General features: G+C 49.1%; 1 protein-coding gene across 1 annotated transcript; it reads right to left on the bottom strand.

The window, feature by feature from the left end:
- Positions 1-289: 289 nt before the first annotated feature.
- Positions 290-39307, bottom strand: ALX4 (ALX homeobox 4). The gene is made up of 4 exons (XM_027704427.1): positions 38911-39307; positions 11006-11316; positions 3077-3205; positions 290-1007 (listed from the first exon to the last, which is right to left on the bottom strand). Exons 1-4 carry the CDS (start codon positions 39305-39307, stop codon positions 684-686), a joined length of 1161 nt encoding a protein of 386 aa, XP_027560228.1. The 3' UTR covers positions 290-683.
- Between the last annotated feature and the right edge of the window lie 22373 nt (positions 39308-61680).

The following is a 61680-nucleotide window of genomic DNA, read 5'->3' on the forward strand; positions in this document are numbered from 1 at the left end:
GTGCCATGTGGGGTAGAAGGGTATCCCCTTTGTGGGCTTCATCTCAGAGTACAAGATGGAGAGAAAGCTGGGTAGAAGAAGGTGGGCTAGTGTTGCCTTCTTTTTAGCTTTAGTTATCTTCCCAGCCATGTTACTGCTCAGCTGTGGGAAGTCTTAGCTCCCGCTAAAAGGACATAAGCAGCACGAGAAGTGTCTCTTTGCTGGTGCCAGAGTTCCCATCCAGTCCCCTGCCCAGGGCAGAAAATGTGTGTGTGAGAGAGAGTATGTGCGTGGGTGGGTGGGTGGGTGGGTGGGTGGATGGGAGAAGCTGCTGAAAAGCCAGTGGGCTCTTGCTCTTTGGAAAGGCAGATCTGGTGTCAGAAAAAATAGCAGGGAGAAAAAATGCCCAGGTTACTGGGGAGGTGGTGGTGAGGAGGGATGCATCTCATCCCAGATCTTGATGGAAGAAGTGCTGCTCCACAGCCTCCCTCTCCCTGCCTGATCCCAGGAAGCCAGGAGCTGCCATGTTCATGCTGGAAACACTCCACTTACATTAACATATGTACTTTATATGCCTAGGGTAGCTAAAAGTGCTGCATTCAGATCCCCGAGGAGGCAACTGCTGTCTGGAGTCCAAGCGGATGGATTTGTTCAGCTGTCCCTATGTGCTCTCTCCGTGTCACGGGCACTGGGCTGCAGCCCTGTCATGTCGCCCAGGAGATAGCGGCGCTGTGCTCCTTTGCTTTCATCCTCAGGGCAGCGATGCTGGAGGTCTTGCGGTCCGGCTCGCTGTTCAGCTCGTAGCCATTGAGGCTGGGGCTCATCCCGGCCGTGCCAAAGAGGCCACCCATGTGAGTCTGTCCCACGTGGCTGCCAGGGCCAGAGACGCCGAGGAACTCGGAGACACCACTGGCCGCGTGGGGGTGGGCATGGGGGGACATGCAGGAGGGCACCGTCTCACAGGGGACGACACAGGCAGGCACAGGAGAGGCAGCTCCATTGTTGCCAATCCAGGAGGGGTTCTGGATCTGGGGGTGGAAAAAAAAGCATCAGGGCTGCCCTGAGCAGGATGTGTCCAGCAGCTGGCCTGGGGGGATGGATCGTGTCCAGCCCCAGCCCTGCAGGGCAGCCCTGTGCACGAGGGGCAGCCAGTGCGAGCCAGCAGATCCACTTCAAAACCTGTATGCCAGCCTAGACAGGGGCAGGGACTGCAGGAGGCTAACTTGAAGGGAGCAGGACTGTGCCATAGCCTCTGCCATAGCATCTCTCTGTTTACCTGTTCCCCTCCCAGGCATTTCTCTTATTTTATTTGCACCATGAGCACTTTTCTCAGCACAGAAAACCTTATGTCATCCATGGTGTTTCTGTGGTCATACCCATCACACAGGGAACAGGCAGAAAGGGGTGTTGCAAGGCTGCTGATCTAGCCCTCCTTCCCCAGCCCAGGGCAGCTTTGCCCAGGTAAGAGCTATTTTGTACCACACAGACATGCCTGTGGGAGGGCTGCAGGCTGAGCTGCCTGCAGCCCCCAGCACAGGCAGTTTCCTGGCCCCTCTCCCCAGCCCATCAACGTAGCATTGTCCACCCTTCTGCAGAGCAGAGCCCTGCAGGGCCACCTCGAGCGACCATCTGGACTCCTGCAGTATCACTCATGAAGTGATATTGCAGAAGAAGAAAGGGGGCTCAGTATTTGGCAGTGGGAATAGGTGTGCTGTGGCAGGGAGGGACATGGGGATGCAGCATGAAAGTGGGGAGGAGATGAGCAGCTGGCTGGAGCAAGATGGCAAAGGGCCCTTCATCCCACTGCACCTCTCCACCATGGGCCCTTGGGCCCTCTCTGATCTCTTACCTCCAGCAAATTGCTTTTCAAATTTTTGATCTCTAGTGCTGGGAGAAGAGAGCAGTGTGGAGGGAGTGTAAGTTACAAAGACAAGAGAAGGGCATGCTGAAAATGCTGCTGAGAGTGTCCCCTTCTTGAAAAGCTGCTTTGGCATCTCTCAGCTATTTCATAAGGGCTTCTTGTTCAGTTTGGGGGAGACACCAAGCAGGAGAGAGGTCAAATGCTCCTGGCTTGGCTGTGGGGTAGCACTGGTACAGCACTGGCTGGAGAAGTACCTGACAGCCAGGGAGTCAGGGAGGGAGGACTCCCAGCACATCTGTGAGGACAGTCAGGTTCAGAACATCCCACCTGCAGAAATCTGCCCTCGAGCAAATTCTGGGTGGTGGGAAGAGGAGTGCAGGATGGAGAGAGTGCTTTGCAGAGGCACAGCCTAGCCCTTGATCTAACAAATACCTGTCTGGCATTCTCTCAAGGCAGTATTCTGAAATGGGGGCTGGCCCAATGCTTAGGAGGTTACTTTGGTGATAGGTTTTCCAGGACAGGAAGCTAAGGAGGTAAGGAAGCTGTGTGATCTGCTGCCAGGGTCAGGGCAGGAAGAGTTTCAGCAGGACCCAGAAGCAGCCTCAGGTACCCCAACAAGGCTGCTCCCCCCACTTCCTTTGGAGCATAAACCTACAAGTCCATTGGGAAGCATCCTCAGATATCATCAAATGCGCTGTAGGTACCACAGCCCATCACTGGGAGATGGCTGTAAGAATTTGCCGGGGAAAAATACTTTTGTCCAACCACCATGTCCAAGGGGCATGGAAACCCAGACATGGCAACAGGAAACCTTCCTGGGAACTGCTGTTCTTTAGGCATGAATTAGCCTTTTGGATCTTTTTCAAACAAATGAAGTTAGTGGGCAGCAGCACATGTGATGGGAGAAGAACAGTGTAATAAGATGTGCTGAGCAGGGTGACCTGCGCCCAAAGGGTGCTGCACTATGTCACACAGGGCTGGGCTTGGTACCTGCTTTAAAGATGGCTGCTCTCGGCGAGGGCATAAGAGAGCTAGGCAGGATACTCAACTAAAAAACTCCCAGCCCTTCAGTGCTTGACAACACATATAGCTCTGGCACCAGCATTCTTGCAACCTTGCCTGGGGGCAGGTGGATGAACTCGAGAAGGGAAAGATGACTTGGAGAGGACTGGGACCAGAGGCAGTGTGTCCAGCAGGCACTGGGACAGATGGGCCCGGGCAGGGGAATGCACTCACCTGGGCATAGTTCTCAGCACGGGTCAGCAGAGGCAGCTCATAGGCAGTGGAGAAGTGGGTCCGGACCTGCTGCATCTGACCGAACCGCTCCCTCTTGCGCCATTTTGCTCTTCGGTTCTGAAACCACACCTGGGAGAGAGGGAGAGGGGGGCTGTGACCAAGGGTGGCTGCTGGCAGTGGCTGGGAGCCTGGCAGCCCTGAGGAGCCTGCCAGTGGGCAGGCCCTCCCCAGGTGGGTGGTTTTGCATGGCATGGAGATGGGTGCTCCTCCACATACAAGCTCTGCAGGAGAGTGACAGTCCCGCCCTGCATCTCTTGGAGGTCTGGGACCAGCCTTTGCTGCTAGACTGGGCACACCCAAGGCAAAAGGGGATGCCCATCTTTTGGTGTACTGCCTCTCTGGTAACATTCACAGCTCTTGCCTCCCACAGCCTAATTTGTCCTGGCATAGCCCATCTTCCTCTCACCCTGAAATCTTTGTTACCCAGGCTCTGCCTACAGCTCTCCTGCTGTCAGCCAGTCAGACAAGAAGTGTGAATACACCCATGTGTGCTGCTGCCTGGCTGAAACCAGCAGTGATGGGGCTTTCCCCAGGCCTAATCCTGGCTATGACAATGCCGTTGGCTGAAGCTTGCATTTCTCACCAAGCTCTAACTGTTATTTTTCTTAACTGTGATAAGAGAGAAAAAGCCTAACACCTCTTCCCTCCTTAGCTGCAGAAAAGGGCAAGTGCCCTTCTACAGTGTCCTTTGCTTTACACTGAGTTTTCTTCGCAAAGTTTGCAGCTCTCTACTTCACAGTGCTGCTCAGATCCCTTCAAGGCAAAGACTAAAACTCTGTTTCTGCTCTTATTTTTACTGGCTTGACATCAGTGTGGATTATTGCACTGTTGTCAGCACCATTGCTCCTGATTTGCATTAGCCCAAGAGAGATCAGAGCCTGGCCCAGTGTCTTCAAAGCCTCTTGAAGCTCGTGAGTCAGGGAAACACATCAATCAAGAGCCTCTTTGAAGGCACTGAGAGATGAGGGCGATCACCAGGGGCTGGGTTGCGCAGGTCAAGCCAGTGCATGAAAAGAGCAGTCCTAGAGCCTCTTGGCTCTGCTTCGAGTTTTACACGGTGACTCGCTGGGGGGTAGCAGGGGCATTGGTAACAAGCAGTTGGGCCTTTCCCATGCCTGGCCACGGGACAGCTTTGCTGCTTGGCAAGCAGCTGGGGAAAGCAGACACCAGGTAGGAAACTCATGTCTTAGGAGAAGACAAGGACAAGCCAGACACTTGGCACAGGGTGGGGTGGCAAGCCAATTCTCGGCGGGGCAGGACAGCAGTGGCACCTGTAGCCTGCATCAGTGCAACTAGAAGCTGCTACAGGGAGAGAGAAACACGACGGGCTGGGGTTTCTCATCTGGGCTGACCTTCTTGCTTGTGCTGGAAGAGTTGTTTCAGGCTCTGCTGCTTCAGTTTCCCCCTTCCCACCATAGGCAGCCCTCCGCTGGTCTCTCATAGCTCCCCATTGTGGCCAGCTGTCGGCCCCATGGTACAAGTGGGCAGCTGAGGGTCTGGCCATGTGCTATGGTCTGCTTGGTGCAGTGAGCAGATGATGCAGCACGCAGGCATGTCCTTCCCATGCAGGCTTCAGATGGTGTAGGGTTTACTGCCCTGCTCCACGGCCATGGCAATGTCACTGGCATGGGCCATCCACAAGCTACCCAGACTAGCCTTACCCAAAACAGCTGCTCTTAATCCCCCCACCTCAAATCAAAAACCCTATGAGTATTTTCAGCGGATTCAAAAAGCACTAGCAGAAAGGTCCTAACATCATCCCAGCCGAGCACACGCAGCACAGAGCGTCCTACTGGAGCAGGTTTGATGCCCCAGGCATCTGTCTGCTTTTCTTCTCCCTCTTCTTGGCACAGCCACTCCAGCCCAGCTGCAGGCCAGTCTCAGGGCTGGCCAGGATCACACTGCTTTGATCTGCAGATTCAAAGTTAGCAGTGGTGACCTGGTTCCTCCTCGGGCGGAGGAGGCCCCACTGTGCACAGAGGGGTGGGGAACAGGTAGGGAGCAGAGTGCTGACTGTGTGCGAGGCCGGAATGAACATATGCCAGGCATATGCGGCCCTTCTGTTCCTGGTGTAGGCACCAGCAGCCTTGCCCACACACCTGCACTGCCATGCAGGGGAGCCCGCCTGGGCATTCCTCCTGGGAGCAGGATGGCCAAGCACAGGCCCCCCCGGTGCTGAATGGCTCTGCGGTGTGACCTTTGAAGCCATCAGTGCAGGGTTTGTGTGCTCAGCTTCCCAGGACAGCGCAGCAGCTGCCTTGATGGAACCGCAGGGAGGTTTCCTCGGGCCAGCTGAAGCAGAGTGGGGTCTCAGCCTTTGCTCTGCCACATTTATGCATTGGATTGAACTGGCTCTGGCAGAGCAAAATGGTTTAAACTGGCAGTTCCTGAATTGCAATCCCCACATGTCTGGTGGGCTGGGAGGCTGTTGCAAATCATTGCATTAGGCTGAAAAAGAAGAGTGACTTCAGTCCAAGTGTTAGTGCCATGGGCAACAGAGACACTCAGAAGGCTGGCAGTAAGCCATGAGTCCAAAACACTTGTAGCAAGGTTTGGACTGTTTTTCAAAGTTCTCCTTTCTCCTCTGGTCCAAACACTTATAGGTTGCTTGGTATTTTGCAGTTGGGTTTCTCCAGGCCTCCACAGTGCTCCAGGGAAAACAAGACAGGCAAGACAATGTGAAGATGTCAGCAAAAACTCCAACTGATCCTCAGTATTTCCACAATCTTAGAAGATGCCTGCTTTTAAAAAGCAAATCTAAACCCAGACAGAAGTCCATTTTCCTTTCATTGCCTGTCACTTTTTGTCAAGAGAAACTGTTGTGGGATGGGGATGTAACAGCGGAGGTTGCAGTGGCTGGTGCAGCATGTCCCCTAGGGTTAGGATGGGGTACTTCGTGCAGGGACCAGCAGTTACTGTGGGCTGAATCTCAGTGTTAACAGTTAGAGTGGGAGTGTAGGGTAATGTCATGTATCTGACTCCTGCAGACAATGCTTTGATAAGCCATGATGTACCAAATAAGCCCTATAAAAATCTACAGAACAAAAAATGTTTCATGTCTCCATAAACATTCAGCCATATGCTGGTACCTTAATCCATATGCACACACTGATGCGCTGTTGGGGGAGAAGAGGCCAGGAATGGCCTAAGACAAAGAAAGCAAGCAGGAGACTCCTGCTTGCTGTCTTGCTGCCTCTACCCTGGCACTGCCAGTCTGCCCCTGCCACCAATCCCCACATGCCCTGCACAGGGCACAGGTGGATGGGCTGAGTTGAGATCTCACCCAGGCTACTCTGGCCACGTCTGGATAGTTGGGGGCTGCATCACTACATTTGTCCTTCCTCCAAGCAAAAGAAAAAGGTGCTCTCCCCTGTCTCCTATGCCCACCAGTGCAGCGGTGGAAGGTGAGGCTGACCTCTGCACACATGTGGTGGTGGACTGCTGACAGCCATGAGGTTGTGCTCATGCCCTGTTGACAACCCTCACTGCATCACTGCCCTGGTGCAGACAACAGCTGCCCACCATGTTCAAGTCTCTTGTGTTCCTGCTCTCCCCTGGCAGCCTCGCAGTATCCATTCTTCCCATTCCTGTCCTCCAGCCTTACTGCCCTCCTCCCTCTGCTCAGCCTCCATTGTCTGTGTCCAGGACCCCATCCCTCTGCGAAAGGCCAGGCCATCTCCCCTCTTCCCAGAGATGGCCACCAGCCCTTTGCTTTCCAGACTGCAAGAACAGAGCCAGAATTCATCCTTGAGTGCTGAAACTGGACACCATTTTATCAGTGGCCTGGAATGGGAAATTGGAGCCTGGGATGAGAGAATTGAATAACTTGAGCTTGTTTTCATTTCATGTTTAATTTCCTGCAGGCTTAGCTCAGTCTTTCCGCTCCTTCCACGAGCCTCCCAGGGTTTTATGGGGGAAAAGGGATCAAGATATATTACTTCTTGCTTTGCTTTGCTTTTTTTCTTTTCTTTTTTTCCAAGGCAGTGATTTTGCTACAGCAGAGTTTGACATTTCCCTCTCACTTTCAAGCCCCCGCCGCATCACAGGGTTACCGCCAAAAACATTTCATTAATGGTCCCAGCAATCCTAGGGCTGGCTCTGAGGGGGGCTAGCTGAGGGGTTATAGTTATATTCCCTGGTTGCAAAGACTTCTTCCAGCCCCATCCCTTTCTCCTTTGCCACAGAGCAGTCCAGGAGGCAGAGATGCTCATAGGCCAAGAGAGATAAGCAGCCAGGGTCAGGCTGGCAGGGCCTGGGATGTGTATGTGAGCGTATGCAAGGGGAAGGAGCCACGTGTGAATACACGTGTCTACCATGTTTTTCTCATGCCACTGCCTCAGACATATGCTGCAGACCTGGATGATCTGGAAGAAGCTCAGACAGTCGCTGTATCAGGCAGTTGCTAATACCAAGCAGAAGCTCTTTCTGGAGCTCTGCAGCCCCAGATGTGGAAGAGAACAAGGGAATGGAATATACACATTGTGTAGGACCTACATGAACTCAGCACCCACTGTGTGCCCATGCAGGCTTGTGACTGAGCCCCAGCAGTCTGTCCCCAGCTGTGTAGCTCTGCCCCTGCACAGGGCTTACACATGGCTTGCACTTTGGAAAACAGGGATGTGCAGTATCTTAATAGTACATGGAAACAAGGGGCCAGGTTGTGGGGGGCAGAAAGGGAAAATGTTGCACTGCATCACAAGGGGAATTAGCTTTGACATTGTCGGACACCACCAGGGATGGCTGGAAACAGAGGCAGGCAGGGAAATGGAGTAGGAGAGGGGCCAGGCTGTGGAATGCCACCACTTCACAGACAGTGCAGCCCACCCCATGCATGCTGCTGGCATGGGCTCTTCTCCAGGCACTGAGAACTCTGGCAGCTATTTCACTAATGAAGCGTGAGCTTGGGAAAGGGTTGGAAAAATCAGAGCTGCCACTTGCCTGTCTAGGCTTCACATCTGCTCCTGCCTGCAATGTGGCTGGTCATGCTCCCCAGGGAGCTCAGCCAGAGGGGATGACCTCCAGCCAAAAGCTGGCTCAGCTCTGGGAGGGAGCATCACACCTCAGACCTGCTGGGTGCCTCACCTTCCTGCCATTCTCCTTTGCTCAGCTGAGCCTTGCAGGAAGCTGAAGCTGGCCTCCATGAAATTATTGCAGGACATTTGGCATCCCTTAGATGACCATACCTTCCTTGGAAGAGGGACTGTTGAGCTTTCCTCAAAGCCCACGGGGCTGCCATAAGTGTGTACCCCAATACCCCACAGCAGCTGGAGCCTCTGCCAGCTTGGCAGAGGGTGTCTGAGTACACAGTGGCTATTTGGCTTGCAGGGGTAAAGTAGTAAGGGGCTCACGGCTAATTTATGATTTCCAACCCTCTAGCCCTTGGTTCTTCATCCTTGCCGTAGGCATTTACTTTGCCATCAGTCTCCTGAGCTGTTGGCCCATGCCTGTACCCACTCTTTGGCTATAAGCTGATGGCCCTCAGTGTTAGAGTGCTGGCATTGGAAGGCCCCCCCAGAGCTGCCCAGAGGAGTGGGAGACCAAAGTCAAACTTAAACAAGCTATAACACGACCCAGAGCTGGAGACAGGCACTGGCATGATTCACTAAGGCTCTAACTCCAAAAGCTTCCTTCATGGGAAGTGCAGCCCTGTGCCATCAGCAGAAGAACCCTATGCCATCTCCAGTTGCACCTCCATGCCTCCTGAAGGGCTGCCACTGCCACGATGAAGCTAAGCAGTTCACTAGCCCCAGCCCCCTGGGAACACATGTGAGATACCCAGCACATAGGGTGCCCTGAGTCTGCCCAGCCAGCACCCACAGGCCTGCAGACAGGCAGTTTGCATTTCTACCGACAGCATGGCAGCCCTTCATCATGAGGTGGTGGCTGGGTGCCAGCCCATAGCCCAGGGGACTGGGCCCTTCCTTTCAGAGCAGGGGAATGACTGAAATGCAAGTGCTGACACCTTTCAACTCTGGGTAAGTGATCGAGTGCCTGCCCACTTGGACAAGTCCTTCAGCTGCTCCGTTACACGAGCCCTGTCATTGCCACCCCAAGTGAGGGGTGTGCGCTGGCAGCCATGGCAACAGGCTGCTGGGGCACTTATCTCAGGACAAGGTGATATCCCCTTCTGCCAGATATCCTCCTGGCTGCCTGGTGAGGTGCTTCTGCCCTCAGCTTTAGTGTTATCCAGTGGGGGAAACCCCCCATGATCATAGGTCAGATGTAAGGAACTTGCAGATTGCATCTGCCTCCCCTGCCCTGGCTGTTAGCAGTCCTGCGTGCTGGCTAGGATGACACGCTAGCTACACACCCTGGCTCAGATGCAAGCAGGAGGAGCTTGCCACCCTCCAGCACCTCATTCTCATTCCTGAGCAAAAGGAATTTCATGCGCTGTGCAGCATGTAACCAGATGCTGTGCCTGGCCTCCCAGGAGACCCCATCGGCACTTGTGATGTGTTCCTGGGAAATCAAGGGCTTCATCCAGTGACAGAAGTAAAGAGCTGATGTTTGTAGCACTGCCTTCCTCTGCCCATCCTGCAGTGCTCAGCATGCTACACTCGGGACCAATGGGAATCATGCTGCTTCCTACTGAAATGCAGCCGTGTCCAGCCTGAAGAGAAACAGCTGTGGGGAAGAAGAGTATACCAGCCCTGCAAACCAACTTAGGAAGCAGACAAGAAAAATCCTGCTTCCAATTGAATCTGGAAGTGAAAGTACAGACTAAAATGGACTTAAGCATGGATGCTGGCTTGACTGCTTCGACTGTCTGCAACAACTATTTGTAAAGGTTAAAGCAGAGGGAAGCCGGGCTGCCTGGGAGCTAGGAGTCTGCCTGGTGTAAGACATACAATCAGGTGTCTCCACAGGCCAGCTATTCAGGTAAATCACAGAATCACACAATATTCCAAGTTGGAAGGGACCCACAAGGATCAGTGAGTCCAATGCTTAAGTGAATGGCCTATACGGCAATGAAACCCGTGATCTTGTGATTTTCAGCACCATGCCTTAACCAACATTCTTGATGTTAATGCAAGTTCTGGGGATGGTGAGCTGACAAATGCCTGCAGATGGAAGTTACATGATTAGCTAGGCTGGAGAAAGAGCTGACCACCAAGGCATTAGTTGCGGATGTCTGCTCCATGCAATGATGCTCCTTTTTGCACATGCTTCTGAGCCCTTCCAGGCCTTCTGTTAAACTCCTTTGATGTGGATTTTGGCTCTGCTGGACCCTCAGTTTAGTTTGGGGGAGCTAGTTCATAGGAGCTGGCACCTGTGTGGGTGGAGGTGGTTGGAAGTCTGTCAACAGTGTAGCTGTTTCACTCTCCTGCTCCTCCCAAGGTTGTGGGTGCACCTTTTGTCTCCGGGTCTCCAGCTCTCATGCATCCTCAGCACCTACTTAACCAAGCAGGCAATAAAAGCTGCCTCTCCTGTATCACCTCATGCTCTCTGCTATGGCCACCTCTGCATTCCCACCTTGCCAGAAAGAGCCTATCGCATGGAAAAGCTTGCTCCCACTCAGACTAATGAACCTGTGTCTCCTGTGAGACTCCTGAAAAAAGTGGTTTTTGTAAAAGCTTTGTTGTGGGTGGCCATGAGGTTTATCTGCCTGCTGTCCCATTAGCTCAAGGGCAAGAGGCATCTCTGTGAACACTGAAGCACAGAACACCAGACCAAATAAGGGAGCTGACACTAGTGTCAGATGTGGATGTACCTTCCTGGCCTGTCCCTGCTGGAGAGGCATGCTAGCTTGTGGCACAGGCTCTGGGTAGGGCTCAGCTGCCTGCAGTTTATGGTGTGGCTGTAGGGGACCTCAGGGGCTTGTTTGCATCTCACCCACCCCTCACCCAGCCCCAGGCCATTCCCCCATACCTGTACACGAGCCTCGGTGAGGTCTGTCCTCATGGCTAGCTGCTCCCTGGCATAGACATCAGGATAGTGGGTTTTCTGGAAGACCTTCTCCAGCTCCTCCAGCTGGTAACTAGTGAAGGTGGTGCGGTTCCTCCGCTTTTTGCCCTTGTTGCTCTCCGAGTCGGCCTTGTCCATGGGGCTGGGGAGGTCTGTGCTGGCCCTGTCCTGGGGCACTTTCACCCCAGCCTCCTTCACGCTGAGGTAGCTGCTGTCCATTCCCGAAGGGTCAGAGCTCGGCTGCAAGTCGGCCTCTCCCAAAGCACTGTCTTTACCTATTTGGGTGGGTGAGCAGGGAGGGGAGAGGAAGGCAGGTTTCAGCAGAGGCAGGGGGTGGGGAGAGACAAAAGGAAACAGATGTAAATATTTTCACCAATTAGTTGGTTCAACCAGTTAAAGCTAGCACCCTGGCAGGGGGGCAGCAGTTCCCAAAGATGCGCAGAGAGGTTGGCACCAACCCTGGGCAGAGAGAGAGAGGAGGGAGGTGAGACAAGGTAGAGGGCTGCCATGGGTGCAGGAAAGCTGCCAGCCTTGGCCTCGGAAGGTATTGGAGCTCAGCTTTGGGGTGGCACAGGCTGTAACCAAGGGAGGAGGTGGCTGTTATGGCAGGAAGGTTGATCACAGGCCACAGAGGCCAGCACAGGTGGGGAAGAGGAAGTTGGGGCAAGCTCTGCCAGCTACTCCTCCCTCTCCAAGAGCCAGGTGGAAGGATAAGCCCTGTGCACTCATGTGCACACAACCTAATCAGACCCTTCTCCAACACCCATATTGGGACTGAACCCCGCGGAGCACTACATTCCTTGGTCCTGGCCACAGGAAAGGTCTCTGAGGATAGAGGAACCCATCTGCTCCCCGCATCAAGTAGGTCTCCTGTCACCAGCCCGTTGATGCTCCCCTACTGAATAGCACACAGTAGAAAACCAGTACCCAACAGCCATGCATGGTGCTTGGTTATGTCTGCTTTCTTCTCCTGCATCCCCTGGCAGTGGTGGTGTGTCAGCAGAAGTGCTCCTGACTGATACCCCACAGTCACCTCACAGCCTTCTGAGAGGACTTGCACTGCTTTTGGCAAGAAGGCTATAAATGGGGCTTAGTGCCACAGAAAAGGACGTCATGAGACACCTACAGAAACAGCCCAGCCTGCGTGCGGGGCAGAGGGAAATGAGGGGAGTCTGACAGCAGCCTGGGAAGATGCTCCTGCCTGACTACCCTCAACAATTAATAATTAATGGGACATAAGGTATGACAGCAGTATGGTGATACAGGAGGAGGACATTTCAACCACTCAACCAGTAAGCTGGTTCCTCTCTAAGGCGTAGCAGCTACCAGTAAAACCACCTTTGAGCTTCTATAATGGGGCACCTCAGGCCCATGTGCTGTGATGGAGCATCCTCTCCTGCCCGCCTCCAGCGGAAGTGGTGACCCCTGCATTGGCAAGAGTGATGCTACGCCAGCAGGACCCTGGTAGGTCCTGGCAAGTGACCACGGTTCTCCCTTGTCTGATGCCACTGCTCTGCATTGTGGGGCATCCCCAGACCAGAAAAAGAGGGATCTGTGTGAACAACAGCCCACCTGCATATGCTGCACAGCTCCATGTCACACCTGGCCACATTTCTGACTGGGATCTTTGGACAAAAAACATGGTAGGCCTACTGCAGATTTTAACCTTGAGCCACTGTTCTCAGTTCCTAAATGTCTGGGAAGTGGCACAGTGGTACTTCCTATTCATGCTCTCCTTACCAAGCAAAGAGTACATCAACTGGATGATCTTTTTTTTTAGGTTTCACATTAGCCTATTTTTAAATGCTATCAGTCCAGGATCAGTCTTTCTAGGAAACAGCTCCACCATCTAGTGGTGTCCCCACTGGGAGCTTTTCCTCAGCAGTGTCATATCCAGGGTCATTAATGCCAGCTCAGGCATCTTAGCCTGTGTCTCTGGCAATTTCTATTTTTTCCAGCACTTATCTCTTGTTACATCTTTCCACTAATTCACTGTATATTTAGAGTTTAGCCCTTCTGTGAACAGCTGTCATGTCTCCACAGCCAAAAGCCCATGAATGAGCTTGTGAGAAGGTGTGCATGTCCTCACCCATTTCTCACTCTTGCAGCTGAAAGACTGCAATGAAGTGATTGGGATGAAACCAGGATGAAATGTAGCTGTCATCCTTGGGCACAAGGGCAAGGAAGGCCCAAATTTAAGTAAGTCTGGTAGGATGAGCTATGAAAGGGTTTTGAGAAGAAAATTGCCCAGTTGGTACAGAGGGATTGGAAGCAGACCTTGGGTAAAGGTAACAGTTGCAGGAGCTATCTGCGACTACCTCCCTGCTGTGATTTCGGATTTACTGCTTTCTCTGATACTGTTTGCTCAGGCTTTTGAGGACGTCCCTGTAAAGCTTTCCAAAGTCTGATGTTGTCTGTCTCAGCAGTCTTTGCTTTGATCCTTAGGAACATTTTGCCAGTATTTATACTCCCTGGGTGCCAGGACCAACATCTAGGCCAGGGACTGACACACTGCCTCCTCTTTGCACCTCCCTCTCTGACCAGCTGACCTCTTCCACTGCTCCTGGGGGATGCAGGTGGGCAGGCCTGTCCAAAAGAGGCCCTGCCCCACAGCCTAGGTAAATCATATGATATGGACATGATATTTATAAATTTCACAGCTGAAAATAAAACAGTTCCAGAAAGTCTGCAGCAACAGACTACCACCTATGAGAGTCAGTAGAGACAGAGTAATAAATATATGAAAGTATTCCAGGAATTTTTTTTTCTCTTGTCTTTCTTTCTTTTATTATTTATGATGCCAGGAAGCCCAGTACATTTTCCCCACGGCTTTGTGCTGGCTGCCTCCCTAACTCCCAGGCGCCTGCAACTGCAGCAGCAGCAAACATAACACCTGAGGCCTTTCCTTGGGAACTCCTCTGCTGTTTCTTATCTGCTTGAGCAGCTCAGCTAGCTGGGAAAGGGTCTGCAGAAACATATACACACAGAAAAGCTCTTTGTTCAAATTTCATTGACTGCATAGCCCAAACTGCATCTGGGAGCTGGGCGTTGGACTTTCAGCAGCGATAATTACTTCCATCACAAACCATCAGCCCCAAGGAGCAAGCAACTGTCCCTGTTGTGCACTCAGTGGGTATTCCCCTGCCTGCCTGCTGCCAGTCCAGAGCCCTCCTTGCCAGCTCAGCCATGCTGCTGTCATGATCCTGCACTGCAGCAGACATGGGCTTCTTCACCTCTAGCCCCTCAGGGCCCTGGCAGGGATGAGCTGACTCCCTGAGAGGAGCAGCAACTGTGGGATGGAGGGCAGGACAGCAGCGTAGGGAGGGGATGGCGTGCATCCATCCTCGGCTGAGCATCCCAAGAAGTAACTCTCATTCCCTAGAAACAGGATCTCTGACCTCAAAACAGTCACGCTAACTGCTGAAGTGAAACAAATTGCATACATCTGCATATGGATATGCCCAGACTTCCTGTAACTGGAGATGGCCTCAAAGTTTCAGTGCAAAGTTTGGGGTGTCTGTTTCTAATCAAACCTAGAGAGACCTTGAGTTACATATTGTGAAGATCTCCATGACAAGGAGTTAATGTGAGCACCATTGCACCCTTACAAGCCCGACAGGACCGCTTGATGCCTCTTTCACTGCTTATGACTCCATCCTTGCCCTTGTAGCAGTAGAAGAAGCATATTTTCTGGCTTCCCAAAATTATACGCTATCTCAGTGCCTTGGTGCCTGCTAGACCATCAGCACAAGACCTTCCCTGAGTCACCCTGTGTCAGTTGCCAATGGGCAGGGACAGCCCAGGATAGCTGGGCATGTGAGCCCCAAACACCTTGCAGCTCCTTTTGGGCAGGAGGGCTGCCTGCATGCCCAGTTCACCTGGAGGGGTTATGCCTTTCCAATCTCACCGTGTCTGTCCTGGGAACCCTATAGAAGAGAAAAGGGGTGCAGGAAACACAAGACCATGTGGCATATATGGCCATGAGGTAAGCAAGCCCATGAGGGAGCCAAGCATCACGCTGCTCTGCTGACACTGTCCTGAGGGAATGGTCATTTTGCTCATGCTGTCAGAATGTTTGAATTCACAACTTGTATCTGTTTTGTTCCTCAAGTGTTCTGTTTTGTGAGGATGATGAAGTAAAATCTTCAGTATGTACAGTCTTGTCCATGAAATTTAATTTAGAGCAAAGTCAGCTTGGTCCATCCACACGGCAATGTAGGATGGGACATTTCCAATGCACAACTTTGGGCCCAACTTGAAAAGATAGATCTGCTTTGCACAGCACATGCATGACAAGCCACAGCTCATTCCTGATAGGTTCCTTCACATAGATTCTGTGATTGTAGCCCCACAGCCCATAAGGATGCAAGACAGCTATATGGCCAACAAAACCCATGGACACAACGAGCACAGGGCAGTTTCCCATGGGCTCCAGGCAAAAAGCCTGGATCTTGGCATTGCCAATATACTGCTCTGACAGCATCTTGTCCAAGCTATTACAGTCTCAGTGAGGAGTTTATGCTATCCCAGTCTTGGGAAGTTTCAAGCATAGCCTGGAAGACCTACTATCATGTGGCAGCTCAGAGAGGCTGCCTATTGGTGGACAATCCACGTCCAAAGCACATGGCACAAGTGGTGTGGGGCTGCACCAGGCTGCCTCTCTGCTCCCACACTAAATGACATAGGGGCCTTCTGCCTTCCTGCCCAGGTGTGGGCACAGGGGTGTTCCCCCCACCCATCCCCAGATTCTGTGGCCATTTCATGGTGCCTCTCCCTGTCTGCATAGCCATGGACTGACTCTTCATAGCAATGATGCATTAAAAAAAAACCAAAACACCACAGCCTCAAGTGCAGATATTTAAGAATACTTTTTAAATCCAGTTCTGGCTCTTAATGTCATTCTCTTAACTCTTGCATAAATACCAGTGCTAAAGTTTTGCCTAGATAGGGTTTGGGCAGGGTACTCTACACTTTTTACCAAGGCAGATTTGCACCACAGCCCAGCCAGCACACCTCAAGGACTTGGCCAGCTGTAGTAACCTTATCCAGTTCTTGTGATCTTGCCTTAACACATGCTGAAGCCATTATGCTTGTTCCTAAGCTGTTTGCTGCAGCCTTCTGCCTCCTGTCTGTCACTGAAGTCTAAAAGTCAGCACAAGACTATCATTTAAAAAATATCCACATCTAGGGTTAAATGGGATAAAATGGAGTGGCTGAATTTTAGACATATAAAGACCCAAATATTTAGGTTTATTTCTGTTCAGCTCTGGATAAGGATGAACACAACACATTGCCTGTTCATCTATCCCAGACAGGGACCTCATTTGGTTGATCCTGCAGAACCTGAAAGAAGGCTGGAACACAGTCTAGGCTGTTCCTGTGCTTATGGTACAGCATTCCATTGCAGTCTACAAGTTCCTCGTGAGGGGAACAGGTGGGGGAGACACTGATCTCTTCTCTGTCGTGACCAGGGACAGAACCTGAGGGAATGGCCTGAAGTCGTGTCAGGGGAAGTTTAGGTTGGATTTTAGAAAAAGGTTCTTCACCCAGAGGGTGGTTGGTCACTGGAACAGGCTCCCCAGGGAAGTGGCCTCAGCACCAAGCCTGACAGAGTTCAAGAAGTGTTTGGACAATACTCTCAGGCACATGGTGTGATTCTTGGGGATGGTCCTGTGCAGGGCTAAGGGTCAGATGTGATGATCCTTGAGGGTCCCATCCAACTAAGCATATTCTGTGATTCATTGACTACCCATTGTGCTCAGGAAACCACTGCATGAATGTTCTCATCTACATGGACACCATCCATCTCTGCTGAACCTGTCAAAGCTGCTGGCACTGCTGCTCTGCTGCCTTCAGCCTCCTGAGGCTCTACAGCAAAGAGGCGGACATAGTGGAACTCACAGGCTAAAAGCAGATGTGAAATACATGACCACCTTGGAGATCTAATTACAGAGAGAGCAAATTCTTACAGAAAACCCTACTTGTAGGATGAAAGGGGGAGAGCAGCATTTCTTTCTACTGTGCTCCTCCTGACCACACCTAGGGCTCCTCTCTTCAAGAAGAGACTTATTTTTCTGATGAGAGTATAGTGCAGGAATAATGCTGAGGCCTGGAGCAGAAAGATCTCAAAAACTCCTTCTGTTCTGAAAAGCAGTGTGGGGACAGTGCCAAAGGTGCCACATCGCACCAGTGAGTCCATAAGCTTTCTTTTGGTGGTCCTGAAGCCAGTGTGTATCTTAAGTCACTGGCTCTATCTCCACTGTGTGCCTGGGAGATGCTTCCATGGGAGTCAAATCCACCCCAGCCCTGGCTGCACTTAAGCCCTCTTGTTCCTGGCTAGTTCTCCTGGAATAAATCACTTTGTGGGTTTGGGACAGACAGCTTGATAAACATTAACTCTAGTGCTGCTGAGAAGTTTATATCACAGAAAGCCTGGGGAAAATGTGTATTATTTTTTGTGAAAGTTGCTGTTCCTCTTGCTTTTTTTCTGAACTAGTTTTTTTTTCCCCCCAGTACAAACATCTGGTTTTAAGGGCACATGTTGCTTTATTGCCTGATTAGCTGGATTCACACACGTTGTGGCTACTTGGGGAGAGCTCAGCATTGTCTGTACGAACACAAAATGTGCTGCTTGCTCCTCTTTCATGTTATTTAAAGGACGCTAACAAAACTGGCTTTTACATAAACAAATATTTTCTGAAAACTCTGCATAGAAGCTGTGGCTAGAGTAAAAGGTACACTCCAAGTCCTTCTTCATGTAGCACATTCATTTGAACAGCAGGAAAGTGCTGACTAGGAAATTTTGAAGGCACAAAAATGCTTCTAGCAACCTGCTGTAATTGCAGCTGACTTTCTGGCTCCCAGAACATGATATAAAGAAAGAGAAAGAGAAAGAGCAAGAAAATGTACTGCCCTTGCCTCCACTGGGAGAAATACATGGTATGACTCTTGGGGATGGTCCTGTGCAGGGCTAAGAGTTGGACTTGATAATCCTTGTGAGTCCCTTCCAACTCAGCATATTCTGTGATTCTGTGAAAATGAAACTGCTCAGTTGTGTATCGTGGCTTCCTCACTACTGAATGCAAAAGGAGATTATTGTTTATGCCAAATATTCTGGAGCTGGGCATCTCAGTTCTCTCTGAAGAGCCCATTAATTTCCTAGTGATCTGGTTCTCTCCTCTCTGACACTTGAAGGTTTTCAGGGTCTGCAGGGGGTGACACACTCCTAGCCTTGGGGATATACCAGGACCAACCACAAGATGACTTTTTAAGTGATAGCAAAGGGAGATGACAGCCTCTTCAGTGGCATCAAAGCCTCATTATGTCTCACACAGGCAGCCCCAGGTGCAAGGCTGGGGGTGTTCAGCTACAGGGTTGCAGCACACCAGGCTACGTGCAAGGCCCTGCTTGAAAGTATGACAGACAAGATGGGTCAGCTACTGCATTTTAAAATGTCTCTTTTATTTCCCACTGTAGGCATGTTACAAACAGCTGGGAAATAATTGTGGGTTTCTGCTGTGTCCTACTTGTGTCTCTGCCTAAAACAGTGCATGTGAACCAAAAGCCATGTAGTACCTCTGAACTGATACATCTCCAGTGTATGCCAACCAAGAAAGATGGACAAGGCAGGCAAGGATGGGAAGGGGTCTTGAAAGGGCTTTCAGTTTCCTTTTGGCTCAGATTTTGATACCTTTTGGATAAGTAATCTCCTCCTTCCAAAGCAGTCCTTCATTTCCTTGCCATGGCAGTGATTGCCTGAGGGTCTCAGCTTTTCTCAAGTTCCTCAGAAGCAGATGTAAGCATCTAACTGTGCTGAAGACTTGGCTCAATGCTGAATAGACGAAATACGTGATCTCATTAAGAAAAAAATCGCCATCACTAATATTGGACAAAGTATTGAATGGTATCATCTCACTTAGGCCAGTAGCTGTTTGTTGAGATTTCAGTCCAAAAGTGTCTGCAGACCCTTGGTCAAGTGAAAGGCAGAACAGAGAGGTCCCCAGTGCTATTTGCTGGAGACTGTTGTTTTCCAAAAACAGGCACTGTAGGGTTATGCACATATTGATGCTCGGTCCCAATGTTCCTCTCCTGTCTGACCTGAGTTTCCCTACTGGGATATCCCTACTGTCAGCATCTGGAGCAACATCTGCCCCATCCACCTATCTGTCTTACTTTGGGATCATTCAGTTCTCTCAGTGTTGTGCTTCTTTCAGAAGAATGTAGATACAGTAAGGTTGCTCCTCCCCTGCTATCTCCAGCCAAGTTACATGACAATAGTGTTTAAGGTAGCCATGATTCAACCCCCGTCCCTGCACTGAGGCCTTATGAAACCAGGCCCTATACCTGAAGCAGGGAAAGGTAAGCCCTAGGGAGCTCTGAGGCTGACAGCAGGCAGTGCCATTCAGTGCCTGTGGTAGCACTGAGGGTTGTTCAGTTGTGAGTGACAGATAAGGGTGAGGCAGGGCTTAGAGCTAAGCTCTCTTGGAAAGAAAGAGCATAAGTGTTCTCATCAGATTCAGACTTATGTATTCATCTTAACCTCACCTGTGCCCTTTTGCCACTGCAAGGATCTGAAAAGATCCCTTACCTGAGCAGTGCAAGAGAAAAGGGGGCTCTTCACTGCAAGCTGTCATCTCCTCCAGAGCTTTCCCCTGCAATCAGTCAGCACCTCCCTCTTCCCCACAAAATGCCCTGGACATTTCCCCTAAAATTTCCACCCAAGGCTGGGTGCTGGCTGAGCAGGACATCTGCTCCATCCCAGTGAGAGAGAGGCACGAGGCACTGGTGCAGCCTTCCCCATCTCAATGTGTGTTCCATGCTAACCACACGCCAAGCGAGGCCCCATCAGTCCTTATGTGTGACAGAAGATATAAATCACCCATCTAGTTAAGAGGGGAGTGGAGGGACACTACTTCCGGCTCATGAGGAAGGCTGGTGAGACAAAACTGCCTGAAGGGAGTTGAGCCTTGCTCTGATGTCTGTCTATAGCACAGTTTAATTCCTTACTGCCAGCTTGCAGAGTGATTCACCCCATCCTGTGGGCCTGTGCCTGCGTGGACACTGTTCACGCTGTTGGTTGGTTGGTCAGTCAGTCTGTCCTCTGCGTTCTTCTGTCTGTCTGCTTTGTAAAAGCAAACTCTTCTCAGCAGAGGCAGCAATGCATTGCTGAAGTTCAGCTGCCTCCCAGAGGTGACTTCCAGGTGCCTGTTTTGTGCTGCTGGCAGCAGGGCTGGAGCTGCAGCCTGAAATCACCAGCAAAGAAGAGGGGCAGGAGGAGGGAGATTAGGGCCATTTTGTAATGAGCTGAGCAAGAGCTCAACTGCCTCTGCATTATGGAGTCCTGATTCAAATTAGTTAGAGATAAACTTCAGAAGGCTTGAGAGGCCCTGGCCAGAGAGGTGTCCAAGCAGACCCTGCCCAGCTAAAGCAGCCAGCCTGCAGCCCTAATCCAGCAAGGCATAGCAGCATATGAATGTCCCTGGACTGCCCTTACACTTAAAAGTGCAGCATTATGTACCTCAGACGGGCAGTGAGGCAAACCCCAACAAATCCTCCCAGCACAGCTCCTGTGCTGCTCCTTGTGCTTCCCAGTTTGGACCCACAGGTGCCCCTGTGGAGAAGACCTGGGGACTCTGAGTCTGGATAAGATGATGTGGCAGCCCCAATGATATCCAAGTACAGGGCATCTCAGGGGGATTTGGGTTCTATCAGTTTCTCTTGGAAATTGGAAAGGAGGAGTGATGGGAAAACTGGAGTAAAAGCAGAAAACACCCAAAGTTGGCTGAACATCACTGAACCACAGAAAGAGTTGAGTTTAAACATTGGGCCAAAGTTTGGGCCAGATTTTTTAACAAAGTAGTTCTGCTGTTCTTCAGTTTTATACAGCTGATTAGTAAAGAAAGGCCCAGATGAGGGAAGAAAAACCGTCAGCCTTCCCCAAAACTGACTGTTCTTGGAAGCACAGCTATAACTTATTTCCATTCCAACTGCACATCACAAAACTCAAGGACAACCAGGTCTGGGAAAACTCCTACAAGCACTAGGCTTTTAGAAGTATTCCAAAAAGAAATTAGGTTTCTGGCTACCAAACCCACTAATTCACAGTCACTGAGCCTGGGCAACAGACTGGCATCAGCTTTTACTGGCAGAGAGTAAGAGGGCAGCAAAATCACAAACTGAAGCAAGAAGCAGCACAACCAAATTAGGAACTTTCCAACCAAGAAGGAAGACACGATAACTAACAACAAACTTGAGAGTAACAGGTCATTCTCCTGACCTCTACACCCTCGTCATGAGGTGGGGCCAGTGCTGCAGCCCCATGGGGTTTCCTGCAGAGGAGATGCTGGTGTCAATGGAGATGGGGAAGCCTGGACTCCTGACAAGGTCTGAGGGTAGCAGCAACCCCTGCTAGCCAGGGACTGTCATCCTTGGTCTCCATGAGCCCACACGCAGTGCAGGGGTGCACAGTGACCTCAAAGTCTCACTGATCTCAAGAGCTGTTTTGAAGTATTGAGAGGACATAGCTGCACTGCATGGCCTGGCCATGAACTACAGCATGTCTACACTGTAGCTGTGAAGAAAGAGCAAAGAAAGAAAAATCCATCTAAGACTGGCTTACTTGGAAACTCCAATTGACCCTGACACAATCTAAACAAATATTTTTTTAAATTGTTCACAATGCTCCAGCTTTCTTATATGTATCCCCAAAGAGTGTCATAAAAATGTCTGCAGAAAGGACTCTTTTAACCTCTGCTGCCCTGTACTAGAGGCACATATTTCAGCTCTAGTTAAACTGAGGTTTAATAAACTCTTGGCCTCTGTAGGATCCCTCCAGCCTCTGTGGCACACAGTCCCCTCCACCTCAGTCTGGCTCTGGGTCTATGTCCACCACTGGCATTTGCCATGAGCAGCCAATGCCACTGCAGCCTCCGATGGGAGCCCACCATGAGTCAGGAGTGCTACACTCTCGTGCCTTGCATTTGTTTCCGCTGGGGCTATGAGGAGTAGGGAAAGAATGTTTGAAATTCTCCCTCATTTCTCCTCAGTTCTTAGGGCACCTCTGGAGCATTGTTAGCTCCACATCCTTCATATCACAGAAGAGAGAAGGTATACGTTGCCTGTGGGAGACAGGCTAATCTAAGTCTTTTGAATTATACCAATAGCTGACACAAGCCAGCTTGGTAAAATACTGCAAAACTCTGCTTGCTTCATGGTTTAAGTGCAGTGTTTTCTTCATCCAAAAAAATACTTATGTGTTGTTCAATAATCCCTTCGTAATGAAGTTTTGACAGCTTATCAAGTAGTAAAAATGATACTACATGACTTGGCCTATTACTCTCATGAGACATTTGTGCAAGAGCCCAAACACATAGTTCTCAAATGAAAGGGATGAAAATGATTTACAGAAGCAGTAAAGTGAGGCAAAGGTTTGTTGATAATGAGGCACTAAGAGGAAATGGAATGAATGTGCCTAAGATTCCTCTAGTAAATGAATAACAAACAGTATTCACAGTCAGCAACTTACATTTTTAATTTGAGCTGGGAATAGCAAGATGCAGGTGAAATGATAGCTATTAAGAAAAAAAAAATCCATTAGGTAGTACTGATCAGGGAAAACATCCACAAAAGTGTACTCTTACTTGTGAAAATGGAGTCATGAATTGCTGAAAGGGTAAACTGTGCTTGTCAAGTAATTCGGAGTGCTACGCACTCCGAGCTTAGAGAAAGGGATTTATTTCACTTGAGAACTACTTCACCTTGCAACACATGTAATTGTCACCACGGAAAAAAAAACCCAAACTAACTAACAAATGAATAAAAAACTCAAACAAAAAACCAGAAGTAGGTTTGCATGAGCCGAGAGTATTTGACCTTTACTTTCTTCTCCCCCTCCATGGTCCACTTCTTTGCCCAGACTGCCTGTGCCCGCTCAGCCACACTCCCGCAGTGTCTGCCCATCCTGCGCGTGCTCTCCAGCCACTTGACCCTGACTACCAAAGTTACCAGGGTCTGGCCACTCACTTTACTTGGCCAAGATGATCATCACCTGCATCACTAAATTCCTTTATAAAGCCACTCTGGGATCAAATTTTTCTAGGGAAAAGATGGTGGTGTAGTTTCTGCAGATGGTGCCCAGAGCAGTGTGACTCCATTGGCACTGATGGACTGCCTCTGCCGGCTGGGAATGCTCCCTGGTTGCATGGCATCATAATTTTCCTGGATCCAAGAAAGGCTGGACTAGCTACTGGGGGCCACTGAAAGAAAAGTAAGTTCAAACCTAATTGGAAATACTCCCAGAACATGAGAAATCTGCAGTATGTTTAGGTGTGAAAATTAAAACTGCCACTGCTGGGAGAGTTCAAACCACAGCTCCTTATAGCTTGTTGTTAGATAATCTTTCAAAGGAAAGGCACAGAGCACATTTCCTACCCAAAGCCCAGCTCCACTGCAAGTCTGATGATTTTTTCCACAGCACAGAACTTATGAAAAGAGTCATCATCAGATTTTTCCTGACATGAAGAAAACAAAAATGTGCTTAGTTTTAGTTACATTCTTGGAAACAGCTTAATTGATTCAGATGAACTTTAAAAAAATAGTATAAAAACAGCTGGAGGCAAACAACTGCTTTTAGGCAATATTGTTAAGTTTTGATTGTTAGAAGCAACTGAATGCAGAATTGTGGTAGAAGTGTCAGGCAATAGACACAAACAACAGTGACTCTGGTAACACACTTTCCTAAGAGAGAACAAAAAAATCATGACTCTTGGAAAGAGAAGAACTCCTGGAGCACCACTCATTCTCAGCTGAACTGGATGACTACGTGGAAGATGATGACCATGAAAATCAGTCTAAATTAAAAACTGTATCCACATCAGCTGAGTTCATGCCCACTTTTGTGTTTGCTTCCAGTTAACATTCCAGAACAGGATCATATTGACATGAGTGACTACAAATGTCAAGTAAATATTAGCAAACATTTGCAGAGATCATCTTTAGGAACTTGTGAAAAAGAGGATTTTTCCCAGAAACCTACTTCTGCCAGAGGTGCTCATACAATTGGGGAACAAATACTCATCTCTTGTGTCCGCCTTTACCTACCTTCTACTCACCACCACAGTTCCGCTTTCAGCTGCCTACTCCTTGCACCAGTTGACACACACACACAATCTGCTGACCAAACATTATTCACAAACATCATCCCAACAACAATCCCAGCTCCCAGACAGACCTCAAAAAATCATACCTTGCTAACAATTTGCATATATAACACATATCCATTCTTCCTGCTCTCTGTCTCCGAAAATGCTCCCTTAGGGGAGCCCTTGTTTTGGGAGATAGTTGATCTGCATATGGATGTCTGTGTGCTGACATGGGCCTCACCTCAGAAGGTCCCTGCCTAAAGACATTGTGATGCCAATGCCACAAGAAGAGCTTCGGTGCTTAAAAGTTGCCTATTCTAGCTAAGTGGGAGGCAACAGGAGGCTTTAAAAGCAGGTGGTAAGAGTGGCTGCAGGCAGGATGGCCTAGAGGGGAGAATAAAATACACAATCAGAAAGCATGGGCTGGAATCAATACACATCGAAAGCACCACTGAAAGTCTGAAAGGTATGTACTGTTTCAGAGTTTCCCAGACAAGAGTAAGCAAGCCCCCTTTTCAACAGCTGTCTCCCTATGTTCTTTAGAAATGAGCCTATCTACAAGGGTCTGGAAAGAATGAAATTTGGGAAGAACAGATAAACACTTCCGTTTCAAATATCTGAGGGCTCCTGGCATTAATGGGGCCACTAGCCACCAGCTGGCCTCTGTTTCCCAAAGCATTTCCAGCTCCTGGACTCAGAGTGCTTTCAAGGAAAGCTGCTGGGAGCTTCAGTGTCTTGCTTTCTCCTTCCTTCTCATCTCAGACATGCTGTCTCCTGAGATTTACTATCTCACAGTACATTTGGGTCATGGTTTTTCATACTTCATGAGAGGCAAACATGCTTGCGTGGGAACGTGTGATTTCTTCTGCAATTCATCTCGTTCATAGCACTCCCAGGAGGAAGATATACAGCCAGATGTAAATAATGCAACTTCAAAGTCCAAAACTCCTTCAGTGAACACACTTATGAGGCTGTAGCTTCCAAGAAGACAGGGTTTTAGAGCCAAAGTTTTAGTGCTAAAGGAAACTGTGGAAGCTCTCCATCCCAAAGACGGGGTCTGAAAGGCCTTCCAAGAGCAGGCTGTGCCTGCTAATAAATACAGGCTTGCCTGAAATTAGGGATCTCTGAGTATTTGCTGCTCATATCCTATGTTTTCCACAGCAAAGATGCAGCTTCCTGAATTGGCTTAAACCACACTGTTTTTTCCCACTGACACTTCCTACAGGTGACGGAGCTGAGGCTTATAAACAGGGATAGCACAGCTGCTATACAGTCCAATTTACTTCAAACTGTAGTACATAGTGGACTAAATAATCCGTGTGTGTGCAACTTTGTCAAGAATATGATCTGACATAAACAGAAAATAAAACATTGGTGCTTAATCTCATGTTGGTTGACGTACTGTGATGTTTGGATGCTACAGTAAGAAGCTCTGTAGATTATTACCAGCCAGGGACAGTCTGGAAGCCAGTGTGCCATTTCTTTATTTAATGGTTCTTGCTCCAGGAGAAAGCTTTGCCAGGAGAGCTGGGGGCTGTGGAGCAGAGCTGCTCACCTGGGGAAAGGATTGTCTGGCATAGCATCACTTTGTGCAGGACACAACAGGGTGAGGAGCAGATTGCCTCAACCATGGTGCTACCCTGCTATCACTGCCATACTGCCAGGGCCCCTGCTTACCCCTGCCACCTGGTCTGAGCATGCTCTGGGATGTACCTTGAGCAGTCCTCAGTGCCCATACTCACACCACTCACTGTGTTACTACTTCTGGCACAGGGCTGAGCAAAATCAAACTGCTTTGCTCATCACCATCAGGAATCCCTTCAAAATGACACCTTGCTCGGCCTCCTTCCGGAAGAATCCACACCGACAGACCTACTTCATCTCAGCCACACAGGAAGGAAGTGTCAGAGCAACCAACTTAGGCTTTTACATACTAGTATCACATTTTCCTGTTGGGACATTTTCAAGAGCCAGCTTGGACCAACTTTGCTCCCACTGGGATGCTATTGCAGGCTTTCAGCTGCTGCTCCCTTTTCTTCTGAAGAAAGGAGAAGGGAGTTCCTTCTGAGAAGGAGTTCTCAGCAAAGTTTTTGTTTTTAATGAAATTTGTGGACTAAATGAGGCCATTCCCTATTTTTCCCCTCTAGGGAACTAATTTCTACCAGACTCAACATCCTTAGCTGCATTCTTGGCTTTCAGGACTCACTCAGTTACCCTCATAACTCCTCCTTGGCCATAACTCTTACAAGTTGATGCACTTACGTGATCACTGCTACACACCATGGTTTTTCTGCTTTGGACTCCTAATATCTCCATCTCCGTGGGATGTGAAATCACACAGATTTCCACACATAAGCTGACATCAGAGAATGTTCATGTTGCCTGAGGCAATAATTGTATTAGATTTTCTTTAGAAAAACCTGGGTTGTTCCACCTGATTTTTGCAGAGTCCAGGTAGGTCAGACCATTATAGGCCAGATTTATGAACTTCTTGCAGGGACTGTGCTATGTTTCCTGGTTAATAACTGAAAAGGAGAACTGGGGTCAGACAGCACTTTCCCTTTACACTGAAAGTCATTGAAATCAACAAAATAAGCAAAGGGCTGGATCAGTCCTGGTCCTTTTGTCACTCTTGTAAAGTGTCTGGGGTATGATTCAGTTGCCCAGTCACAGGTTTCTGGTGCTGTGGAAGACACACTAAGGTCTCTCAGAGGCCGACATGGGGCAGGCAGGTACCAAGGCCTTGAGGAACAGCACAGGGAGACCAGGCAGTGTAAATGGGGGCGTCTTAGGCTAGGTGGCATGCAGTTGGCTCAATGCCTCCTCCTAGCACCAGCTAAGCTTCCTCTCTCCACCATCTTTAGGATGCTGGATACCTCCTGTTGCATTTACTAGTATCTAACAAACCTGCCTAAACACTTTGGCCTCAAAGCCTCTGCCTTGTTGCATGCTCTTCATGTAGGTCCCCAAATATGGTGAAAAATTCATCCCTTAGAAGCTTGGTTGCTATCACAGCCTCTTAGTTCCTTTTTGGGTAAACTTTAGGTCATTTTCTAAAGAAATCCATAGCTACCAACAAATATTATCTGGCAGATTCCAACTCAGGCAAAGGCCCAACAACATCACCAGCAGTGAATTGCAGTAAGGTCCCCAGGAGACACTGCTCAGTAGGGTTTCTCCCCATCTTTGGGGACCCACTTTTGGAATAAAAGACATGCAAGAAAAGCATCACACTTCCTGTAGTAATTTTTCATCATCTGTCTGCATTTTCCTCAAAACCAATTGTCTCATGGCTTGACTAAGGGGTTTACAACCTCAAAATGTCCAATGGTTTTGACATCATAACAAAACATCAGAACCTCCTTTTTGAGTGTTTCAGTTATAACAAGCTCTCACAAGTGCTCGTCACACATTCCCCATCTCCTATACAGCATTTCATCTTTAAATGACAAGCTTTCCCACCATGACCAGAGAGCTTTTGCCTTGCTAGTCTGAAGAGAGTTTACAGTCAAAAGCAGACAAGGTTGCCAAATGAGAGGGGTTTTTTTTCAATCACACCTTGTTTGACACCACCAGCCTTTCTGAGGGACACTTAGTTCCTTGAACTCTGCTCTTGCAAACTTACATCTACTGGATGAAACAGGACTGTTTTCATTCCTGCACATTGTGGAAGAAAGGAGATAAAAAAGGATGCATCCTCAGTTTTTTCTTGCTGTTCTGCTGAGGAAAGTGTCTGCCCAAAAAAGAAGGTCTTTGAATAAGGCATTGTCAGAACTAGTCTTTCATGACTATGGTCTTGTGTCACTGCTGCTCCAACCCCACAGACACCTGTGTTCAACAGAAACTGCTTCAGCTCTGAAGTTGCCCAGCTGCTCTCCTTTTGCCACCACGGTAGCTTTCTCTTCTCACAAGGAGCATGTGGAGCTTTTGTCATCCTGGCAAGTCTGCAGCTGAGCCTCCAGAGGCAGGATCAGTGCCCTGCAAAGTCAGACAGGCTGACAGTGCTGTGTTCCCTTCCCTGGGATTGGGGAACCACTGCCCCTTTCGCTCCTGGCTGAGTGTTTGCCCAAGATGCATGTTGTGCCTCTCTTCAGAAGTTGACCTTGCTCTGGGTTCAATTTAGATTGGCAGCCTGGAGCTCATGATAGCCTGTTCATAAAACATCATCTGTTCCTATTAAAGGGCCGACCATATGCCAGGATATCCTCAGCTGTACCACAGGGACTGGGTGGCTGACCTGCTGTGTTGGTCTCTTGAGTGAGAGCTGCTGTACACAGGTGGTGGGAGATCCACAGTACAGTATTTTATGGACTTGTGTTAACATAAAAGCCATTTTCATCTCCAGATATTCACTATGGAAACCAAAATGAACCTAGTAAGGCACATCCCACATATCACCTAGTAATGGTAAGGCACAAGCCCCCTCTGATTAATGTATTATACAGCAAAGTTCTTGCTGGCTTTCTTTTCTAGCGAGGACAACAGATGAGGTCCAAAAATTGGCTACAAGCTCAAAGAAACAACTCAGGGCTTGCCCACAGAGGCAGACACCACAAACAGATTGCCCAAAACTCTTTCTTTCATATAAGCCATGTCTTTGAAGGAAAACACCACAGGCTGAAAATCCTGGTGCTGACCAACCAGGCCCCAGCCACAGTGATGTACGTGCTGAGTGTTAGTTCATCTCCCACTTTGGCTATGCTGAGCAACTTCCTGGATCCCAGCACTCCAGTCTACTGTATGCATTTTTCCACAGCATGGACACTTTCCTCAATCCCTGCCTTCCCTCAGATCGATGTGGGGGCTACATTTTGGACTGTCCCGTCATCTCCCTCTTCTGTCTAGTTTCAGTGACCAGTACCTGAATGAGCACCTGCAATGTCTGTAGATTACACAAGTGATAAACCCCTTTCTTGCTACTTGACTATTCCCATAGCCCTCCCTCTGAAGTGGACTGCTGACAAATGGACAAAAATAGGTGGTTCAACAAAGAACTCCAATTTTTACCACTAAGGCCAAGGAAAAGGAGATTTCCAGTACAACCAGCCACAAAACCAAACTAGTTAAAGGCTACAAGGGAAGAGCGGGTTTCTCTGGGCACCAGCTTAATATCCAACCCTGGCCACAAATAAGCCTTACTATAGCTTCAACTTAATTTAAAACTGGCATCACCCAGCTTTGCATGTGCACCTTCAGGTCCTCCTGTTTCCTGAGCTGAGTTTGGGCCTTTCAGTAGATTTTCATGGAGCTCTGTCCTGACCAGCCATATATTTATAACAACATTCTCTGTGGATATTTCCCCTCTCCAACAGAGTCAGAGTTAAATGAGCCACTGCACTCATGTTTGATGTTGTAGCCAATACCCCATTGCTTTCTATCCTGCAATAGAATATTCTTCTAATAGCTTGAAGTGGTATGAACCGAATGGAAATACTCTTTTCTCCAGCACAGGACCTCATACCTATATAAAGCAACTGGCTTCCCTCTCTTCCAGTAGCAGTTTTCTGACTTCTGTTCAAGAGCTGAAATGAAATATTTAAGCTCTGCCATAAATCCCACAGCTTCATGGATTGTTTCTGGCCTTCCGCACCATCTGCCTAACTGTCTAGCAATTGGTCCATCAGCTATTTATCTTGGAAGTCCTCATTGGAGACATGAAGAACACAAAATGTCTGCAGGTCTTCTGCCAATTTAGGTAGGTCTATTCTTCCTCTTGCCTTCTAGCATTTGGCTATGTCCTGTCTAGCTCAGACTGATATCTGGCTCCAATCTGCTTATGAAGTTTCAGACCAAATCTTGATAAGCGAGGTTATGTCTATAATGCAGTGTTTCTCAGCTCTCAGCTATGGGCCCTTGCCACAGCTGTGCTCCTGACTCCACTCCAGGACGAGGTTTGGGCATGTACCATCCCAGGGAAGGTTGGAAAAGAACCACATGGTGCTCCAGAAGGTCTCACAGCCCCCTGAACTGGAGACCAGCACCACGGTCCAAGCTATAGAGCATACCTCTGCCCCAGCATTTGGCCTCAGGCTCTCCTCCATCCAGTTCCTCTTCCCAGCCAGTTATACAGTGAGAATGGACATGCATCAGTCTCCCATGCAGCCTTTCTTGAGTGGCATCACTGGGGCTGGAAAAACCTGATGCTGTGGGTCTCCTTATGCTTGTGTTACAGAGCACGCACACTGGAAATGGGCAGTCTCACAGGTGACCCATCCCCACCTGGCAGACCTAAGTCCATGCCCAGCATGAGACCAGCTCCATGACCAGCAGGCTGGTACCCTAGTGAGCCTTTGGTGTCATTTTTGAGATGTTTTGCTTTTCTTTCAGAAACCTTGCTGTGGCACAGGTTTCCTATCAAGTTTTGGGCTGAGCAATGTTTTCGTATTTCCCCTGTTTTGTAAAACAACTTCTGGCTTGTGTCACACATGTTCCTCAGCACCTCACAGAGTCATGGTCTTGCAGCTGGGCCTTCAGATCTCTCTGGGCACTGTCCCAGCATAGAGTCATTCTCTGATTGTTTTTGACCCTTTCTGGGAAAATTCCTGATATTGCCTCCTCTCCCTGTGCACACTGTACAGCTTTGGTTTGTTTTGATTTGATTCTGGTGTGAATTCCTTTCACTTTCCACTGATCCTGAATAGATTAGATATCTGCAAGAATCTTTGTTATCTGATCTCTCTTACATCAAAAGAATGAATACAGTTCCCTGTTTCCCTCTTTGGAAATTGCATCCTACGCCAAAATCAGTGTTACAGCTCCTAAGTGAAGCAGTCAGTCAATATCCAAAGTCCCAAGGAGACTGCTTCCACTACAGGGAGGAACTGATGAGACACAAGATATTCCTTTTAAGCAGCAGTGCGTGCACACAAAGCCCAGATAGGGAACAACAGCAATCAGATAGGAGTTATACTGAGACCTTACAAGTTTATTTTATTTCCCCCAGACAGAAATCTGTCCAAAACATTTATTCTGTCTCTTCCTCCATTTCCTCAGTACCATTGATAGCAATTCTCTGATGGGCCTAGATGCTGTTGACTCCCTGCCCTTTGGTTCTGTAGGGTTTTCAGACTTCCACTAAAGAAAGGTAGTTGTTGTCTTCATAAACCCCACACAGTTTTCACACAGCCTCAGCATACAGCATGTCTGTCAGTGAGTAAACCAGCTTACCTTTCAGGCTCCATCACCAGCTTACCCACTTGCCTTACAGCTAATGAACACAGTTCTTGCTAAGAAGGAATGTATTTAGAAATAAAACTGATTCAACCACTTGTTTCCAGCAAGCAGATTAACAGTAACAAGATAAACACTTAAACTACATCTTCACGAAAAAGAAAAAAATTATCAGATGCAAACAGACTTTTTTTTAGTGCTGAGTTAGGCAACGCAATGGTCTTCAGTCAGTGCAGATGAAGATGTGTGGGGCTCATGACATACCAGCTTGTCATGACTAAATCCTGCTGGGACTTGAAGACAGCAGCTACTAAAGGTTGAATCACAGCTATTCTCAATGGCAATATAAAGAATTTGATACTAGTGGGTTCATACTTATATATACTTATATACACTACATATACATATACTATATATACATACTTATATATAATATAATATATAATATATATAACATAAAATCAGTTGCAGTCCACCTTCCATAATAGCGCTGTCTGTCACTGCTTATTACCCATCCAAGATATCTTCTCTTCTTCTTCCCCTGCCTCTTCTCATTGATCTCCATTCCTCCCTCTCCATCCTTCTCCCCTATTCCTCACTGATCCCTCTCTTTGACCAAAAAACAGCCCTAGAAGTATTGTGCTGATATCAATTTCTCTTTCACATTGTGTCTACCTTTGTGACAGTCAAAATACGAAGATGATTTGCAAGCCTAAATGCGAAACATGGCCAAGCAGATTCACCAGTATGTATAATAACATTGACTCAGCTGAACTTACGCAGAAAGTAAAGAGGAGGTCATTTATTTAATATATCTAAGTAGCTTTCCTCCTTTGCTTATGAACTTTCATTTACAAGCTAAGGCAGCTGAGAGACATGTAACTATGATAAATTACTCTAACACTTTATTCACGTGAAATGTTCCCATCCATCTCTTAGTAAATGTTTCTCAAGTCACAGGGGTCCTATATTAGCTGCATTACCACTCAGGCTTCTACAAATTCAGAACTAAATCTCTTTTCCTTTTGAAAACGTATCTACATGAAGATATTAGACCTATGTTTTCCAAGCTAATTAACAACTGAGATGGGGTTTTGGTTTTTTTTCAAATGTGTAGGAGGAATATCTCAGAAACATATGACTTTCGGGGCAGGGATTTCTCAGCATTTTCTGAAATGCAAAACTCATATCTTGTGTTGGCCAATACAGGTTGCCCACGCCAATGAGTTGCTTTCAAAAGATTAGACCATTAAAGTGGATTGGCAAGTTGAGCCTACTTTACATACTGAGAGACCTGAGCATATGAGAACACATCAGTTGCTACAGCTTCTTGCACAGAATAAGGACAGAGCTGTATAGAAACCTAAGTTAAATCCCTTCAAAAATCAAGCACAGGACCTCTACTCCTTGAGTTTCTGACTCCAACAGTGGCTGCTTCTACAGCCGGCTGAGTGCTTTTTTCTGCTGGAGCCACTGCCCTGGGAAGGTCACACTGATGCCACTGTGACCACTGCTTCACCTTGCATTAGCTACTCGGATATTACGAATTTCAGTTTTTCCAACTGCAAAGTGGAAAGAAAATTCTCCTACTGCCCCAGGACGCATCACGCTTTTTACCTGAGAATTGCTGCAGCTGCAGAAATGCCCTGAACAAATAATAAAGCAGCTTAAGGACTCCAGGGAGCAAAACTGGCTAAAGAGTCGGGAATTAGGGCAACCGAGTGGACAAGTCTGGAGATGTCCTTTAGCAGCGGACCTTGGCTCTGAGCCTCCCAGACACTACCTCCCGCTTACAAGGGAAACTCATCATGGCTTTGAACGCAGGGCTTGGAAAATTAATAAATCTTCAAGATCTGAGGGATTGAAGTCTGCACATTAGCTCCGCTTAAACCTTGGGTGCATTTAACTTGTGAGGTTAGAAACCACAGCCAAAGAAATCTCTTTTGATTCAGAACGTGTTTTGAGCAGTCACCCATAAAGCAGCCAGTGAATCACTTCAGCCAGTTAGTCATGCAGCCACACTGAATGTACACTCAAAAGGCTGCACAAAATAAACAGCCTGCAGCTCCAGATAACACATACACAGCTCATTTGCGTTATCTGGCATCAGCATATATTGTTAATAGGACTCCTACACCAAACCCTTAGGAAAAGACGCACTCAATAAGCATCTCCAAATCTCTCTCCCTATCAGTATTTTTCTCATCTGCTCCGCTCTGTGTTGCTTTCAAAACAATTAAGACCGGCAAAAGTTTTAAGACCTTTTCTCCACACCTTTCTTATTGCTGGTAACGTCCTGCTGAGGTCAGAGACGTGCGCTGCAGAAGTGTAGGGCCAAAGCGGAGTTAATTCCAATTAGCAGAGGACAAGTCGAAAATAAACAACTCTAGTACGAAAAGAAATCTTCCTGCAAGGAGGGAGCGGCAGGGATACGGGGAGAGGGAAGCTCCCGGTCCTTTGACACATGAGTGTTATAAACAGCTCAGGACAGGAATCCTATAAAAACCTCCAGCCAGATCTACCATCCAAGTCAAGAGAAGCGCAAAACACTTTGTGGAAAGAGCCGCGAATAAACCTTCCTGCGCGGCCCCAGGGGTAAGGAGCGTGAGCCCTACCTTCGCGTCTGGCTCCCTGAGGAAATCCCGCAGGTTTCCGCGGAGGAGATCCCGCACCTCCGAGTGTCTGTTCAAACAGAGGCTTAGCCAAACTCCTGGCGAGAGCTCCCTCCCCTCCCTGGGAGGGTGCCGGAACCCTTGAATGGCAGATCTGGTGGCCCTATTGTGGAAAAGAGAGGGCTATTGCCAGGGCGGCGTCAGCAGCACGCCGGGAGCCGGCGGCCGAGTCCCGCCGGGCAGCCAGCCCCGCAGCTCCGGGAGGGAAGGGTCGGCTGTGCCGCCCCGCTCCTCGAAGCTCGCCTTGCCTCCCCGCCCTCCTGGCTCGCTTGCCGGCTTCTGCTCCCTGATGCCAGCTTAGGTCCCGTCCCTCCTTCCCCTCTTCCCCACTCGCGCCTCCCTCTCGCTCACTTCTCCCCTTTATACTCCCTTGTTGCCCCCCGCGGGGATCAGGGCAGCAGCATCTCCCCACCCCGGCGGAGAGAGGTACAGGGGGAGCCCGCGCACAACCCGCCCGCGCCCTTATCCGCGGGGAAGGAGCCGAGAGCCGAGACCAAAGCTGCGGGGATAGGGAAGGGGAGGCAGGACCGAATGGCCACCGCAGCGCGGGATGCCCTTCTCAAAATTCTCTGCTCCCCTGGCTCGCGAGGGGCAGCGACCGCAGTCCCCTCTCGGCAGAGCGGTTCCTGCGGAGATGCTCAGCCGGGCAGCCCACATCCTGGTGCGGGGGCACGGTATCGGCCCATGCGGAGAGCCCCGCAAGAGTCCCAAGAAGAGCACACGGACCCCGTAACCCCGTTCCGCCCAGGGTGCGGGGCTGCTGCGGGAGCCGGGGCAGGGGGCAGGTGCCGCAGAGCCCTTGAACGTCGGCGGGGGCTCCGCGCGGCGCCGCGGGGAGCCCCGAGCGCCTGGCAGCGAGCGGTCCCTCGCGGGAGGCGGAGAGGGACCGCCAGCGAGCTCGTTCCTGCCGTGCCTGCAGCTTACATTACATCAGGAGAGGAGGAGGAGAAATGCATTAAAAGTGTCAATTTAAGAGCATGCAGCGAGCCTCCGACTCCTACACCAGTGGCTTTCTGCACTTCTAACAATAAAAGTGCACTTATGACTGAACTTTTTATTTGCTCGCTAAATAAAAGAAACGGTTCTTATTTGCATAACGCGGCACTTAAAGAATTTCCTCTGTTAGAGAAAGCCCGTTTCCTTTCTCCTGTGTCCTTTTAGCAAATATCCCCATCACATTCGCCTTCACTCCACAAAGGATTTTATTCCAGCCCGTATTTCTAGACAGCAATATACGTATACATTTCTGTGTGTATATGGGTATGTGCACACATATGTTTCAAGACATATGACTTACTTCAGCTCCACGCAATAGAAATAGCAAGTCAGATTACTACAGCACATAAATCATTCGAAAGCTTTTTTCCCTCATAAGCCAAGATATATAACCTGTTCTGAGGACTAGATGGTCTTGAAGGTCTCTTCCAACATTGGTAATTGTATGATTCTGTGGCTTTTCTTTAAGAATTCGGCTTTAATTACCCGTGCCGGTTTGCGGAATAACCCGTACCCCTATTCGCGGCAGGGAACGCGAGGGAAGCCGTGCAAGGCCGCCGGCCCGCCGCAGCGCACAGGCAGGGGGGCTTCTGGCAGGGGCGTGAGGAGCCCTGCCTGGTGCCCCACAGGGCCAGGCCGGCAGCAGCCCCTGCGAGAGGGCCGCGGAGAGCCCGGCCGAGAGCCAGGGCCGCCCGGTGCCACCGTCCCTGCCAGCAGCTGGGTTGGAAGCGCTCCGACGATTGCCGTCCGTGTCCTTCGTGTATTTACGGACGCAGCTCGTCCTTTGCCTATATTTATCCGTACAATGCAGTGGAAGGGCTTAGATCTAGAAATAGAAGGCGAGAGCAATAGATGGCAGGCTCGGGCTTTTTATAACTCAAAAAGACTCGTTGATTGAAGAAATAAAATTAAATTAAACAACAACAACAACAAGGAGTGGACACCCTGTCTGGCCGGCTCGGAAGGTGCGTGCCATGCCCACCGTAGCCCGCTGGCCCACCCCCGCCTCAGTGCCCGGCCGCTCCGCTCCGGGCTCGCCCGGGACCTCTACCAGCGCCGACGGGAAAGGCATAGGCGAGAGTTGCGGGCCCACACTGCGGAGTGCAGCGCCCTCCGGGAATGCGGAGACCGGCCCGGGGCACGGGCCTGCCGCAGCGCCGGGAGTGGGGAAAGCCGGCCGTCTGAGCATCGCCCTGCGGGAGAGCCTGCCTGTTGGTCAGCTTCGGATTGCATTTTGTTTGTTTAGGGGTTTTTTTCTCTTCTTTTGGGATTTGGTTGTTTTTCAAATTGAGGGATTTACGGTCACGGCATGCCACCACTCCAGCATCCTGCTTAGGCCCGGACAACAGGGAACGCTGGGAGCCAGTAGTCCCCGCCGCAGCCGCCGCGCTCCTTTCCCTCTGCACAACGCGCACGGCAGTACCAGCACCGAAACTGCCGCGGGGTCTCGGCGGAAGGCAGCGGGGCCGCCGTCTGCTCCCCAGCTTCCCGAGCAAACCCCTCCGGTAGCTCTCCTCACCCGCCATGTCCCGCCTGCGCTCCGGCTGGCCACGCTTGTGCCCGCTGCAGACAACGAGGACGGCTTTCTCTTCCCGCGCGCTCACTCACGCCGAGGTTATTTACCCGCACTCGGAGGTTTCCCGGTCCCTTTAGCCCGTCGCGTGATTCCCGGGGCACAGCCCCTATGCCGGGCGCGGTGTGTTTCGCCGTCTGGGAAAAGGCGGAGGGGCGCCTAGGGGTGTTGCAGCCGCTCTGCGAAACCCCGCTCTAGCTGTTATTAGCAAGTCTCTCTCTTCAACCACTAAGCACTATTATTATCACTATTGCTATTAATTATCCTCGCCGAACCATGTGTCTCTCATTACAGCCCACCGTCCCTAGCCACATCACAAGGGGCTCGCAAAGAGCGCGGTCTGGGCCAGTCCGGGCCACTCGCTGCCGCTGCGGGGCTCCCACTGAAGGAGAGCGCGGAGGCCCGCTTGAAAATAAATCAGGGGAACCCCGGCGGTGTTAAGGAGGGTAATAAACTCGTGTGATTCTACCGGGAATTGTAATGTGCATCACAGGCTATGCCGGCGCCCTGAGCTTTGCAACCTACAAAAACAAGAGAGCCGGTTAGCAGAGAGAGGATGGCAGGACGGTAGAGAAGGCACGGGGGCTCCCCTGCACTCCCACTCCTGGAGGAAGCGAAGACCGGGAATCTCTGTCCTGCGCCGCAACCCCGCGGGGTTCCCCGGTCCCATCGTGTCCTTCCCCGTGAAGCCCCACCTGGCCCAAGAAGGCCTTCGCGGATGAGGCCTTGACGTCGGTGGGAACTGTCCGCCAACGAGGAAAGGGCAGGGGAAGAGAGGGAGCGTGGAAGAAGGAAAAAGCTCCAATCATGGCCAGAACAAACGTGAAAGCAGCCCTTAAACAGAGCCCTCATGCCACTGCGCGGTTCAGTGGGGAGATACCCGCGGGAGGAGGGTTGCGGGCAAGGACCAGTGAGGGCCAGGGCAAGGAGCAGAGCGCAGCCGGAGGAAGGGGGACAGGATCGACCCCTGCCCGTCCGAGCGCACCGTAGCTAGGCTGTGCCTGCCCTCCCGAGCACGGCTGTATGGCGAGGACTTACTGCCCTTTCCCAGTGAAGGGAAGTCACCTGTGCGAGGAGGAACTGGGGCTATGGACCTGGATCCGGGGACACCTCAGATGCAAGCAGGGGCCGATGGACGGCGCCTGAACGCGAGCCGGCACGCAGCGGAGATGGATAGAGGCATGGCGCCTCTGCCCCCTTTTAAGTCTAGAGATGGGGGGGAAAAGGTAAATAAAGAGGGAAAAGAGTGCTCAAATGACGGCGAGAGCATAGAAGTGGGATTGCCGGCCTGATCCGGACCTCTCCTGACTACCCTGCGTCCTCACTCCATAGACACCGTCCGTCTTAGGGTCTCCCTGGAAACACGGTCCTATCGCTGTCCCTGTCCGTTGGGGACACGGTGGACTGACTCATCCCAGGATGGGGACCACCTCAGAGGCGACGCGCTCAATCTAGGCCGGGGCAGTCCCTCTTCGCCCACACAGAGATCACGGTGAGGAAGAGGGATTTCATTTCCACTTTCTCTTCATGGGAAAACTGATTAGGGGGATTTATTTGTTTCGTTGTTGAATTTTTGTTTGTTTTTAGGGGGTGTTGTTTGTTTGTTTTCCTTTTTTCCTAACCTCCCAGATACAGCGGAGACCTCCCGAAGAAGGCTTTTAAAGCCACGCTCGGAAACGACACGAGGAGCGCCCCCGTTCCAGGCTGTCCTGTGAGCGCCAGCGCGAGGGAGTGTCTTAATTGCCGCTAATGACCCGCGGAGAAGATGCGAGGGAGTTATCTGCAGCCGGGCAGAAATCAATTAGAGAAGTGGCAATTAGGGGAGAAAGTGAGAAACAGGAGAGACCGTTACAGTGAAAAGTGAAGATTTCGGTGAAGTTTTCCAGAAATTCTTCCTGTGGAAAAGTGTCCCCGCGGAGAGTACACTGCGCAGCCCGGCGCTCCGCTCTTTCTTTCTCTCCCAGTTTCTGCGAAGTTCCCCGCACTGCTCAAGAACTAACGCTTTGCGGGAGCGCAGCGGCTCCGTTCTGAAATTACGATTAAGATCACTGCAAAGCGGGACACTGCGGGAAAGGCGGCTTCCCGCGGGCATCGCAGGCTCCAGACCCGTCTGGGAATGAAGATACTCGTGGGGCACGGCGGCACCCGCTGCGGCGGGAGAGGGCTGCGCGCCGGAGCCGGGCAAGGTCTCCTTGACCCTGGTAGGGTTTGTTCTGCCGGGCAGCCACCCCCCACATCCCCGGGAGGCCCTTTCCGGGCCCGGGAGTATCTCTCCGGTTTCGCCTCCAGTGTTTCCCCCGCCGCACGCCAAGGACTCACCGTAACAGGAGACCTGCAGAGTCCCGTTGTGGCCGCTGCTCTCTTGCAGCTTGATGTTGCTGTCCGGGGGGGTTTTACAGGGGCCTCGCTGCATGTAGAGGTGAGGCGGCTGTTGCTGCGGAGGGTATTTGTTAAAGGAGGCCGGAGCCCCGGCAGAGCCGGCAGCCTGCACACTGCCATCCAGGGACTGACATTCCTGCTGGCTGTAGCGGCTCCGGCACTTAGTGCTGCTGTCACCAAAGCCTTGTCCTTTGCTGGCCAGGAAAGTAGGGCTGAACTTGTCACTTGCTTGAAATGCCCTAAAAGGCGAGGAGCCTTCTGTGTCCTGGGAGGCTGCGTTGTAGTAGGAATCCATGGCAGCCGGATCACAATAAGAAACACAAGTATCAGCATTCATTCCTAAAATTAAAAGGCCCGAGTGTCCTTAATGCGCTTGGAGGGGCACCAGGAACCACTCTTTCTCTCTCCCTCTCGCATAGACACACACTCACAGCTGGGCTGGGGAGCTCTAAGAGAATTCAGATGTTGGTGAAAGCTGACCAGAACTCCAAACCCCCTTAAGATCTCGCACAGTAAAAGGGGTCTTTTTCTTTCCCTCCCTCCCTCCCTCTCTCTCTCTCTCACACACGCTTGCCCTCCGTCTCTCCCTCTAAACTACACTTTAAAGAGGCTCTTCTCCGCACTTTCCCCCCACAATAGGAAAGAAAAAAAAAAAAGAGAGAGACCTCTCCCCCAATTAGTATGTAGATGATGACAGTGGAGGGGAGGGGGCCCAGGAAGGGGTGTGTGTGAGTCTGTGTGTTTATGGGGGTGTGTGGAAGCAGAGGGGGGGTGGAGGTCATATCTTTTGCGTTAAAAAAAAATTAAAAAATAAACCAACTAAACAAAAAAAAAAAAACAGCTCCAAAAGTTTCTATGATTAAAAAACAGAAAATCAAGCGGATGACATGAACGCCACGAAGGAATGGGTGCGGGATCCGCGCCGGCGGAAGCGCCAGGGACGATTTAATGGTCGTGACACGCTCTGTTTGCTCCGGCCCTCTCCCCTGCTCACTGCCCCAGCTGCGGGGACCCTCGCCGCCGCGACCCCCTCCTCTGTATTAAAGGCAATATGAATTTCCCTCGCAGCTATATGCCTTTAAGCCTCCCCCCCACTCCTCATCGCATTAACCCCTTCAGGGACGACAGCTCTCCCAGCGCTGCAGTGAGGCGGTGCCGCAGTCGCACATCGCCGGACGAGCTCTCCATCGCGTCTCGGCGCACGTTTATGATGGTCATGATTTATTTACCTCTAAAAACGTGCTCTCTCCAGGTGTAAAACAACTGCATCCAAACGGGAGGGCAGCAGGGAGGGATTTTAACAGTGTCACCAAGCATACAGAATTGCACCAGACTTCTGGGATTGCCAGAGGTGACTTGCAAAAGGACGGAGGCTGACAGGAACCCTTTTCGGTTTGAGGGGTCAATTGCAAACCAAAAAGGGCTTAAAATAAATCAATACTCACCTTTCGTCGTCCGTCTCCCCCCACCCCCCCGCCATTCAACCTGATTCCCCTCCTCCATCAATTAACTCCTACTACCCCTTCCACTTATTCGTACCCTGCCTTCCTCCCATCCCCACATCTGGTTTCTATTGCTCACTTACCTTGAAGTTTTCAGTAATAAAGATATTACGCAAACTAAATGCGCAGTTCTTCGATCAAGAAGAAAAAAAAAGAAAAGTGAAATAAAAGAAGAGAAAATTAAGTAAATAAAAGAGAAAATAGAAGCGGAAAGGGAAGAAAAGAAGACCCTTAACCCCTTCGGGTGCGCGGGCCGTGACGAAGCCGGCTGCGGGCGGAGAGCGGGGGCACCGTCGGCTGCTCTGGGCTTCCAGCGGGCTCCCCGCGGGGTCCGGCCCATGTGTCCTCCCTTCTCCTGCGCAGCTTCCTCCACCCGTGCAGAGTAGGGGGGACTCGTGGCTTTCATCTGTGTGTGTATCTGTGTGAGTGGGGGGAGCGGGCTGCGGCTCGGGGGAAAGCGGGGCGGCAGAATGGGGATACGACCCCCAAGACGACTGCTCGGGAGGGGCCCGTGGACACCGCCAGCCTCCAGACCTTTGCTCCAAGAGCAAGGCCAGCACCGCCGTATTCATTATCTCAAATGTGACACTAGGCGCCCACCCCTCGCACCAATATGCAGAAGGGATTTCTAGCGACGTAGTCGTTAAAAACAGCCAGAGATGGTTTCATTTACGAGATTTCAAACCATTTTGCAAGTCTCCCTCAGAGCAGCGCTGGGCTCGCTCAGTTTTCTCATCCAAGAAAGCTTTCAGCAGATTTGCCTTCCTTATTCTCTTTATTACCTTACTTAATTCTTTTTTCGTCTTTTCTCTCTCCCTTCCCAAACTCCCCTAACCCACCGCAGCCCCCTCTCTTTCCCTTGTCCGCCACATAATGAAAACCAAACCAACTCAATGCATAAAAGTCTTTCTAAAAACCACTTCGGGGCGGCCAAGGGGGCCGGGGCATTGTCGGTACCGGCAGCTTTCGAGCGGCTCCGCCGAAGGGCAGCTGCTCTGGGTACCGGCAGCACTCCAGCTCCCGCATCCTCGGCTCCGACACATCGGACTCGCAGCCTCTCTCACGGAGGAGGGGCACGTTAAATACTTGTTTTCCAGTTCTTTCCCCCACGATTATTTCGGGGAACGAAAGAAATTCTGTGAGGGCAATTCTCGATGCTACGGCGTTATATTCGGCCTCGGGATTTCTCTTCGGCAAAGTTAAATAACAGCAAGAGCAAAATCTAAAGGCGGAGATATGGGGATCGGGCAGGAGATTATATATATATATACAAATATATAAATACACACACACACATATATATATATATATAATTTTTATTCGGAAGTGTTGCGATGCAGTGGCTCGCAGAGGCAGTGTGGCGTGGCCGAACCGAAGGAGGGCTGCCCAGGATCCCTTCGGTCAGAGCGGTCTGCCAGCCCCTTCTTGCATTAAACTATAACGAAAAGTCCATTAATTCCATATCACGGCTAATCCGCAGCCCTTGGAAAGGACTGCAATAAAACCCTCTCTCTAATGGCCAATTTTCCGTCTCTGGAAGCGGGAGGTTAATTCGGGAATCGTTACCGGGAGAAAGGGTGCGCGCAAATACCTGGCGATCTAGCGGGGGTGGGAGGGAAAAACGGGGTAATCACTTTTCTTGACGGTTTTCGTTTAGCTGGATTGGGTTTTGCGTGCAGTTCTCTCAGCAAGTGTGACAGGGGATTCCCGCAGCCCCCGTTAACCGGGAGCGGAGCCTTGCGAATAGAGAAGCAAACAGGGAGCCTGTAGCCCCCTCCCGTTAAACGAGGCGATGGGGCTCCTTGTCGCGGCGCTGCCGGGACGGCCGTGTCCCTCCGGCCGCGAGGCTCTGCCAGCCCGGTCTCGCCGCACTCCCGCCTGCGGCACCGAGGATCCGCAGAGCAGGGACACAAAGGGACGAGCAACACTTGAGGCACGATATCACCATTTTTTTTTCCGAGTGATCTCAAACCTGCCCTGTCCCTGCATCAAATGCGTCCAAAAGGGAAGGGCTAAAGGGCAGCCGAAAGGTCTGCGCTCCGCAGAAACCCATTGCCAATTCCATGTGTATATATGCTTTATATTGAGACCGTTTTCAGCTACAGTCGCTGTTAGTTTTGGAAGGGGTCACTCCCGAGGGTCCATTCTCACACAGAGCTGCGGGAGCCCATATGAGAGCAAACCGGTCCCGACTGTACGGACGGCAGCTCACACCGAGCGAGTAATAGCTGGGGGAATTGTCGGAAATCTCCAGCGCCGGGCTATCCAGGTGTCGCCTACCGGCGACACCCCAGGGAACAGGGACAGCTCAGGACAGCCCTGCCTGGCTTGTTTTCGAGGAGCCGTTTCCTTTCTGCAGAGGCAAGGGTGGGCGTCGCTCCCGGGTGAGAACCCGGTGCGAGGCGCAGACGATAGCAGGCGGATCCTACATCTCGATCTCTGAAAGAAAAACAAATCTTTATTCCCGTGCGATTTAAACAGTCAGGCTTGTGTCAAGTCCAGGGGAAAGGAAGAGGTTTCTGCACACCGGGCGCGGCAGCGCAGGGCTGCGGGAAGCGGGAGCCGGGAGGGCTTCTGGGACGAGCCCCGCTCTCGCAGGAGGCCGAGGGGAGGAGGCAGGAATGCTCTTCCCCACTTTCCCAGCCACGGCTGAGGAAAACCCTCCGTGTCCCCTCAAGCCTCCACCGTCCTCCCGACACTCCCGGTGGCTGCAGCCGAAGCAGAGACAGGATGGCTGAGGAGAGTCCCGGCAGGACTCTGGGGTGCCGGCTCCAGAACTCCCGGTCCTACTCCCTCTCTCAGAGAGGGAGCCTCGGTTCAGGGAGCGGGGTCATTTCACTGGAGAGGGGAATGGAGAGAGGGGAGATCTTTCACACCGTTTCCTCCCGGCACTTTGGTAGAGCCCTGCTCTTGGAAACTGCCTCGAGTTTGTTTCCCCAAAGGGTTGGTTTGTGTGGTCACTTCAGAGCTGCGAGCTCCTTTTGTACTGAACTGAGATCTGAAGGCGACCTATTTATAACACCGCTGCAAGGGAGGAGAGAGGGAAAAAGTATTCAAAAAGTATTCGCGCTAATCTCACCCCCCCCTTTTTTTTTCCAGCGGGACGAAGATTGCATCTTTATTTCGGGCGTGGAGCTTGCCTAGCGACCATCCCGACAGTACCTGCCGCCTTGCGCTCTTGGCTCCTGCCTCCCGCCGGGCACCGTCTGGGGCCTGAGCAGCGCTTGGCGGGGGCTTTGCTGTCCTGCCTTTTGCGCCTTTCTTCGGGAATAAATGTCGACAAATGTTTGTTGTTACCAAAATACGTTCCTCGTGTCAAGAGGGTGCTTGCAGAGAACTGGAGCTGACCAGCTCTTCTCTTTCCAGGGAAAGCGAAGGAGCAGGCTCCGAGATGGGACAGGCTGGCCCCTACCTCCCCGGGCTTGTGCGGGCAAAGCTTTTCTCTCCACCTCCTCCGAACAGCCTCCTGCTGCCTCTTACCGCCACCTCAGTAAGGAAGCAATGCCTGCTCCACTTCCCGCAGGCTCTCACCCCTCAACCCTTGTGCCTTTCGGCTGTGGACCGGCAGCCGCGCTGCCCGCGGCTCCCCGCGGCCTCGCTCCGCAGCCTGGCCCGCCTTGCTGCTCCGGGGACGGTGTGTTCCGTGCGGATCCACAGGTGTGCATGGCCACCTGTCCGTGTACCTGGATGGTGTCACCAAAGCGGTCACCGAGGGACGGTGGGTGCGGGACCCGAGGGACCCAGGCTGCCCTCCGTTGCAGGTCAGCGGACTGAGCGGCTCATGGTGGGTCCCCGGTGCCCGCTCTGGGTGGAGGGGGGCAGACGGAGGTCTCCCGCCCATTCCGTGCGGGGCACAAGGGACGGAGGCAGGAGGAGGCCAGAGCGACCAAGGCCTACTCCTCTCGCACGGCCTCGGGGTTCGTAAGGTGCCGCAGGGCACTGCTCCGGGCCGGAAGGGCTTTCCAACCGAGCTTTTTTTTCTTTTTTTTCTGGTGCTTTTTCGTTGTTGTTGTTTGTCTTTAATTTTTTGTTTGTTTGTTTTCTTTTTCAGGCAATGCCGTGCTCGCGTCAAGCTGCGGCAGTGAAGGGCATTTATGCACCCAGTCCTGCACGCAGACCCCGAGGCTGCCGCGGCCGGAGAAGGGCGACTGGGCCCTCTCCAGTGGCCGAGGGCTGTGCCCTGCGCTGGAGTCCGGGTGGGCAGTGGAGCCCGGGGTCTCCGGAGCAGCACAAACCCCTCGGTCTCGTCCTTCCCCACCGTCCCAGAAAAATATGGAAAATCACTGCTTTTGGCATCGCGCTCGCGGGGCCCCGGGTGACGCCACTGTGTGAGAACCAATGGGAAGACGGAGCAGGGGCGGCCCCCACGACCCCCGCGCCTCGCTCTGCGCCCCACTCCATCTCGGAGCGCACCCCGCCGGCACAGTGTGGGGGAGGCTCCGGCCGGCGGCCTGCCTCGGACCCCAGCCCGGTTAGGCAGTAATGCCGGGCTGGGTTAAAGCCGTTCTGCGCACTTCGCCCCGCTTCCAAGCACCCCCGAACGCGACAGTATCTGTATTTAATATGCCATCCCAGACCTGAAATTTTTAGAGGCTGTCTGTAATTTTCTTCGTGATGGGAAAAATACACTTGCTATTAATTTGCTCGATACTTTCCTTTTGCGTGTGACCTTGCCAGCACTGGCTCTGAAGTCAGGCGCTATTTTTCGCTTGAGTCAGAAGCCCGGGCGCAGAGCAGCTTCAGGGAAGGCGGGGGCCCTCCGGGCGCTACGGCGGGCTGGTGGCCCTCCTGCCGAGGGCTCCCCGGGACGGTGCACGGCAGAGCCCGTGGGAGCAGAGGGAGGGGTCCGGCCGGGCCGCTTGGCGAAGCAGCGGAGCCCTGGGGATGCGGCGTCGCGCTCTGGGTACCACCCGGCTGTCCTGGAACTGTGCTACGGGACCGGGAGGAACCACCGCCCCAGGTGCCCAGCGCCCGGCTCTGGTGACCTTTCGAGGCCAGGGCCGCGATGCGCCGCGGGATAAGCTTTTCCCCGTGGGGTGTGTCGACCTGGGAATGTCCTCCTTGCCCTGAGCTAGAAACGAAATGGTTGGGGAGAAGGGGGCTCCGAGCCTCAGGTGGTTGGTGCACCTGTCAGCGCGGCGAGAGCGGCTCTCCCTGACCTTTATGAGCAGGGCAGAGCTGAGCCAGCCCGCAGCAGCGGAGACGAGGGAAACGGGACGGAGACACTCTGAGGCAGACGGGGAGGCCGAGCGAAAGTGAGCTCTCCCCCAGACTGTCACGCCTGGTGCTGAGACCCATCCCAGCCGCTCGGGCCCTGGGGAGGCCTCTGGCCCAGCCCGGCGACTCACCTCCACCATCCCTCGGCGAAGAGCAGCTGGTGCCTGCTGCCGAGTGAAGATGAAAAGCTCTCCCAGGGAAGAGTGGATACTTTTAATTACAAATATGAAGCACTCAGGGCTAGGTGACCCCAGGTCCGTAGAGGGGTGGCAGACCTGCGTCTGTTCCCGCGCTCCGCCGTGCTCTGCTCGGCACCCCCGAGCTCTCAGGCTGCCTCGATGGGGAGGTCGGCTTAGCCCCGTCCTCGGTACCGCCCGACCTTTGAATTTCGCTTATTCCTCTACTTATCTTACACTCTGACAGATATTTCCACCCCGGGTGGTTTGTAAAAAATCCACCCTTCTCGTTGCAATTTCCAGGCAGCTCTCTCAACCCATCTCTAAACCAAACAAGAACAGATCTCCCCAAACAAAGCAACTCCAGACTCACTGCTAGAATTATAACCGTGATGGTTTTTTTTTTTTTTTTCTGTTTATAATCGCGCCCCAATTACAGATATCACAGAGAAATGTTAGGCGGTCAGTACACCCCTCACAAATTTTTTCCGTGTGATTTGCGCCAAAATCTGCTGCACCAGCAAGATTTAGGCGCTCAGGGCTGTGGCTGCAGTGCGCCACGGAGTTCCCGGCCCGGGCGGGGAGCGTCCGCACTGCAATCCCATCGCGTGCTCCGAGGCCAAGGCAGCGGCTTTCCCCCATCCCGCTGCTCGGAGAGCCGGTGTCTAAGGCACTGGATCCAGAGGAAAGTCCCCCTTTCTTCAGCAGGTTCATTCGGGGAGAGGTTCAGGAAAGGGAACGTACTCTTTGTGGGGAGCTCAGGCAAGCCGTGGAAAAGTTCTGTCCCGAAAAGGGAGGGCAGCAGGACAAGGGAGATTTGCAAATAACGTGATCGGCTTCTTCGTACGGCATGTTCTCTCGGCACACTCCGCTGCCCGCCTGCTGACCTGCCGCCCTCGGCGGCCGCGGGCACACACCACCCGGCCCGAGGGTTGCCCGGCTCCACCGCGGCTCCCCGTGAGCTCAACTTTCCACTGCGGCCGGGTCTCACAGCCGCAGCGACGGGATTTCCAAGCAGATGTGATTCCTAGCAGGGGCTTAATGCCGCTCTTCGAGTCTCCTGGACCATAGCTGTGACCTTTTCTTTGCTGTTATTCGTTTGCTTGTTTATTTTTTTAAGTCTTCCAGGAACGCTGCTATTCCTTACTTTTTTTCGAACTGTCGCAAAAAAATCCTATCAAGGCTTATTGTGTCAGAGCCATACCTAATTAAGGGGGAATCAGTTCACAGGGTTCACAGATTCCCTCCACAGGATGGCTCAGGGTTGATTTTACAAAAAGCATCCAAGAAATTTTGCAAGCAGTGAAATGGGCTGAGGGGATGCCTGAATGTACATTCCATGAGGATGCCACATACTTATTGTAAAGTCTCACACTGAGGGAAGCAGCCTTGTTTTAAGGCAGAGAAAATGAGTCTCAAACAAAGTGATTGCCCTAACTCACACTAAGCCACAATATCTGCTCTCTACTGGGAGCTGGGAAAGAGCCCGGGAGTCCTGCAGGTCTCCACCCTTCCCTCCAGTGAGCCGCTCAGCAGTCTCAGCCACCTGCCCAGGTGAGCAGCTCAGCCAGCCCCCAAGTTTCAGGAGAAGGTACCTTACATACTGACAGACACAGGGACACCAGTGACTGGGATTTCTCTACTTCCTGAGCTTCCTCAGCTCTCCTTGGAGCCCGAGAAAGCTGCAGCAGCTCACACAGAAATGAGGCCGCTGTGATTTAGACTATTGAGCAACCTTGGTGAAGTGCACCCAAGTCTCCAAATTGCACGGCCAACAATCTTGCCCAGACACAGCAACAGACCTCTGCCCAGCAGCCACCCTCAGCTTTTAGGGGTTATCCACTCTTGAAACCTTCTCATCAGGACACTACAGCCAGGGCACAAGAGAAAGTCACCGAGAAAGCCTGAAAAGGAGAAGTGTCTGAATGACATCATTAGGAAGTTCACTATCAAAGTAGGAGCAGTGTGACTTGTCATCTTTGGTGGCTTAAAGGTCAGGACAAAAAGAGGGAGTAAACTGAACAGCGACAATGATAACAACAATGAATCATAGAATCACAGATTAGTTTGAGTCGGAAAAGACCTTAAAGATCACCCTGTTCCAATCCCTCTGCCATAGGCAGGGACACTTTCCACTAGAGGAGGTTGCTCAAAGCCCCATCCAACCTGGTCTTGAACACTTCCAGGAATTGGGTACTCACAGCTTCTCTGGACAACCTGTTCCAGTGCCTCACCATGCTCACAGTGAAGAATTTCTTCCTGATGTCTAATCTAAACCTGCCTTCTTTCAGTTTAAAGCAACTCTCCCTTGTCCTATCACTACATGTTCTTGTAAAAAGTCCCTCTCCATCTTTCTTGTAGGTTCCCTTTAGGTACTGGAGCTCCTATAATGAAACAAATGCAGAGCCTCCACATCCATTGCAGTCTGTGAGGCACACAGCCTGTGGCTGTGCTGATGCTGGGATGGGGTGGGAGGACAGTCAGACAAACCTTCCCCAAGTTTAAAATGACAGTCCAGTCAGCTGAGCACCAGGGCCACCTGTGTCCTCCCTGCTGCTCAGATTTATAGAGTGTAACATTTTAATAAAAAACACACACACCTCTCCACTTTGGTGCATTAAGAGATTTCTAGCAAAACACAGTAATGTTGCTATAAATTTCCCTCCCAGCACCCTCACAAGTAATAACTCAAGCCCCAGCATTTTGCATTTAATGTTTATTTTGATGGCTGCATTCCAGAAAGAAAAGGGAAAAAAGAGGCAAAAACTATTCAACCACTCTCCCCATTGCTATTAGCCTGATGTTTTCAATAAAACTTAGTGCAAAGTGGGATACAAACACTTGGAAAAAGAAAGGAGGAAAACAAGCACACTTGGGCAAAATTCTCCTAGACATCTGCCAAGGCCTGGGTTCAAATCCTGGCTTAAATTACAGATGCCCTGCCATGGGTTCTCATTATGTCCTCTGTTGGCATGCTTGAACAGCACCCCAGGAAGCTGTACCTTATGTTAAGCAAGACTCAGTGGTGGGATGCTCTGAAGGACTGAGACATATGGAGGCTCGAGGTTGAAATGGCCAAGTCTGGAAGTTAAAGACTGAGGCTTCTTGGCCAAGTAATGCAGGGCAGAATACTAGGAGCACTGCCAGTCATGTTTGAAGTATGCGACAGAGCTATTTAAAGCTTTCAAAACACCTGCTTCTCTGTGAAGCCACCAGTCCTTCACGTGCACCGGCACTAAGCCCACATTTGCCACTGAAAAAGGACAAAACCTTGCAGACAGATGGCAGTACACCCAGACGAGCCATGGGCATTTCCTTGATGATCCCTGACTGTTGAGCTTAAACTCTCATTCAATGGTGAATATTTACCCAGATGCAGTTTAAACTTCTGATTACTTACCCAGAAGTAGTAACCCTTCAATTCGACCTGATTCAGATGTGGTTGACAAAAATGTGCTGAGAGCAGCAGCACTATATAACCGGGTTGCTAACTAATGAGGGATGTTGCTCAAGGCCACAGTGAACACGTGTGTGTGAAGTATGCATGTGGAGAACTGCACATACAGAGCACATGAAACCCATCTTTCTGCGTCAGACTAGGAAAAGCCAGTGGATTTAAGGAATTACTAGATTTAAACATTGCAAAATCTTTTGGGTTGCCCATTCTCCAAGGCACAGTTCACCTTGCATTCCCTGTCCAGTAGCCCAGGCACGTGCTGGTGTGGCTGTGTCTCTGTCTTGGTGTGTATTAATCCAGTTGTGTCCAGACCTGAATTTTCCAGATTTCCTTTTCTCCTCAGATCACTCTACACCCCAAGTAGATTCAGAGACTGATCATATTGCTACCATGATGTTTCACTGAATCATCAGTGCCTGCACACACTCTTTTAGGACAAATTCCATTGGTTCACGAAGGCACAAGCAGCTCCCTTTTCCATGGGGTTTCTCTAGTCTCTGAATACTTTTATATGGTATTCACTTCTCCCCACTTTTCAGTAGTGAAATCAGAAATATTCGCTGCCCCGGGTCAAGGGCACTGAATCCACCAAACAATTCTGCTATGGTGGCACAGGAATGATTTCAATCCCTTCTTGCAATCAGGCCAACCTCACTCTTGAGTTCTCATCCAACACTGAGGTTTCTATGGACAAAATAACTCTCTATTGTTTGGCTTAAGACATTAGGTTTGTTGGGTAAATGGTGTCTAATAAATTAGATATTATGGTCATGACTTACATATGAGGAGGGACCTATCATCTCACACTAATTGATATATTTTGACATAAATGATAGATTTGTAAGTGTTCACAATACCCAACTTCTCCTAAAAGGAACTCTGTGTTGTCTGTGACTCTGAAATTTCCATACCATCTGAGTGAACCTCTGCATTGAATTCTGTCATATCAAGCCATCAAAGGCAAAAAAAAACCCAAATCACAGAGGGCCAAAATTTGTTACTCAGGCCCGTGGTGTCTTCCAGTGGGCCTCTGTTTTTTTCAGTGGTATGAAACGAGCATCAAGACTTGGTCCTGAGCACACTGATCAGAGTGAAGGTGTCACTGCCCGTAAAGTCAATAAGGCTTTCTGATCTCCATTTTCGAGCTAATATGATTATTTCTATTTGAATTATGACTAGTTGCACATGTTACATGTGTGCAAGGCACGTGTGAACTCAAGTCTACTGGAAACAATAGGCTCATGGCAATGGTGAGTTGCCCATCACCAAACTCTCTGCTGACAGGAATGGGAACAGCTCTCAGCTCCTTGCCAATGATTGTCAAAACCATATTTACAGCCAGAACATGGCTAGAAAATGCCAGATTTTTCCTTATTTAAAGTTGTTTGTTCTATTGGCTTCAGTGCTGATGAGTGGTTTCAATGAGGATAGCACTAGTTTTACCCCTAGAAGCTGGTCCTTTACTTCCTTTTCACTCTCCTTTTGAACAGAAATTTAATTGAGCAACTTACAGCTCTGTAGGGCAAGGCTGTTAAATATGCTGGCAAAACAGTATCAACCAAACCTGTCCTTGCTATTACCTGGAGAACATCTGCTTAGTGAACAGTATTTGTGACTCTTTGACTTTTTTTAAGAAACACATCAGACTGTGACTCCACAGGTCTGAAATATGAACCTGCTGTTACTAAAGGGGTTTAGACACATCTTTTTACCTGTTATATTTTCCCATCTTCCTTCCCAGCAGAATTGTCTGCAGCAGTCTTAGTGTATTGAATACCCAGGCTGTTTTTTTACCTCACAGAAATTGGCATGGCTCTGATGACATCACGGTGATTCACACAAGGCATTTGACTCCTCAATATTTTTGTCAATTAAAAAAAAGGAGAAATCTAATGATGCTTAAAAAGAATAATGCTGTTCAAAAGGAGGGCTGCTTGGGTTTGGGTTGATTGTGTTCCAACAGTCAGAATCAGCAAAACTTTCAGCCAACCTGGACAGGAGGAGAGAGTCCAGGGATGTGTCTATCTGACATCTTTTTTTTTATACAACACATGACACTGAAAAATATTGGAAGAAGTACAGTAGTTCCTCTTCAAGGCCTCAAGCAGCATGAAGGAAATATATGCAATATATGCACTAAAAACCCCTTAAATTTACCCAGTGGACTAATAGCTAGTTCCAAGAAACTCAGCATTTTTTTTTAGGTTAATATTCTTTTTATAAGGAAAATGGGAATACCAGTTCACTGTGGATGACCAGCATAATTTGCTTCAACTGCATCAGCACTCTTACAGGTCAAATTTGAGGCTGTTCTTTGGTGATATTTCTGGGAGGGCAATGCAGTTGTGTGATGGCATTTAAACAAAACAGAAAGCTGAAATATGATTTTTTTTAGGTTCCTTGGGGGACAAGAAGAGATTTGTTTTAAAAACCTTCAGTCACCTTAAATCCAAAAACTTTTTTTGCCTTGGGACAGGCAGCAAGGATGAGATCACTGAACTGTGCAGATGAAGACAGACCTCACAGATACCACAGAAACAAGAGTCTGGTTACTTGCATGGCTGAGGATGAAATGGAACTCCATCCATTGCCTTGTGTCCAGTTCCTCCTCCCCAGGGGCATAATTTCTGTGTTACCCTGGGTGCAAGCCTGGCAGGCTGAGTCAGTGCCCTGGCTTTGGCAACTGCCCCGGAAACCTGTTGCAAGAGACAGTGGGGAGGATCTGGTGGTGTCCTCTTGGATGCTTGACCTTGACCTCTGTTTCATACCTGCATGTGACAAACTGCCAAGCACTGTCTTGGTTTGCTATCAGAAGCTAGTTTGAGTTTGCCAAGCTGATCCTTCTGGACTGTCCTCCTTTGAAATCCCTAAATAACTATAGCAGGAAAAGAAAAGTGGTGTGGTTATGACTAGGTCTGCAAGATTATGTCCTTGTCCTTTGAGCTGCAAATATGGTCATGGGGAACTGAATTTATTTGGAAATTAAATTAATCCACTGGAGGAAAAAAACTTGAGTAAAGCTCAGTGCAGTGATGTTGCTATTCAGGTCTGCTGATGATACACCTCTTGCATAGTCTCCTTACAGAAGCAGAGGCCAATTCAGGGTCATTGTACTGATATTTCAATCTCTTGAGAGATTCCTCTGGTAAGAATATGGAGGACCACATAGAGTTGAGTGGCCTCCCTACAGGTGTGACTACTCACAGTATTAAACCTGTGACCCGTAAAGAGATGTCTGAGCTTGAAGGGTGAAGGGATATGCAGCAGTTCTAAAAAGTGTTAAAAATCCTAATTTCTGCAGCCCATCATTCCAGAAAAAGTACCTATACACATATGTTCAACTAGTAGAGGCACGTAGGCTTTAAACTTTGTTTTCTTACCTGCTAAAAAGAGAAATATACATATTTTTTGGAGCTGTTCAGGAAGCATATATATGTGTCTGTGAGGGAAGTTGAGTTTTGGGAACTGTCTCCTTCTCTTAGTCATATGAAACTCCAGCATTTCAAGCATTTGGGTGGAGGAGTTTTCAAAGGGAAATCTCTGTAACCTCCTGAGACTGCATTACGTTGGCTCATACAATCTAGATAGCAACTTGTCCCAATTTCTCTGTGCCTGGGCCCAATCTGGCTTGTGCTAACGTCAATAAAATTTTTGCTGTTCAACTTGTTGGCAGCAGGATTAGGCTTTCTGTTTGTATTACTTCTTTATCTGTGATTTAGATTTTCTGCCAAGGCTTTTAGCTATTGATGTCAACTGATGATAAGGAAAGCAAGAGGAGTGGGAGAGATGACTTTTTTTTTTACTTGAAATACCATATATTGAGCATTTAAGCATCTTACCAGTTGTGTATGGTTCTTTATGCAAATGTCTACCTTCCCAAATTAAAATAACTCGGCAAAGTTATTCTGTACTTCACCTTCGCATAATAACTCTTGAAGGTACTTGTACATCTTAAGCACTTTGAGTATTATGCAAATCATTTAAGAGCCAAGAGCAGGAAGACCCATGAGTGGTTTTTCAAAAACTGGGTAAAGAAGAGTCTAAAGTTAAAGTTAACTTCTTTATCCTCTCTCTCTGTCTCTCTCTTTGCCTCATACGGGCCATAAGCCAATATCCTCTATTTTCTAGAAGCAGCAGTAACAGTGACTAGTAGCATGAACATGCAAATATTAAAATTTGAGCTCATTCAACCATAATTGACTGAAAAGAAAATGAAGTGAGAACAAAAAGCTTAGTTACACAGATAAGAAACAAATAATATCTTTCCTGAATACATAAGGGTACATTTCTGTCTCGCTGATTAGAAATCCTCAGGAGATTCAGGTTTCAAGTGGAGTTAAAAGCTTTATGATTTGTTTAGCCAATACATGTAAACTCAAAGGCTATTTTTGACCAGGAGTGTATCCTTGGTGCAGGGAGCATTTGCAAACAGACAGTGACACTGTCCCCTCTATGCTGCTGCCCAGCTGGTACATGAACATTTTTTCTGTGCCATGCTGGGAGGTAGCTGCTGGAAAAGCAACTTGGGAGGGGTGATTGTGGGGCTGGGATTTCTGCACATTATGGGCAAAGACCAGGATGGCCAAGAGCTCTGGCAGACACTGAAGGACACTGTGTCCTGGCTGGGGCAGCTGAGTGACACCCTGCCCTGCGCAGCAGAAAAAGGAAGACTGAGCGCCTGAGGGTTGCCTCTGGCTCCCAGTCCTTCCTTCCTCCTGAGCAGGAAAACTTCATGGCCAGTTCTAGGCTGGAGCCTTAACACAGCCCACCTCCCTGAATATTTGAAAGACAGATACTCTTATGTAAAAAAGTCAAAGGACAAATGCAATTTTCTCTAACAAAGTAACAAACTTACAGGCACAGGAATTTCTTGTGGGTTTGGATCATTGCTGCAAAATATTACTGTGAAAGTATCCTCACTATGTCCCTTTGCCAGCATGGATGGTTGAACAGAACTGCTTCCAGTTGCCCAGACTGGGCTCCCATTTACACACAGGTAAGTAAACCTAGGGCAAATCCACAAGACTTTGAGAATGAACAATGCGAAGTCTGGGACTGAAAGATGGTTCAGGGAGGTATAGACAGAGTAGTCTGATATCAGTCATGGACTAAAAGTGCAATGGTTAAGGTAAACAGCAAGGACAGAAGTATTTTGCCAATACACTGCTTCACAGGAATGAGTCTTGTGAGAGAAACTGTTTGTCCTTTTCAAACAGGAATACAGCCTGCTTGGTAAAGTCAACTTACATTAAATCTGCCTACTCATATTTCTTGAGGATGTCTGTCTTAATACTACCAGATTAAAATCTTCTAGAATGTGGAATTAAGATGGAACTTTATAAAGTGAAAGCAAATTTGTTTATGGATTTTAACGAAAATAGTACCTGTGTGACACCAGCAGTAACACTGCATATTTCTGGGAGCAGAGGTTGTAAGACACTTTGTAAGGCTGCTACTCAAATGTTGCACCCAGTTCTGCTCTCCTCTGGATGGACAAGTGGTGGAGGAAGTCGAAAAGATTTTTGGCGAGGTAATCAAATAAATTATATAGCAGGAGGCTGTGTAGAGCACGATTCAGTCATGTTATTGGGGAGAAAAGGTTGGGACATCACTGACTGTGCACACTTGCAAATAGAAATATCCACATACATGAGACCTTTCCATTCTGCAAAACAAATGCTTTATAAGATGCAATGGCTGGATGCTGGAGTCAAACAAGTTCAGCCTTGGAGCAAAGTATAATTTCATTGTCACCAAAGGCACTTCTGCCTGTCCTGGGGACAGAGTAGTTTCTTGGCACTTTGGAGTTTTAAGCTTGGGCAGCTTTCAGAAAGACATGCTTTAACCCAGCTTCTGGGAAACACCTATTGCTTGTGTAATACAGGAAGCAAACAAGATGATCACAGCAATTCCCTCTGGTCTGGGAGCCTGGGAATAGAAGGGTGGAGGTGCTTTGCTTTTGCAGCGGCATGTGGTGATACGAAAGTTCCTTGGTCATTTAGGTATTTTGGGGTCTTTATTTTAAAGGCAGGGATAATGTCTAAATACACATTATTTTTTTAACACCATCACCCCCTCTTGCGCTTTGTAGAGTCCCAAGCTACAGTTGCAGAGCTGTGGTCAGGATAAAAGCCGACAGCCCAACCATAAATCAGCCAGAACCGAGTTCCTTAACCTTTCATATTAACCTCTTGCATTGACTTGAGTTAGGTGCTACGCTCTGCTGCTATAAATCATCCTGCAGTGAATTTATGAGCCTCAGCACAATAAAGGAGTTTTTCTTTGTCCCCCCTGCCCCCCCCTACTTTTCCCTTAGTGCATTTTAGAAATTATGCAGGAAAGGCCTAATGACTGGGATCTATGAATATTGCTAACTCCCCTTCCCCACCAAAGGGATCTGGCAGGAAGATGTGGGGGCTGGGAGTTGGGGGAGAGAAACTCTTAATTTCATTTATTGGTGACATGATCAGGAAAACCTGTTCTAAAAAAAACCTAAGAAACTGTTAGCTGCCCCTTGGAATAGGAAAAAAACCCAAACCCTAGTAATGAAACCCATTTGGGGGTTAAAATAACAATCTATTCACTCAGACGCAGTCATCACCCTGCTTCTCCCTGTCCTCAAAGCACTCAGTGCACAAGGATGATGGGATGCTTTGCCCCGTGGACTCAGAGAGCTCTGCTCAGGTCACCCCTGCACACTCTCCAGGGGCAAAAACACTTTGCTAGGCTCAGCCCTCTCTGTCTTCCTGAATAGCCTGTGGCAGCATGAGGAGAACCCTTGGAACACCCCTTTCCTCTCTGCATCTGTCCAGTGATGCTGTGGCACTGAAATGAGAGCCAGCAAAAATCCGTGGCACACAGGAGCATAGGTGTGCCTTTCTGCTACCAGGCACTTGGGGAGAGGACCTGGGGCTGGGGTGGGCATGCAGATGAGATGGTTCTGCAGTTTTTTGGTGCTGTTGGGAGGGAGGAGATAGTTTTGCATAGACATCAAACATCATGGATCCCTTTTGGTGTGAGTGGGAGCCTGCCAAATCCTTCCTTCCTGGCCTTACTCTGTAACGCTCTAGTTTGCCATCTGCTGCTCTCCATCTCAGAGCAGGCTGCATTTCTCCGTTATTCAGAGGTTTGCAAGTATTCTGAGATATTTTTGCAGTTAAAGTATGTGACTCTCATCTGTATCCTGGTATCTTTCAGCCTGTCTATCTGCAGTATTTCCATGGTGCTGGTGACTGCAGCATCTGACCCAAGACCTAAGGAGTTTGGTGTCACTACCACTGAGGTTGCTCTTACCTCTAGCTCTGACACTGTAAGGCAATCAATGTCAATGAACTTCACATTGCAGAGATGACCAAGACCTGCTTGGCCTTGAGAACCTAGGCTCTCTGACCCCATGGCTAAAAGTAAAACATTGTGCCTGCTGAAACTTTTGGGGCCTTCTGCACCCCAATATTTTGATGCCTGATGTGAGAGCTGCTCTCTTATGCAGGAATGCTGTTGGGGTTGTGATGGTTAGAGGCATAGCCTTGCTGTTTCCAAGCCAGCATCTCTGGGCCCCACACCATGAGGTGGTGGGGATCAGAGGTACTTCAGCTAACTCTGACAGAGCTACCTTGGAAGCAAAGCACAGGCATCAGCATGTCCTGCCACCTTCCTAAATTATCCACTTTTCTGTGGAAAATCAGAAAATTAATAAAAAATGAGCATCCTTCTGTCCTACCTGTGGTATACTCCCTTTCAGTGGCTCTTTCAAAGATAAAATGGGCACTTCAATTAAACACAACTGGAGCTCCAGAAATCTTTCTCTTTTTCCCAGGGTAGGCAATTTATTCCATTATTTATATCTGATGCTCCCTAAAACCACAGTGACTTTTTTTTAGGTGCAGGGAGCTGTCTGGGCTCTCCTGTCCAGGGGGTGGCAGGGAGCAGCAGCTGCTCCCTGGAGCTTGGGATGGTTTGGGGGATTGGTGTGGCACTCCTTATGGAGAGGCGCAATCCTGAGGGCTCTGTTTCCTCGCTGGGAGAGCAGTGCAGCTGTTCCATGGCTAACTAGGCAAGGGAGCGAAGCAAACATCCATCAAGGAAAAAGTTAAAAAGAACAGGTTTCCTGGTTGCCTGCAAGGTGGGGGCAAGGACCTGCATATTTTTGTGTTGGTTTTCTTTCACAATGAGAGAAGAAAACTGAAGAGGGTTTAGCTGAAAGCTTTTCTCATGCTTTCTGTTTCTCCTTCCCTAGACCCTGCTCCTGTTTCTGCGTCTGCCTGTGAACTTGTTGCTTCTCACCTACCCCACATTTCCCCAGAGCACCCCCAGCATGTACCCTTTTGTCTCTCACTGGGACATGCAGCACAGCCAAGCTGTGCCCCAGCCCCTCAGCCCGACCAACTCCTATGCCTGTGCAGAGCTTTTCAGGCTGTGGTGGGCCTTGCCGAAGCCAGTAGTAGGGCTGCAGCTTGTGAGGGTAAAAAAATGCTCCCATTCTCCCATTATATGGTGGTCTCAGTTTATGTTACCCTCCTCGACTGCTGAGGAGCATCTTGCATCTCAAAAGCTGGGGTGAGTCCAGGGCCATCTATGTATTGTCCAGCCCTGGGCTCCTCCCTGTGGGTGCCGTCAGCCTTTCCCAGCCGCCCTCTTGGGCCCCACAGGGTCTCCTCCCCACAGGCTGCTTCCCCAACCCCTGCTAGGGTCCCCACGGAGCCAAGTGTGGGGGCACCCCTGCTCTCTCTGCCCTGGCAATGGGGGAAATGGCACCAAAAAAAAAAGGGAAAACAAAAAAAGGCCAGACCCCACCAGTTGGATCATTCGTTGGTATATTTCTAGTTCCCTGTTTGTTTACCTTATAGAAAAGTTAATTGGCTCCTTTTGATCTTACAGTGAAAACCACAAAGGAAATTTTGTTAGAGTAGGAGCAAACTGAAGCCTGTGAGTTCCTCCGATATTCATTAAAGCAATTGTGCTTGAGTCTTAATTTAAGAAAACATTAAATTTCCCCCCCCCGTGCTTATTATTAAAAGCCCACTACGTCCCTAGGCTAAAGCACTCGCTCCACAAATAATGTTCCCGACAGCTGCCAACTTGGTGCAGTTTATAACCTGCCTTTGGAATATATATATATATATATGCATGTACATGGTAATATAGAAAGAGCTGTGTTTATAGTGGTGTCGTCTTTAAAAATTTCCAAATAGGCTGTTCAAGATTATTAGAAAGCTTAACAGGCTAAAGGAAAATCACTATAAGTTCAGAAAATGCTACTTTATTTTTTTAAAATGTGAGTTTTCCCAGTGTACTGAAATTAAAACAATTTTTAATTCCAAGTTTGAGGCAATTAAGCTGAAGCTGTGATGAGAAAATATTTCTTTTTTGAGGTTGATTTAATTAGCAGAGCTATATTAGGAAAGCAAGTAATACAATCTATTTATGGACAGATGTATCTCTTCATAATAATAGACAATAAAAATAAATTAAAGAGAATCACAAGGCAAAAATAGCTGATGCTTTTTCTCAAGTCTCTTCTAGTAATTTCTTGGGGGCAGTAGGCAGCAGATCTCTGCCTCTTGCATTATTTTTGTTTCAAACAAAATTATTCCCTCATCCTTTTTATGAAATCTTTGTCTATTTTTATGAAGACAGTTGAGGGCAAATCCAAGTCATCCAGCAGTCATCCATCCTCCTACCCCCCCCTTGCATTTATAACTATTGTACAGCAACAAAATGGTTTTAGTGAAAATATGGTTTGTGACAATTGACACACAGCAAACAAACAAATAAGATCTGATCCCATGCTCTGAGGAAAAAAACCCCATGTTTTAAGCAGATAAAATTCTAAAGGAACAAACTCAGAGGAAACTTGTGTGCCGAACACACAAGCCCCGATGGTAAAACAGCATGACTCGAAGGCAGGGAAATAATGGAGCGGGTTCCTGAAGGATTTTCTTCTTCTCATTGTAAAACTTAATTATACCTGCTGCCTATCAATCTGTGTATATACATACATGGGGACAGAGCGACATGTATTTGTAGCTCGTTGTCTGGACATATGTTGCCATATAAATGCAAACTCTTCTTAGAGCAGAAATATGTTGAAGACAAAAAATAAATTGCCATGTAGGAAAGCCATTGCTGTGTGATTATCAGAGCAGAGTAAAGCAGGGAGTCATTCTGGAAAGAGAGCGAATGCGCTGTGCATAATTACAACATCATGGTCAAGATATTTTATTTTCATTTTAAAAGGCTACACAATTATTAGCCAAAATGTGACAAGTGAGCACTGCTTAAATATGTAACATATTAAATAGAGTTTTATCACTTTCTTGCTATGTTTTTAAGTGGTAAATTTTAAATCCACAAATAGGACATATCAGCCATTCAAAAATAAATTGCAATATTTGTCCCCCCCTTTTTATCATGCATATGTAAGAAATATGATGGTGTAAAAATTTAGTTTTAAATAATTTAAACAATAAAAGTGGAGGTAAGTTTGATTTTTTTTTTAGCAGAAACAGACTTTAGAAAACATCCTGTAACATTCTTACAAAAATATTTATGTTGTGTTTGGCATTTTTAGTTGCATTTTCCAAACTGTGAATATTTCTTCTCTTTAGTCAATATAAAGATACTCGTGAACTATTATGTCAAGACAAGTAAATAATTTTTGACTGGCAAAGTGAGAAGGCATTTTTCCCATTTTTTTAGTGAAGAAATCATAATAAGAACACATAAATGGTGTCTAATAAGAGTCAAAGCCCACTCGAAAACAAGTTGGAGATCTTCAGATTTATCCTCTCCAAAACATTATTCTAAACAGCATAATTTTTCCCATTTTCCCCAGCAGAGACAAGTTTGTAGAATTATTGAGAAATAAAAAATTTTTTTTTGGTACTATCAGAAGAAACAAGGAAAATAAAAATTTCTACAGATTGGTGACTAAAACAAGATAATCCTTGGGAGGGAGGGAGACAGGGAATGAGAGTGTTGAAAAACACAATCAGGCAGCAAAATGCAAGTGTCTCTCTTGCCAAATCCAGCTCAGCGTTAAAGCAAATAAGTTACTCAGCAAAGAAAGAAAAGTTTGGACCCTACCTTTGTCAGCTGAAAAGTAATGGGGAACGTCTTCCAGTACTAGGAATGACCTGCACTGCCTATACGGTACGCCTTACCTTAAAATCTATACATTTCTAACCAAAACAGCTTGGAGCAATTCACATAAAACAGACCCAAATGTTGCCCATTCCATGTAAAAGATCAGGTTTCTGTCTCAGCTCAGCCTGTGATATCAGACTTGGGCTTTTTTTTTTTTTTAAATATGTATTCTTATGTTTCCAATCCTCCGACACACTTTTTTCATCTTGGTAAAGTTCACTTTTTTGGAAAGGGTGTGTGGGAAGGATTTCCAACTTGTCAGGACTCTCTCTTTTCAGTACAATCAAGCTTTCACTTGATCATTTTGAAGGCCAGAATGATTTGCTGTGGTCACTGGCTCCTTATTATTAATATTGTTTCAGATACATAAAGTTTACTGCAAGCTGTAAATATGTCAGGTTTTGCCATGGGGTTTACTAATAAAGAACTCTTAGAGGGGGATTATTGATGGGAAAGATAATCTTTTCAATAAGGGTTTCTGCTTTTTTTGTTTCCCCGGGTGAGTCCAGCGCGGGGGCACTCCCCGCGGGGGATGCCCCGATCTCCTCATGCTCTGCCGCAGGCAGGGCGGGGATACCGGTCAGGGCACTCCTGCTCCTGCCTTCCTCCCAGCCCGATGCGGTTCTGTCTTTCATCGGGATTTTAAATGCTCTATTAATTTTATTAATACCTTTGGTGCTACGTTTTTTTAAATGGGTTTGTGACCATAAGGAATTGATTGATTGTCAAGTGACACTTCCAAGATATTTCTGTAGGTGTCACCTTGGGTTAGCAGAGTGGTATTAAACACAGTGAATACTTCTGTTTCTTTCGAAGTATGGCCACATAATTCAGCTAATTATCTCTTTTTCTAAACAAACAAACAAGAAAGAGGCACATATATTTGAATTTCTCTTCTGCCAGGATTTATCTTCTTTTGAAACATCCTATTATTAAATATGTATATATTTGGTCAAGTCACAATAAGTGTCCAATCAATCATTCTTAATTCACTTTGGTATTTACTGTAACAACAATAAACAATTTTGGGCTCATCTGGTGTTAATGTGGCTGTCATATGGCTGCCCAGAAAAATTCTATGCACATTTAATTAAATGCATCATTGTGAATTGTGAAAAGAGAAGGGAGAAAGGAAGGGAAAGGAAGAGAAGAGAAGAGAAAGGAAGGAAGAGAAGAGAAGAGAAAAGAGGAGAGGAGAGGAGAGGAGAGGAGA

This window comes from Neopelma chrysocephalum, unplaced genomic scaffold (assembly GCF_003984885.1).
Source record: "Neopelma chrysocephalum unplaced genomic scaffold, ASM398488v2 Primary Assembly neopelma1_24, whole genome shotgun sequence".
Classification (NCBI taxonomy): Eukaryota; Metazoa; Chordata; class Aves; order Passeriformes; family Pipridae; genus Neopelma; species Neopelma chrysocephalum.

What these genes read in the sequence shown, in the direction of transcription:
- ALX4 (XM_027704427.1), bottom strand. Translation starts at nt 39,307, where the DNA reads ATGAATGCTGATACTTGTGTTTCTTATTGTGATCCGGCTGCCATGGAT. An exon ending in TCTGCAGGTCTCCTGTTACG is followed by an intron (nt 11,317 to 38,910) that starts GTGAGTCCTTGG and finishes CCACCCAAATAG; the next exon opens with GTAAAGACAGTGCTTTGGGA. An exon ending in TCACCGAGGCTCGTGTACAG is followed by an intron (nt 3,206 to 11,005) that starts GTATGGGGGAAT and finishes CCTCTCTCCCAG; the next exon opens with GTGTGGTTTCAGAACCGAAG.